General features: G+C 33.0%; 4 protein-coding genes across 4 annotated transcripts in view; 3 read left to right on the plus strand and 1 right to left on the minus strand.

Moving 5' to 3' along the window:
- The first annotated feature begins 454 nt into the window (after positions 1-454).
- Positions 455-2,023, plus strand: LOC100253207 (pyrophosphate-energized vacuolar membrane proton pump 1). Its single transcript, XM_010656538.3, is given in 6 exon segments — positions 455-554; positions 612-732; positions 802-888; positions 971-1,239; positions 1,242-1,300; positions 1,766-2,023. Coding segments are annotated over 6 exon segments (879 nt in total). The 3' UTR covers positions 2,009-2,023.
- A 1,692-nt stretch (positions 2,024-3,715) lies between these two features.
- LOC104880276 (putative disease resistance protein RGA3) lies at positions 3,716-9,137 on the minus strand. Its single transcript, XM_019222201.2, has 2 exons — positions 6,150-9,137; positions 3,716-4,017 (listed from the first exon to the last, which is right to left on the minus strand). The coding sequence occupies exon 1, from the start codon at positions 8,970-8,972 to the stop codon at positions 6,198-6,200; it is 2,775 nt and encodes a 924-aa protein (XP_019077746.1). The 5' UTR covers positions 8,973-9,137; the 3' UTR covers positions 3,716-4,017; positions 6,150-6,197.
- A 38,399-nt stretch (positions 9,138-47,536) lies between these two features.
- On the plus strand, positions 47,537-48,902 carry LOC100241212 (arogenate dehydrogenase 2, chloroplastic). Its single transcript, NM_001402608.1, has one exon. It carries the CDS (start codon positions 47,638-47,640, stop codon positions 48,754-48,756), a length of 1,119 nt encoding a protein of 372 aa, NP_001389537.1. The 5' UTR covers positions 47,537-47,637; the 3' UTR covers positions 48,757-48,902.
- Positions 48,903-62,479: 13,577 nt separating this feature from the next.
- The window catches only part of LOC132254269 (uncharacterized), a 12,895-nt gene continuing 3,285 nt past the window's right edge, over positions 62,480-72,089 (plus strand). The window contains exons 1-2 of the mRNA XM_059739560.1: positions 62,480-63,239; positions 63,931-64,126. Coding sequence (XP_059595543.1) covers positions 62,480-63,239; positions 63,931-64,126 — 956 coding nt within the window. The remainder of the gene's footprint in view (positions 63,240-63,930; positions 64,127-72,089) is intronic.

Consider the following 72,089-nt stretch of genomic DNA (forward strand, 5'->3'; position numbering starts at 1 on the left):
AGTAAAGCATATATTATTTTAAATACTTAAAATGAAAATTATATTGCATTTCAATATTTTCTATTTTAGAAAACATGAAAATTTGTTTCAATATTTATGATTAAAACATTTAAACTTTGTAAATAAAAGTTTTTTTATTATGTTATTCAATATATATATATATATATATATAATATTAAAATTATTTTATAAATATTTTTCAGTTCTTATTTTTTAATCATAAATTTAATTTTATACTAATTTTTATTTTATTTTATTTTGCAAGATCATTAATATAAAAAAATAAAAATTAATAAATAAATTTATGATATAAGAGATATGTATATTCTACATTTTAAGTTTGGATTAAAATATCATATGTAGTTTGGCACATGGGCACAAAAGGCGACTTGTAGTTGATTGCTTCCCTTCGTATGATCAAAATCTCTAAAAATCCTATTGTTCCACCAAATAGATGTATGCTCGTTTGCTATCAAATGGAAAAGGAAAACCTATGGTATATGAATCTGGATATTGTCCACAAAGGAAAACCTTAGGTTGTTCAAGTTTCTCAGGTCTCCTATTTGGCATTCGTCATTATGATCAAAATCTAGATATTGCTATCGAATAAGAGAAACAGCTTATCATCTCCACTGTTCTTATGACTGTGGGAGTTGCAATTGTTAGTTGGATTGCCCTTCCATCATCCTTCACAATCTTCAATTTTGGCTCTCAGAAAGTTGTGAAGAATTGGTAAGGTTTACATTGTTAATTCCTTGGAAAAAATGGATATACATCTACTAACTCAATTTGGGTTTGCAGGCAGCTGTTCTTGTGTGTGGGTGTTGGTCTTTGGGCTGGACTTATTATTGGGTTTGTAACTGAGTATTACACTAGGAATGCATACAGGTATCTATAATCTCACTGAATTCCTGCCTTGTTATAGTCTTCAGCTTTCCTACTCTGATTCTTGTGTTTCTTTTATTTGCAGCCCTGTGCAAGATGTGGCTGATTCCTACAGGACTGGAACTGCCACTAATGTCATCTTTGGCCTTGCTTTGGGATACAAATCTGTCATCATTCCTATTTTTGCTATTGCAGTTAGTATTTTTGTTAGTTTCAGTTTTGCTGCCATGTATGGCATTGCAGTGGCAGCCCTAGGAATGCTGAGTACCATTGCTACTGGGCTTGCTATTGATGCTTATGGTCCCATCAGTGACAATGCGGGAGGAATTGCCGAGATGGCTGGCATGAGCCACAGAATCGAGAGAGAACTGATGCACTTGATGCCGCAGGCAACACCACTGCTGCCATTGGGAAGGTAAATCATATCTGTAGGTTGGTTCTAATGTTGTCATTGAAAAGTGTCTTATCATCACATGCATTATGCAAGGTACAAATCCATGAAGGGTAAGTATCCTTAGCCGAAAGGCTCATCCTATCATGCATATGGCTTTTGACTAGGCCTATAAATTGATGAAACTCAATTTTTGAATTTGGAATAAAATATCTCAGTATAAATTTTCAGAGTGTGTAGAGGCGTTGTAGTTCATTTTTGTGTTAAACTAATGCCATTCCTATGAGCAGTAAGCCAGAAGGTTCTATTCACAACTTGTAAGTGGTGAGCTGCCTGTTGGTTATCTTAACTAATGTGAAGCAAACTCAGTCCGTACAATGCAGCTTTGCTGTGTAATTTGTTATTGAAATCTAATTGTGTACATTTCTTTTAGCTTCACTTAGCTGTTTGTAACTTCATTTTTTATGTTTGATTTACATTTGTTCTCAGGGATTTGCAATTGGATCTGCGGCACTCGTGTCTTTGGCACTGTTTGGTGCCTTTGTAAGTCGTGCATCGATCTCAACCGTTGATGTCTTGACTCCAAAGGTCTTCATTGGTTTGCTTGTTGGTGCAATGCTTCCTTACTGGTTCTCAGCCATGACCATGAAGAGTGTGGGAAGTGCAGCTCTTAAGATGGTTGAGGAGGTTCGCAGACAGTTCAACACCATTCCAGGTCTGATGGATTGTTGATGATGATCCCAAAAACTCACTACCTATGTATTGCACACCATACATAAAGCATATATCCAGCTTCTCAAGGACAGGCGGCTGCCCCAAAGGAGGCAAACATGGACATCTTAAGCAAGAGATTGTCAGTTGAGCTAATGATGAACCCATCATCCAATTGGGCCACTCTCTATCACTATAATCGAATATACGTAGAGATTTCAAGTTTGGATGGGGTTGTAGAGCTTCAGCCACACCCTTGGTCCCCTCCTTTCTACCAAATTCCAAATCCAAACGTTGGAGGATTCTTATTCTTCAATTCTGCTTTTTCTGCCTCCCCAACATCTTTCACTTCATCCAACCCTTCAACGGAAAGACGTCCTCTTAGGTTGTTCAAGTTTCTCAGGTCTCCTAGTTGGCATTCATCATTGCCATGACTACTCACAATGAAAACATCGAGTGTCTGAAGAGAGCTTAATCTTCCAATTCCTTTTGGTAAGCCCTCTAGAGTACCATAACTTTCAAGATGCCTCAACTTTTTCTCCACTCCTCCCGTGAAACGCTATGGTACTGAACAATGACCGGCATTGCTCATTGGACAGTTCTCCTAAGGGTTGCTTGTACGTGGTTCCCATGATTGTAGAAACGTTTTCGTTTCGTGTGGTCACCAAAATTCTACTTCCCGGTGCCCCACCCTTGAGAGAACTCTCTACTTGTTCCCACAATTCATAGTTTTCAGTCCAAACATCGTAGCACAAGTAGGAACTTCTTATCGGCAATAAGTGTGCGAATTTTTTGTTGTACAGCTTCCAGCTCATGGAAATCAGAAGACTCTTTCTGGAGGGCTTCAAGAATAGCCCTAGAAATCCTCATTGGGTCAAAAGGATCAGACACACAGACCCACACCCTTTGATGGAAACAGGCCTTCACCTTTTCGTGGTTGTATGCTAATTAAGCAAAAGTTGTTTTGCCGATCCCTCCCATCCCAACTATGGAGATGCTTTCTCGGGAACTCCCAACCAACAGCTTGTCTATTATAATGCCAACATTATACAATTAAGTACCTTTGGAGTTTCCCATTTTTTTTCTTTTAAATTAGAAACTTTTATATAAATAGATATCTGGTATAAAAAGTATAAATTTACTTCATATTTTTTAAATTCATTTTAAAAAATTTTAAATTTTGAGATAGTAAATTTTCTTTAATATTTCAATTTGTTAAATTATCAGAGTTCTTATATCTTATATAAAGAAACTACTATTTTCTAATTTTATAAATAAAAAAAAAAGCATTTTATAAAACTAAAAAGTGTATCCAAACAAACACTAAGAGCCTCTTTGGTCATTTGATTTAAAAACAATTTTTTTTGTTTTTAAATAACAAAAAACTTTTTTTAAAATTCTCTAACATTGTTTTATAGTTATTTTCTGAAAACATTTTTTAAAAACAAAGTGAAATAGATAACAATTTTTAGAGAACAAATAAGAGTTGTTTTCACCAATTTTTAAAAACAAAGGAAAACATGAATCCATTTGATCATGTTTTCCGAAACTTGTAATTAAAAATTGTTTTTAAATTAAAGAATAAAAAAAAGTTTTAAAAAATAAGTTTCAAAAAACATGGTCAAATGGACCTTAAGTGACTTGATAATACCTCACATTTATTAGGCAAAGCCCCCTCTAGGAGAAAATTTTTGTTGGAATCATAACCAAGCATTTGAAACCTTTGCATTGAAATTTCAAGAACATCCCACTTCATCCATTAGGTTAACAATAGATATGTCCTTACAACAAATCAGAAGAAACATCATGCATGCAAGTTCCCATCATTCGCAAACCATTTATGTTGTAGGAAATAAATCCAAACAATAAAGTTGAAGTTTACACATTCTTACATATATAGGCAAACCAATAAAAGGGGAAAAGAAAAAGAGAAAAAAAATTTACAAATCACCAATTTGAAATTGATTCATAGACAACTTCATAATACATAGGTGTTGGGAATTTTCTCCTCTTTATTTGAACTTGCTTCTCTGAAACGAAAAACAATAAAATTAAGATGGAAAAGAGATAAGGAAAGTCAAGACAGAAATAAAGATCAAAGCTTGCAAGTAAAAATGACAAATAATAATAATAATAAATGATGCCTTTGGATATAATTTTGAGACAAGAATCAAGATGGTCTTTATTGATAAGTTTTGAAATTTTCTTTGCAATATTTTGAGCAAATAATCTAATAGATTAGGCTATTAAAATATTAATTAGTTAACATTTAGATCATGTTTTTCATTTGTTTCATTTCTCATTCATTATATTTGAAATATTATTTTTTGGAATAAGAAAAGGAATAAAAACTTCATCACTATGAAAATTAAATCTTACTCCTGTTGGAATTTCGGTTTCTCTCTTGTATGTAGTAATATGATTCACCTTCGTACCCATCTTATTTTTTATTCTTATTCCCATAAATAGAATTCAAAGAAACTAAGTTGTCTAATCAAGATATCAAAGATCAGCTTCACTTGGAAACACTTTAGTTGTCTAATTAAGAACCATAATAGATAAAGAAACTAAGGGGAAAAAAGTAGTAGGTATTTTACACTATAAATATCCTATTTGGTAATATATAACTTTAGTAAAATTGAATTTTAATTATCTTATATCCAAATTCAATTTAACAAAGTATTAAAAATATAAAAACCATTATCATAATTTTTAATGAGTTTTTGTTAATATTTTAGATATTAATTAAATATATAGAATTTAAAATTTAAAAATAAAATTATAAATATTTTAAAAATCATACATATGGAATCATTTCTTTTTTATCATTAAATACATCTAAATTATATTTTTCTATGAAATATATTTTCAGTGTTATATATTATTGATTTACTGTCGAATATTACAAATTATATTATACATATATTATTTAAGAATAACAACTTAAATAGATGTATTATTTCTTGTTTTATAATCTTTTTTAATTCTTTTCAAAGTATCCGTCGAAGCCGATATATGTTATCCTTAACTTTTAATAAAATTTAACGGAGATATTATGACTATGTTTGGTTCCTAGAAAATTTGAAGGAAAATGCAAGGGAAAGAAAATACAAAGGAAAAGCAGAAGGAAAGAAAAAGTGAAGGAAAATAAAAAATAGATTAAAAGTGAATAAATTAATTTTTTTGTTACTTCAAACTCATTTTATTTATTTTAACTCATCAATATAAAGATTAAATAATTTAAAAATATATAAGTTTTTAATTAGTTTTAATCATATTTGATTTTCTTTGATATTTTTCCTAGGACAACCAAACATAAAAAAATCATTTTCCTTTGTATTTTTTTTCTTTCCTTAGTATTTTCCGGGAACCAAACATAACCTATAAGAATGACTAACAATCAAAGGGGAATGTTATAAACTTGTAGAAATTTGTGAATGTTACCATCCTTGTATTAAACCTTTCAACTATTCATATAACCTTCATAACTATAAAAAAATATATTAATTATAGTCATTATGATTATAACCCTATAAGTAGAATTTGGGTTTTTAGAAAGAGATAATTTAGAGTTTACTTTTTCTGAATTTCTGCTTTCAGTTCTTCGCTCTATTTTCTTTATTTTTACAATTTATATATATACCCATGGGCCTGAAACCTGATCAATCATTGCGCCCATACCACCAGAAAAAGGGAAACACTAGGCCCATGGCCCAACAAAAGTCTACTCTAAGCCGAAAACCCCCAGCTCCACCAGAAAAGAGGGAACACTAGGCCCATGCCCAAGAAAAGTGTACCCTAAAATGGAATTTGATAATATATAACATTATATAGTACATATAGAGTCTAAAGATCACATAAAATCTCTTCTACACGGTTGATGGAGGTATTTGATCATGTAACAAAACACTTTTAGAATAGAAAAGGTTTCAAGTTTTTTTATACAAAAGGTTTTCATTTTTATTTCTCTTATTTTGCAAGGTGTAGATATTATAGGATAAACACTTTAGTAACAGTGTAGATGTGCCAAAATGGACCTATGGATACAACATAATAATGTTTTGCAAAATGGAAAGCTTCAGAAAAAGATTATTCATGAAATACATTAATGTGTGCGATTATGGATGCAATGGAAATGAAAACTAAGATAAATTCAAATTACCTGTAACAAGAGCGACATGAGGTGAAGCGTGATGACCATTCAGTTCCATTAACATATGACTTCTGAGATATGAAATATTTTGTGCCAATCCTCTCCAATATCCTGTCGATAGCGTCGTTCCATAATAAGAGAACCTAGGATGTACAATTTCTGCAATGGTGTCCTTTGGAGCACGTGGTCCGGCAGTCCCTCCAGCTTTGGGCAGGCTAGCATAGTCAAGTCATTGAGACATGGCATTATTAACCTCTCTTCTTTTTCTTTTATTTCCCATTGCTTCAATTCAGCCAAACTATCAATATACAATCTCTTCAGCTTTGGGAATACTGTTGATGATGATCCCAAAAACTCACTACCTATGTATTTCACACTAGGCATTCTCAATATCCCCAGATCCTCAAGGACAGACAGTTGCCCCAAAGGAGGCAAACATGGACATCTTACGCAAGAGGTGAGGTGAAGTTTTTTCAGTTGAGCTAATGATGAACCCATCATCCAATTGGGCCACTCTCTATCACCATAACCATATATACCTAGAGATTTCAAGTTTGGATGGGGTTGTAGAGCTTCAGCCACACCCTTGGTCCCCTCCTCTCTATCAAATTTCAATACCAAATGTTGGAGGTGTACCCTATTCTTCAATTCTGCTTTTTCTGCCTCCCCTGCATCTCTCACTTCATCCAACCCTTGAATGGAAAGACGTCCTCTTAGGTTGTTCAAGTTTCTCAGGTCTCCTATTTGGCATTCATCATTGCCATGACTACTCACGATGAAAACATCCAGTGTCCGAAGAGAGCTTAATCTTCCAATTCCTTTTGGCAAGCCCTTTAGATTATGAACAAAACCATTTTCAAGATGCCTCAAATTAATTAGTTTACCCATTGCCTGTGGTAGTTTCTGAAGACTGGAACATTCTCGAATATTTAAGGTTTGCAAATTAGATAAATCACAAATTGTTTCAGGCAACTCTCTCAAACTTCGACACCCTGATAGATCAAGGTATCTTAAATGTATCAATTTTTCTACCTCCTTAGGAAGTTCCTCAATCAACTGATTGTTGCTCAAATCCAATGCCCTGAGACATGTCAAATGCCTGAACAAATTAGGTGAGACTTGAAGAACACTTGACTTGAATGCTCCCTCAACCAAGAGGGTGTGAAGATTCTTCATGTTACAAGTGGAGGTGAAATTAGGGGTACTCTCTCGGACAACTAAGGTGGCATGACGAATCTTTTGGAAGAATAAGTCCATACTCCCCTTTTTTTGGTTGTCAACCTCCACAATAAAGCATTCATTCTGAGTCAAAAATTGAGCAAAATCATGCACTATATCATGCATCTTACAATGTATTATATTACCATCATCATATTTTTCAAAATCTTGGAAGAAAGACCGAGCAGCTAAATATTCAAAGTACGTTCTCCCAACCATCTCCATCTCTTTTCTCCCATCAGATTCGAGATAGCTTTGTGCCATCCACAACTTGATCAGCTCATCTCTCTCAATAACCGAGTCTTTTGGAAAAACAGCACAAAATGAGAAGCAGCGTTGAATTGCAGGGGGCAGATCATAATAACTCAACAACAAAGCAGGGGAAATATCTCTCTCAAACTCATCTAGCTGCCATACTTCACTATTCAATACGTTCTTCCATTCTTCCTCGCTATTTTTTATGCGCAAGAGATTCCCTAAAGTTTTTATAGCGAGGGGTAAGCCCTTGCATTTGTCTGCTATTTTCTCACCAATTTCTTTTAATTCTTCCTCTTTCTCCCAACTACTCCTTTCATAGAAAGCTATTTGATGGAATAATGCCCGAGATTGCTCCAAAGACAGCTCCCCCAAGGGATGCTTGTACGTAGTTCTCATCATCTTAACAACACTCTCTTTGCGCGTGGTCGCCAGAATTCTACTACCTCCTGCTCCGCAGAGGAGGGTGTTCTTCAGTTGTTCCCACAATTGATTGTCTTCAGTCCACACATCATCTAGCACAAGAATGAATTTCTTTTCGGCAATACGTGTTTTAATTTCTTCTTGTACAGCGTCCAACTCATGGAGATCACAAGGCTTTTTTTGGAGGGTTTCAACAATAGCCCTACAAACTCTGATTGGGTCAAAAGGATCAGAAACACAGACCCATATTCTCTCATCAAAATGGACCTTCACCTCTGATTGGCTGTAGGCTAATTGAGCAAGAGTTGTTTTGCCCATGCCTCCCGTCCCAACTATGGAGACGATGTAGAGGCCAGATTTCTCTTGACACTTCTTACCCAACAAATGGTCTAATATGATTTTTTTATCCATATCCCGACCGTACACCTCTGAAATATCAATTGCAGAGGTAGTTATAAGTCGCTGTGGTCGCTCCTCACTCCTACTAGAGACAAAATTAAATCTAATTCTCTCCCTTTCAATATCATCTAGTTGTTGTTTAATGCCCTTAATCTTAAGAGCAATGTCACGACGAGAAGCAACTTGCTTGAAACAGATGCAAGGGGAGGGCATACAGAAGCTTACCTTCTTCTTAGACGTGGAAGCATTTTCAACTCCCTCCATCTGGAATTGAAGAATAGCAATGCTCCACTCATCCAGCACGTCCTCCATTTCGTAGGCCATGTCTTTGAGATTCTCCAACCAACCTCGGACAGATTTTTCCTTCACTTGTCTCTTCTCGGCATCTTCAAGAACATCTCGGACGGAGCGGAGTGTCTTTTTGAGGCTTTGGATTTCTGATTTAACACCCTGAACCAGAGAAACTTGTTCATGAATCTGCTGTTCAACAACCGAAGTTAAGCGTTCCAGCACAATAGAAACGAGTGCATAAGCCATGGGGAGGGTGAAGAAGGTGGGATTGATGAATGAAGAGGAATGGAGGATGAATGAAGGCGAGTGAGATGAATAGATAAGATCTGCAGCTTTTGTGAGGTTAATATTGGTCTATCCTTTTGAAAGCGGTGGGGCCAGAGGGATGCATTATTGAGGCTTTAGGAGCTACTTTATTTGAATCATCGAGGCTTGCTTGATATGCATGATTGAGGCTGGTGGGGTCATTAAATAATCGTACATAGCTTTGAATCAAAATCCAGATAAATTAATCCCATCATCTAACTGAATATTCAGCATATTAAAATAGCCTTCATTCAATTATTATGGCTCCTTACAATTAAACTAATTAGTAATTGGTTCCAAGTCTCCATTCACCATGGTTGATAAATTTAACAAAATAATTCATTGTTCTTATTAAATATGTACAATTCACTTTTCACAAGTAAGGAGCAACTTAGTGCAACAATTAATTAAAACACAATCCATCAAATTCATAGGAAATGCTACAAATTTAAAAAGAGTTATTCACCACCCTAATAATAATTCTTACACTATCACATGTTACATGTCAAGAGAAAAAATAAATTCTATGCTACTCTTTTCCCTTCTCTAGCATTCTATAAGTTACAAAGCTCATTTGCATATAAACTATATATATATGAAATAAGAAAAAGGAGGTAGAAGAACAAAATGATTAGCAATATAAAGAAAATGAGTTTGTTGATACCTAAACTCTTACATCTCACAATTCATAACTCAGTTCTACGCTTCCATTGTTGAAAAGTTCAAAGCATCTTTTGTTGTCCTACTATACTTTTTTCTTTGCATATAGATAGTTAATCAAACTTGGAGATCTGTTTATGTTTGGAACTTAAAGTGATTTATAGAGCTTTAATTGAAAGTATACAGTAATTTATTTCATATTTCTTTTTTTTTGAATCCTAAATGAATTAAAAATTATGTAAATTTGTACTTTTATGTGAGTTCTCATCATTTTTTTTTTGAAAAAAGGTTAAGATAATAACATTTTTTTTTTTGTTTATTTTTATCTTTGTGTATAAATTTGTGCTATTGTGCAAGTTTTCACCATTGGACTTTCGACTCACATTTTTTTGTTTAACAATAATAATAATAAACAAATATATATTATTATAAATCGGTTAGAATAAGTGAAATTATGATTAGAATACAAATAATGTAACCAAAGTGTGGAAATCATGAGAATGGTACAAAATATATTATCAATGTATTATGGTAAAAAACTTGTGACATTGATACGAAAAAGTAAGCAATGTATAGGATACAAAGTATATGATAAGGGTAAAAAAAATGTGATTGAAGTACTAAAATACACTTAAATTAGTAACATGACTTAGGTATGAAAATTTTGATCAAATTATTAAAGGTATAAAGATTGTAATCTAGGTATCAAAAATGTGATTAAGGTACTAAGGTATGAAAAATATGACCTAAGGTATTAAGGTACAAAAAATGTTTTAAGTATAAATAATGTGACTAGAGTACTCACATACAAATATATAGTACAAGTACGAATAATGTGAAAATTTTCTGAAAAATATGATCTAGGTACGAATAACCAATTTAATTATGAGAAATGTGACTATTATGTGAAATATGTTGACTAATGTATAATAAGGTACAAAAAATGTTACCAAGTTACCAAGACATGAAAAGTATGATGTAGATATAAATAATATAACCAATTACTGTTATATTATAAAGCTTGAACCAATCTTGTTATCCCACGTAAGGGGTAATGGGGGTTGAGTTTGCAAGAGTTTAAGGGGGCAACACCTGTTGGATTTTTCTATTTATTTTTATTTTTTATTTTTTATTGAATGACGAGTTTGGTCATATTGTATTTAATTATTGTATTCTTAAGTGTTAGTACACTTTGTATATATAAGAATCACATTGATCACTTAATAACATTAGAAATCTCGTCTTTTCTTTATTTCCACTCGTGTGTGGGGTTGGATTAACTATTACAAAACATGCTATTGACTTATAAAAAATGTGAATAGGGTAGTAAGGTACAAAAAATATTATCTAAGTACGAATAATGTGGTGAAATTATAAAAAATATGACTAAGGTATACTGAGCTAAAAAAAATAACCAAAGTTATAAGGCATAAAAAGTATGTTCTAGATATGAATATTAATGTAACTATGATGGAAAGAATACAAACCAGGTATTGAGGTACAAAAAAGGTAACCTAGCTATTAAGATAAAAAAAAAAAGGAATGTAGGTATAAAAAATGTTATCAAATCATTAAAGTATGAAAATCATTACCTAAATACAACAAATGTTAGTAATAACTAAGATATGAAATATGCAACTAAATTATTAACATACGGATTCTATAACTTAAGTACAAAGAAGATGATTAGGGTACAAAAATATAACTAAGGTATATAGAATGCAATTCATATATAAAAGTATAAAAAATTATACTTTAAAAATTATATAACTTATTTGTAAAAGCCCTTTTCATATTTAATTACCATTTTGTTAAGGGGGTGGTAGGAAAAAAAAAAACTGAATTTAAAAAAGCTTAGGAATTCACATTGGAGAAGAAAATCCCGGTTCACCTTTTTGTTCCTTATCATCCATGCATGTATTGTAATTGAGTGGAGTCCATCTCAACCTACTCCAATTCTGGTATAGTCACGAAATTTTGGAGTTGAATGGAGTACGAGTCATGTTTCAAATTGTTGTTCGAAATTATGATTCATTCTAGCTCTTTTATCACAACTTAGATGCAATGCCCATTTTTGTTTATTCAAAATGGGGTTTTAATTGAAGTAAAAAAAAAAAAAAAAGAAATTATGTGACCTCTAGGACTAGTTTGATTATGAGTTTGAGAAGATGTTTAGATCGGATAATATTTTTGTTTGATTGTAAGTTTGGGAAGATGTTTAGATAGAACAGACTTTTTTTGGCCATGGAGCCCTTTTGGCCTCAAACTCAAAGATGGAGCATAAAGGTGAAACTGTGGTGTAATGACAAATTCAAATGAAAATGTTATCATTGTTTTCAAATGCTTACTTTAAAATTATGAGCATAGAAAACACGTTGTTTGATATTTTTTGTAAACTAATTTGGGAGACAATTGAAAATATGAAAAATAATTCATATGGAAACTATGGGAACCGTGGCCTTCTAGAGACTAACCCCGTGGCCGTCCAATTACTTGTCATAATTAAAGATGTCTTAACAACACCCTAATTTACTATATGCGCAGTAATCACCTGGAACACTTCTTATTACTTGAACACCCACCATTCGGATCAAAGAGGCCTATTAGAGGAGAGGATTGTTGACTGTTGACTAACAATTAGTGCCGTTTATGGGAATTGAACTAAAAACCTCAAGTTAGAATGACTAACATACCTCTTAGAATGCATTCTTATTCAGCAAGTATGAACAATAGGTTCCATGCATGGCAAGCTAAAATGGAGAAAAGGTAGGAAGAGTATGAGCAATGCATGCAATCCTTGCTTCAGCATGCAAAGAGACTAAAGTGGGAAAATGAAGAATTGCGGGCATAAGTAGCCATTAGACGTTATGCAAGCGGAGGAGCCATTGCACACCCAACCAGTGTGAAGCAGAATGATAGGAGTTCCCTTGCTTGATAGAGAACCATAATTGCAAATAGATAATGAATTTTCGCTAGCAGCTCCCTAACCCTATCAACCTTGTGGGGATCTAGAATAAAGTAGTTAGTTTGGAAAATCCAGGTAGACGAGGCTACAAGTTCTTTCAAACAAAAATGTAAGCGAGGATTGAAGTGAGGGCCATGTACGTTGGGTGCTCCAAAAAACTGGTTCAGTCATCCCCAAGAGGGCGCTTTACCAAGCCATTTACAGTAATGTATGAATCCTGAGCTCCAGTTGCACGAGGCCTTGCCAAAGGCGCCCTTAGGCATAGTAAGTAGACAGTTGGACGATATGTTGTCCACATTGTTCGACTCACACGTAGTCAATTACAAGTTACCTAGAGGATTCAAAGTTCTAAAATTTACCGTGTATGATGGATTGAGTGACCCCTTCAATCATTTAATGCATTTTTGACAAATAATGACCCTTGATATAAGCAATGATTTGCTATTGTGCAAAGTCTTTCCAACTAGCCTTCATGAGCCAACCCTTGTCATGGTTTCACCAGCTCCCCTAGAATTTGGTCAACTCATTTAGAGATGTCTCGGAGGCATTTGTGGCAAACTACTTGTGCTTAACCCAATAAAAGCATAACATATGCACTTTGCAAAACATCAGAATACTAGAAAACGAGTCGTTATGGGATTTCATCAAGCAATTTGTCAAGCGGTGTTGCAGGTGGAGTGTTATAGCATGGACGCCTTGCAGTAGATTTTTAAGAGAAGTATAAGTCCAGGTACCCCTTTCTTCGAATCCCTCGTGAAAAAGCCAAATGCCATAATGGACTACCTATTTTGGAGGGTAGATAAATACACAATCCTTGAAGATAATGTTTGGGTAGTGTCCCAACAGATTCTTATCACAAACTAGGTGGCCAAAAGCAATAGCAAGCCGAGGGTTCAAAGCCATCTAACAATCAATTAAGGTAGAAAATCGAAGATCCTCCCAACAAGGGTAATAGAGATGGGAACTGCTTCGGTTCACCCCTATGACTGTCTCATATGAGTGGATTTCTCCTCTTATCCAAGAGCTACTAGAGTTCAGAAAGACAATGCCCATCAAAGTAGATCTAGCCAAGAGAGATCAAATACGATGGTGCTCTTATCACAAGGGGTATGGTCATATTACAAAAGAGTGCTGACACTTGCATTACATGGTGGAAAATCTAGTAAAAGTTGGACACTTGAAGCACTACGTCTAAACAATTTGGGGGCACACTGAAGTACTAAAAGAAGTGTCGAGTAGAACCCTGACTTTTCCTGTTGAATAACGCTTTGTGATACATTATATCCATGGGGGACAACAAGTGATAAAATACCAGTCCAGGTGACATAGGAGGAGCATGATTAGGATCACCATTGTAAGAGAATGGGTGAATATGGTTCAGTGCACTTTCACTCTTGAAAGTGCCCGACCAATTGATGGGTTATTCACTTTAACACCAGTCAATCCCAATTGGGTCATAGTGCCTCATGAAGACGAACTAGTATTAACCCTCAGAGTTAGTGGCTTTAGTGTGTGGAGAATTTTAGTTGAACTAAGTAGCTCCGCTAATCTTTTACAAATGTTAACTTAAAGGCAAATGAGTCATTCGCATGAAGCATTGGAAAATCTTGACTGCATCTTGTCCAAATTTAATGGGGCTACCACTATATCTATGGGAGATGCCTTGCTCCCTATTGAAGCTGAGCTTGTCACTTTATGTCTAAGGTTTTCCATGGTAGGATATCTAACACCCTACAATGCCATACTTGGGTGAGCATGGTTGCATAAGATGAAGGCAATCTTGTTTACGTACTATCAAATGATTAGTTACTTGATAGAGAAAGGCTAAGTGGATCTGTACGGGAGCTAGCTGGCAACCCGATAGTGTTATCATATAACTATGTTACAAGTTGAATGTAATTCCAACAACACGATCGATACAATAGAAAGTTTGATGTTTCCATCCGGATTGACATAAGCTAATACAGACAGAGATAAGTAACATGATAGAGGCTGGATTTATTAGAGAAGTGGAGTACCCTAATTGGTTAGCCAATGTAATGATAGTACCTAAAAAGACAGGAAATGGAGAGTATGTGTGGACTACACAGACGAGGATAACTTCCTACTACTACAAATAGATCAAATAGTTGACACGACAACCGGACATGGAATGCTCTTGTTTCTTGATGCCTTTTTCAAACACCATCAAATACCTATGCATTCACCAAATTTTGAGAAAACTGCCTTCATTACCTCATAGGTCTTTTATTGCTACAATGTAATGCCATTCAACTTAAAAAAATGCAAGAGACAATCTTGCATGTGGATATGCATTTTTTTACATGCGGTCCCACTCAACGGTGAGACTCACTTTTTAAGTGAAAATTTGTATTTTATTAAAAAAAAAACTGGAGTCGCCACTTATTTTTATTATTTTTTAAAAGGCAAAATAAAGTAAGAAACTAAAACCTTAAACAAAATGATTCTTTAAACTTTTGGAAAAGTATCTTTGAAAAACTCGAGTTTAGGTTTGAGGATTAGGTTACCTATCAAGATGGTACTTAAAAAAGGTAACACCCTTCTAAGTCCTAAAAAGGTCTCTACTAGTTAGGCTGAGAAAAGTGTGGTAATTAATCGATTGATTTAGGGTACTAAAAAAGGTTAAAATGTTTACCTAAATTCTAATAATATATTAAATATGATAAACAATCAATTTAAGTCACAATCATAAATGAAGAGTAAGATGTGTACCTGGACTGCAACTTAAAATGCTATTACAAGATACCAAAATTAGTTCAAACAACAAGATATATAACATGCATCTCATTAAAAAAAAAATGAAACAAACATCAAGACAATCAAGGACAATATCAAACATAAATATAGTTCACACAAAACATTTCTTATGTAATTAAAAAAAAGTGAAGGGTGGAGAGTGTACCTGAATAACATATCTTAAATGCAATGCACTTCCAATACAAATAGAGAAGTTAGGATAAAAGATGATGACAAGTAATTAGGAGAGCAAAACCTATCATGCATAGTATTTGCATGGCATGAACTTATAGAGACATTAGTTATACAAGGTATATAACCAACTAAATAACTCAACTTTGGGAAAAGTTTTTTAATGCAAATAACATTCTAGAATCAATTTTAAGAAGTGAGTAACATCATACAATTTTGGAAATTTTTTAACACTAAAAAAATAATCAAAACAAAATTTAAAACTAAAGTGTCATTAGCTAAGTTGAAATTGACAACAAAGATGAGTTTTAAAAATCTTTCATGTAGGGGTTCCATCAATCCTCATCGAATATTCATAAGTTCAACCTGTGCATCCTCAACCTCAAGTGAAAAGATTCACCAAGGCCAAGAAAATTTCCATTAGTTTGGGGGCACAAGTTCAAATTTATGCGAATAAAAACAAAGTTTTTGGAAAACCGAAAGGAGAATGCAATTTGGATGAAATGAGTTGCATGTTTTTAAAAGAAAGTGTGATTTTTACCCTAAACCTAGAGAAAATTTTATTTTAAAGTCTTTAGATGATTCAAATCCTTTACAAAATAATTTAAATTCCTTTTTTTAAATGATTTTAGGAGGAGCAAAAAGGAACCAAGTGAATTAATAAATTCCGAACAAAAAATGCAAAAGTTGGGATTTTTGATTCCTAACTTAAAAGGATTTGAAAACAAGAGAAAAATCAACTTAGATATTCTTTTTGGCTACCTTTTCATTCATGATCCATGAGTCCCATTCATGATGGAGAAATTTCATTTTTGAAAAGAAATTTTGACTTAACTCCAAATGAATTAAGAAAACTTTTTCTTAAAAAAAAGGTTTGAACTTAAGAAATCCTCAAGGAGCCTACTAAGTAAGTATCAAAATGAGTAAAACTAACAATTTAACCAAATTTAGCATCTAATGAATTTTCTTAAAAAAATATACTAATAGGAAAATTTAACCGCACATACATTCAATGAATTTTTAACTAACATGTAAATTTAATCAAACAAACACTTAATGAATTTTTTTAAAAGCTCTTAACAAATGAATTTTTTTAAAAGCTCTTAACATATAAATTTAGCAAAACAAACACTCAATATATATTTTTCTTTTTTTAAAACATCTGACATATAAATTATCAAACCAAACATTTTATGAATTCTTTTAAAAGTATCTAGCATATAAATGGATCAAAACAAACACTCAATGATTTTTTTAAAACCTTCTAACATATAAATTATCAAAATGGATATTCTATGAATTTCTTGAAACAATCTAGCATATAAATTTACCAAAACAAACACTCAATGAATTTTTTAAAAGCATTTAGCATATAAATTATCAAGATGAGAACTCAATGATTTTTTTTTAAAGCATCTAACATGTACATTTAATTAAACTAATGGAAACTAAAACCTAAATAACTTGAGAATATATATATATATATATATATATATATATATATATATATATATATATATATATACTAATCTCTAATTTAAATCAATAAACCAACAATAATAAATTATAAACACATGAAGTAACATAATCAAAGGAACGTAGCCTAAAAACTAAGAACAAAAACAAGAACATGAAATTTTGAAAGCATGAAATTAACAAAACAAACTAATGAAAACTAAACCTAAATAACTTAAGAATATATATACCAATCCCTAAATTAAATCAATAAACCAACAATAATAAGCTATAAAATAGATGGAATAACATGATCAAAGGAATTTAAACCTAAAAACTAAGAACAAAAACTAGAACATGGATTGTTGAAAGCATGGAATTAACAAAACAAACTAATGGAAACTAAACCTAAATAACTTAAGAATATATATACCAATCTCTAAATTAAATCATTAAACCAACAATAATATAATATAGAAATATGGAATATCAAGATCAATGAAGTCTAAGCCTATAGAAATTTAAGAACATATTCTAACATCAAACTAACAACAAGAAATTTTAAAGCCATGCATAAATAAGAGATCAATGAAAACTATCTTTAAAAATATTAAAAGTGTACTCCTAGATGAGTTATTGACAATTAATAACTTCAAAATAATTGAAATCATGTATTAAAAGAAATTGATGAAACTTATCATTTAAAGGGCTTATAGAGAATAAGAAACCAAAAAAAGAAAAAGAAAAAAAATGAAATGAAATTAAAAGGAACCTGAGACTCACCTTTGATATGTTGATGCGTGATGTATCTTCCAAAAATTTGTGATGGATGCGCCTTTTTTCCAAGGTTTAGCCTGTGTGTGTTTGCTGCCTAATTATGTGTCCTCCTTCCTCCTCCCAGCCTGATCTTTTTTATACTCTCCAAGTGAACCGCATCTTGTGCTAAAGTGGTAGCCTATACATTGCCTTTTTCTCTTGTAGCCGTGTGCCTTGCTGTGATCCAAAAGTAGTACCACCTCTTTGTCAAACGGGTAGTATTTGAAGATGAGGGCGTGACTCCTTTTCCCTCCTACTGCTGCATGCTTGGTGTAGAAAAGATCATAATGGTGTCTGCTTTCCTTCTAAAAATACATTGAATGTCCTCACACGCTCAATCTGATACCTCAAAATCACGCTCAATCTTCAAACTTTCCCAAAACATCTTACCTCTCTACCACTAGCCTGATTACTTCGAAAATTGACCTAAATCTCACTCCCAAAACCTGGCCCGAATCTCCCTTTGACTAGCCTTATTCCCATAAAAAAAAACCTTTGTTTTCCTTCTTAATCCCAGCATAAAAAAAAAAAAAAAAACAGAACATTGTTGATGTTCTCTAAAAAATAAGTTATTTTCCATCTAAGAATTCCCTCTCCTTGAATCCCTTCCAGAATACAACCTGTATATCCCACGTGATACTTCAAATCTCCTATTAGAAGTCTCTCTCTATTCTCCCTTAATGCCATGAATGATGAGTCATTTTTTTTTTCAAATCTCTATGGTAGCCCCAATCTCCAAGAGTCCACATTTTTTTTTATTATAAAAATCTCGTCTCATATGGCAAGTGGTAGCTGTCACACCCTTGAAGATCTCACTAAATTTTTCATGAGTGCGTGGTGCTAACGACCCCTTCTCAGCCAACCTTCTTTCCCAGCTTTTAGAAAAATAGAGTAAAGCAAAGTAAAAACACAGTAACAGGGACACCAACTAATTACATGAACCCTTTCCCAACTTGTATTAATTCACTCTACAAGACAAAATTGTTCCCTTGAGTCAGAGTACATGCTTCACACCCAAGCATTACGAGAAAGAACCCTATCCCAAAACTCTCTCTCCCTGTTTCAAGGCTGTAGGAGCCCTTTTAAAAGACTTGGCCTGTAGTTACACATTTGAATTTCCAAATTCAAAAGTTGGAGCCAACCTGGTGGTTATGCAACTGGCCAGAACCGTCCATAACTGTCTTGCATAACCACCCACTACCTAGATAGTGGCTTGCACACATCATCATCTCCTCAGCCAACTGCAAGTCAATTGGTTGCTTGACTTAATCACCTGATTTCCTAGCTAACTGCCACTGACTAGCTACACTGCCACTAGTTAGTTGCACTGCCATCTGCTCAAGCCTTGCTCACCAAGCTGCTGGAGAGTCCCCCTAACAAGCTGCCTCTTTTTCCGCAAGGTGCCTCTTGTGATCGGGTACTTACCAGCGTGTCTTTGATCAAGACCTTCTGATCTATGTAGCATGCACCAACCAGCTGACCAGGTGTCTGGTGCATCAGTGTGCCTTTCCCACACTGATGTGTGAGCCCGTGCCATGTCTAGGTGCCCATGGCTTGGGCGTGTTGCTTGCTTCCACTGTCAGGTCCAGCTTTATAGCAACGAGCCATGACATTGTGCCCATGGTTGATCCCTTTTGGTGCACAGGGCATTGCGCCCCTGTGCTGTGCGTAGACATCATGGTGCGAGTCAGCTATTGTTTGGTGCCCCATCAGACCATGGCAGTGTGCCCATGGCTTCATCAGCTAGCTTACCGCACAAGGCTTGGACGCCCTCATGCCTGCTCGGGGAGGGGGTAGGCCACACCAAGCCCCGTGCTATTGCGGCCACGGAGTGCACACCACACATGTCGTGGAGCCCATGTGTGCGTGCTCGAGTCGCGTCCGTGTGTCCTAGGCATGCCCAAGGTCGTGCCATGGTGTCCTCTTGGTGCGGTCAAGGCTTCCCTTGGTGCTCCCTCTTTGGAGTCACCTACCCCCCCTTAAAGAGCAATACGGGTCGTTTTCATTGTTTCTAGAGGAGACATCAATATGTCTGAGGAGACATAATGGAATAATTAATAATTATATATTAAAATTCCAAAAGTCCCTCAGCCTTCATCTGCAACCTAAGTCAGGTGCACGTGTGATGCCTATCTGGTGCGCACACGGTGCATGTCTGGCCCGCTCACGGTGCCCGTCTGACTCTCCCGCGGTGCGCGTGCAGTACGTGTCTTGCTCGCCCGCGGCCTTCTCACTTAGCCCCTGGAGTTTGAACCACCAAACCTCCAGGATTTTCTTGCTTTTAGCCTAGGCTCTCATGGGTGCAAGGCCTACCCATGAGGCCTTTTCCTTTATGGTTAAGTTAAGAGGCTAAGGGGCCGACAAACCCACCCCTGTCTACTGAAGTCGACGCCCTCGTCGACTTAGTCTGCCAATATGCCTGGATCGCCGTCTCAAATTTCCATAAGGTAACATCTCTCTCCCAAGTAGCTTCTGCTTCTGAAGTCCCATTCCACTGAACCAAGAAATCAGTTCGTCGGTTCTTTCTGCTATGTCCCATGGTCCTATGATCCAAGATCTTTTCTATCTCTCGATCAAACTGCTTCATGACCAAGGGAGGGACTCGCTTTGTCTGCACCCTCTCTGCATGCAGATCCTCATGGTAAGGCTTTAGAAAGCTAACATGGAAAGTTGGGTGAAACTTTAGCCTTTCAGGCAGCTTCAACTTGTAGGCCACCTGCCCAACTCGTTTAATCACCTCGAATGGTTTATCATAGTTAGGAATTAGACCCCTCTGCCTTGTCTTGTTACTGATTTTCTTCCAAATCTGAGGAGTCAATTTCAGAAGGACCTTGTCCCCAACCTGAAATTTCAAAGGTTTGTAATCACGATCCGCATACTTCTTCATTCGTCTAGCTGCCTTCTCTAGACTGTCCCGGGCTTCATTAAACATCTCTTGTCGGGACTAAGCCATCTTGTAAGCTGCAGGACTACTTCTTCCTACTTTTTGCTTAGCCACCTCGAAAAGCATCCATGGCTACACCCCAATAGCTAGCTCAAAGGGACTCATCCCTGTTGCTGAGCTCCTCTGCAGATTATAACATAACTAGGCAATATCCAACAAATCCACCCAATTCTTTTCTGTTGCTGTCACATAGTGCCTAAGGTATTCCTCCAGCAAGGCATTGATCCTCTCTGTCTGCCCATCAATCTGAGGGTGGTTGGCTATGGAGAACTTCAACTCTAAACCCAAGAGTTTGAACAGCTCAACCCAAAATCGACTTGTGAACCGTGCATCTCAATCACTGACTATGTTCTTAGGCAACCCAAAGTGTTTGACCACATTACTGAAAAACAACTTAGCCGCTTCCTCTGTAGGGCAAGCATCAAAGGCAGGTATAAACACAGCATACTTAGAGAATCTATCTACAACAACAAAGACAAATTTAAAATCACGAACCTTGGGGAATCCAGTGATAAAATCCATGGAAATGTTCTCCCAAGGTCTCTTTAGAATGGGGAGGGGCTGCAACAACCCTGCAGCTTTCTTCCTTTCGGTCTTGTCCGTTTGAAAAACCAGGCAATATTTCACATATGCCTGGATATCCTCACCCATCTTAGGCCAATAGTAGGATCTGGCTAGTAGTGCCAGAGTCCTCTCTTCACCGGGATGGCCTGCCCACTTCGCATCATGAGTTTCCCGTAGTAAGTCCTTTCTCAGGCCGTCTGTAGGAACATACCAGTTTCCTCCTTTTGCCACGAGGAGGTCTCCCTCCAGCCAATACCTTCTTACCACGCCCTCCTTAACTTGTTGCTTCAGCCTGCCATATGCAGCATCCTACTCCGCAACTTGCTTGATCTTCTCATTGAAGTCAGAGAGACTTTTGAGAGGGCCTGATGTAGGCAATCACCTCTTTCCTACTCAAGGCATCAACCACAGTGCTATGTCTTCCTGATCAATGCAGCCATTCAAATTTGAAGTCAGTCAGGAACTCCTACCATCGTGCCTGTCTGGGACTCAACTTCTTTTGAGTTTTGAAGAAGGTGTTGGCCACATTGTCAGTGACCACTGTAAAATGCTTCCTAGTAGGTAGTGCCTCCACTGCTGCAGGTAGTGAACCACAACTGTCATCTCCTTCTCATGAGTGGATTACCTCTGCTTAGCATTATTCAGCTTCCTACTTTCAAACGCCACAGAGTGCCCTTCTTGTACCAAGACTCCACCCAAGGCTCTATCTGAGGCATTTTTTTGGACTTCAAAGGGTAAGTCCAAGTCTGGCAACCACAACACAAGCTCAGTGGAGATGGCTTCCTTCAAGTCTTCAAAGGCCATCTGACACTGCATGCTCCAATCCCACTGGTTGTCCTTCTTCAACATGTCAGTAAGGGGAGACACCTTCTTTGAATACCTTTTAATGAACCTTCTGTAGTAATTGACCAAGCCAAGGAAGGACCTCAATTCCGTCACTTTGGTAGGGACTGACCACTCCATAATAGCCTGCACCTTGCCTTTGTCCATCCTGATTAGGCCTGCACTGATCTTATGCCCTAGAAATGTGATCTCCTCCTAAGCAAATTCACATTTCTCTGGCTTTACATAAAGCTTGTTCTCCTTCAATCTCTGAAACACCAATCTCAAGTGTTTCTCATGTTCTGTTAGGGTATTACTATAAACCACAATATCATCTAGATACACTACCACAAATGCATCTAAATAGTCAAACAAAACATCATTCATCAAATTGCAAAATGTAGTAGGGGCATTAGTCAATCCAAAGGGTATTACCAGAAACTCATATGATCCATACCGAGTTACACAAGTGGTCTTCCTTTCATCTCCTATTGCAATTCGCACTTGCCACTAGCCCGATTGCGGGTCCAACTTGGAGAAGTAAGAGGCTTTTGACAGTCTGTCAAACAGCTCAGCAGCTAAGGGGATTGGGTACTTGTTCTTGATGGTCACCTTGTCGAGGGCTCTATAGTCCACACACATGCAGAGAGAGCCATCATGCTTCTTTTGGAACATCACTGGTGCACTATATGGGGCCCTTGAGGGTTGGATCAGGCCTGCATCCAACAGTTCCTTCAGTTGCTTTTGTAACTCCAGCAACTCCGCAAGAGGCATCCGATAAGGGGCTTGAGCCTGGGCCTTTGTTCCAGACAGCAATTCGATCTTGTGGTCAATAGGTCGTGGGGGTGGCAACTCCTTGGGGAGTTCTGTAGGCATCATGTCTATGAACTCTTTAAGGATTTTGACCACTGAGTCAGGGACTTCCACAGACCGACCTTCCTTGATCTCAATCAAGGCTGCAACATAAGTCTCTTGGCTCTTCTTCAATCTTTTCTTCAACTGAATAGCAGACAACATCTTAGGCTGTCCCTTACCACCATCCTTCGCCTTCAAGGTCTTCACGAAGCAAGACTGCTTCTCTTCTAACACCAGTAGTCCACCAAGATGTGGGATCAAGGTCACCTTGGCCCTCAAGAGGAAATCTATTCTAAGGATCAAGTCAAAGTCATCCAAGGGTACACAAAGTAGGCTGCACGTGCCTTTCCAGTCACCAATTTGCATGGGGACGTTCTTAGCTACACCTTGGATCTTCTAGGCTTTGCTATTGACTGCCTTGATCCGACTGGTATCCTCCTCCAATTTCCATTCCAACCTAGTTGCTTTTCTGGTGGCCCCAAAGTTGTGAGTGACACCATTGTCCACTAAGGCCTTCACCTGCACACCATTTACAATGGCATGGACATGCATTAGGGATTTTTGGACTGGGGTTTCACCATTAATCACGTTCAGGAGTTGCAATGGGTTGACTCTAGGAGGAGTCTCTGAGTCAAAGTCTCCCTTTTCGTCTACAGTCACAAGGGCTGAGAGTTTCTCTCTTTTAGGGCAGTCTCTGGCTCGATGAGGGCCATTGCAGATGAAGCATCCTACCATCCGGGTAGTCTGCTACACAATCTTTGTGGTCTTCTCCACTGGTTTTCCCCCTATAGCAGGCTTCTTGCTCTATTTCTTCCACCCAGACTTCTTAGAAGTCTTGCCCTCAACCTTAGCCTTCTTGCCTCCATTTGACTTGGGTCTCTGCATGGTGGAGATGGCGCCACCCATCTTGTAATCCATCAAGCAGTCTATTGTAGCCATGGCAACAGGGAGATCACGAACCCCTTACCTCCTAAGTTCCGTTTGAGCCCATCCTTATAATACATACATGAAATTAAAGAGTTTGTCCTCATTTGACATGTTCTTTATGTCCAGCATCAAGGAACTGAACTCCTTGACGTAGTCCCTCACAGATTCGGTGTGTCTGAGCCTTTTTCAGCGCTTCTCTGGCTACCCACGCAGTGTTAGTGGGGAGGAACTGATCATTCATTTCCTTCTTTAGAGTCTCCCAAGCGGTGATTTGGGGCCTTCTATACTCTACATCATCTTCCATCCTAGTTCGCCACCATAGTTTGGCATCACTAGTCGGATATATGCAAGTGATGGACACCTTCTTGCCATCAGGAATGTGAGCAGCCTTGAAGAACTGCTCCATGTCCCACAAAAAGTTCTCCAACTCCTTCGCATTCCTGTTACCGTTGAAGCCCTTAGGCTTTGGGACTTGGACCTTGGAAGGGGCTTTAGGTCTTGACGAGGACCCCTGCAACACAACCTTCTTAAGCATTGTAAGGTCCTCCTCCATAGGACTGCAGGGTGCCCTTGAAGTCCTCCATTAGGGACTGCATCTCTGATTTCAACCCAGCAAGTTTCTCCTCAAAGAAATTGTCATGGGTCTCTAGCAGACTCCTTTGCACTTGGATTTCTCCCATGCTGTTTTCTGCCCACGAAGCCATAGTGCCTTCCTCACGTGGCCATTTTCCCAATGCTTCTAATTTTCGAGTCATTCTTTCCCGCAAGACGTCCATTGCACTACCACCAGCCATTTCTAGTGCGAGCTCTGATACAATTGTCACACCTATGAAGATCTCACTAAATTTTTCACGAGTACGCGGTGCTAAGGACTCGTCCTTAGCCAACCTTCCTTCTCAACTTTTAGAAAAACAGAATAAAGCAAAGTAAAAGTGCAGTAACAAGGACACCAACGAATTACAGGAAACCTTTCCCAACTTGTATTAATTCACTTTACAAGACAAAATTGTTCCCTTAAGTCAGAGTACATGTTTCATACCTAAGCATTACGAGAAAGAACCCTATTCTAAAACTCTCTTTCCCTGTTTCAAGGCTGCAGGAGCCTTTTAAAAGACTTGGCCTGCAGTTACACATTTGAACTCCAAATTCAAAAGTTGGAGCCAACCTGGTGGTTATGCAAACTAGCCAGAACTGCCCATAACTGCCTTGCATAACCACCCACCACCCAAATAGTGGCCTGCACATGCCACCCACTTGCACAAACCATCATCTCCTCAGCCAACTGCAAGTCAATTGGCTGCTTGACTTGATCACCTAATGTCCTAGCTAGTTGCCACTGACTAGCTACACTGCCACTAGCTAGTTGCACTGCCATCTCCTCAAGCCTTGCTCACTAAGCTGTTGGAGAGTCCTCCTAACAAGCTGTCTCCTTCTCCGTAAGGTGCCTCTTGTGACCGGGTGCTCACCAGCGTGTCTTTGATCAAGACCTTCTGATCTAGGCAGCATACACCAACCAGCTGACCAGGTGTCTGGTGCATCAGTGTGTCTTCCCCACACTGATGTGTGAGCCCGTTCCATGTCTAGGTGCCCATGGCTTGGGTGTGTTGCTTGCTTCCATTGTCAGGTTTAGCTTCATAGCAACAAGCCATGGGCGCAATGCCTACCCATGAGGCATTTTCCTCCATGGTTAAGTCAAGAGGCTAAGGGGCTGACACCAATTGTGTATACCAAGTCGTAGCCCACATATCTTCAAAATCTCCTTGTGCATGAATTATACCTCCCAAATCCCCTTCGTGGCCGTTTATCCCTTTAGTCATTTTCCAACTCAACTTCCAAAAAAATTCCCCTTTCCTTATGTCTTTTCCAATCTTTCATGCTCTCTTAATGGTAGCTGTTAATCTCAAGAATCCTTTTTCCTTCAAAATATCCATGTGGCGTGAATCATATCTCCATGGCCTCAAAGAATCCTCCTTAATAAAATCTCCTAAAAAAAAATTCTTCCATATCTAAAGCTCTCTTTGTCGTCCATCACCATAAGAGTCTTTTTTTCTTTAAATTCTTATCATGTTGTGAATCTTCCAATTTCCATATGGTAATGATCCAAGTCCACCCAATCTCCTTCTCCTTTTAGAGTCTTACTTCATTTAAAATTCCAATGGCAGTCGTGTTTCAAAATAAAGAGGATCATTTCCTTCCTAAACTCAATTCCAAATATCAATGTCTTAATGCCTTCCTTATCATCCCAAATAAGCCCCCATGCACATGCTATGAAATGTTGTCCTAAAATGCACCTAAAGCTTTCTAAAATGCATCTAAATAAACTATTCTAAAAATGTACCTAGATGAACTAACTTAAAGTGTACCTAAATGTAATGAATTGAGAATGTTGTGGACCCGCATTTTTCACGTGCGTCCCCACTCGATCGGCGAGACTCGCTTTTTATTTATTTGTGAAAATTTGATTTTTTGAAAAAAAGTTGGAGTCGCCACTTATTTTATTTTTATTTTTGAAGGGAAAATAAAACAAGAAATAAAACCCTAAAAAAAATGACTCCATAATTTTTGGAAAAGCGTGTCTTTGAAAACCCAAGTCTTGGTCCGGGGATCAGGTTACTTATTGGGAAGGTACCTCTAGGAGGTAGCACCCCTCTAAGCCCTAAAGAGGTCTCTACTAATTAAGTTAAGGGGAATATGGCAATTAATCGGTTAATTATGGATACCTAAGTAGGCTAGGTGATTTCAAAAAATTTGCATGCTAAACAAGATCAAATTGCCATAAAAGAAAGGTTAGGATGCGTACCCGGACCGCTTCTCAAGCGCTATCATAAAACATCAGAGTTAGTATAGAAGTATAACACACAACATGTATTTAATCATAGTGAATCAAACATACATCTAAACACCTAAGGATTATCAAACATATGCATACTTCATAGTGACACGATTGTTTACAAAATTTAGAAAGTAGGCGATAGGGGGGCGTACCTGGATAGCATAAATAACTTACAATGCGCTCCCATAAGACATGAGGGATTAGATAATAATAAAATAAAGAAACCCTAGCATGCTTGTTATCTAATTAGCATAACAAAAATTATCAAAGTATATGAAAACATTAATTATCACACACATCTTATATACAATTCCTAAAAAAGATAGACATAATTTCAACAAGTGACAAAAATGGCAACAAAAATAATTTTTGAAAAGATTTTCTTATGTAGGGGTTTCACCAATTCCCCAATTGATATACACGAATTTAGCCCAGAATCATCCCATTATTTGGGACCACAAGCTTTGATTCGTGTTTTTGTTCAAAACCAAAATTTTTGTTGAAAACCGAGGAGGATGCAAACCGAACAAGATATGGTTGCATATTATTTTTAAATAATAAAAAAAAAAAGATTTTGATCCTGAGGACTCTAAATGAGTTTTTGAAATAGATTTTTAAAATGATTTTTTTGAGAAAAGTATTTTATTTTAAAATAAAAGGAATTAATTTGGAAAAAATAAAATATAAGAAATAAAATACCCAACAAAACAAAAATGAAACCTCAAAGTAAAATTTTTTTTAGTAATTAACAAAAATGATAATGGTGATGGTAGAGGCCAATCTTCATGATTTTCCAATGGCCTTTGAACAAAAAGGAAACTATCAAAGCAATAAATTATTAATATTTAGATCAAATAAGCTAATGAAATATCCATCAAGAATTAGCAACAAGGATTCAAGAAGCGCATAAATTGAGAATAACAATCCATAATTAACATAAGATTAACTAAACACATAAATGCCTCTAGACTAAAAAAATAAATTAAATCAAGATTAAACTTTATCTAACGGGATTAATTAAACTAATGTATTCAAATCACAAACACATACAAGTGAAGAACAAATTAAAACTAAATTAAATTGTAATTAAAAACATGAACTTTATTTAATAAGATTAATTAAACTACTAAATTACAATTACAAACACATCCAAATTAAAAATAAATAAAAGCTAAACTAAATCGGAATTTCAAATATAAACTTTATCTAACAAGATTATTTAAACTAATGAATTAAAATCACAAATATACTTAAACTAAAAGATAGGTTAAAACTGAACTAATTTAGAATTAAAAAAAATATAAACTTTATCTAACATGATTATTTAAACTAATAAATTAAAATCACATACATATTTAAACTAACAAATAAATTAAAAATAAACTATTTTGGGATTAAAAACATGAACTTTATCTAACATAATTATTTAAACTTAAGAATTAAGATCAACTAATGCATTTAAACTAAAAACGAATTGAAATCAAACTAATTGAGATTAAAAACACAAACTTTATTTAACGTGATTATTTAAAGTAAAGAATTAAAATCAACAAAATACATTTAAACTAAAAACAAATTAAAATCAAATTAATTGGGATTAAAAATACAAAATTTATTCGATATGATTATTTAAACTTAAGAATTAAGATCAACAAAATGTATTTAAACTAAAAACGAATTGAAATCAAACTAATTGAGATTAAAAACACAAACTTTATTTAACGTGATTATTAAAAGTCAAGAATTAAGATCAACAAAATATATTTAAACTAAAAAACGAATTGAAATCAAATTAATTGGGATTAAAAATACAAGCTTTATTTAACGTGATTATTTAAAACAAAGAATTAAGATCAACTAATGCATTTAAATTAAAAATGAATTGAAATCAAACTAATTGGGATTAAAAATACAAACTTTATTCAATACAATTATTTAAACTTAAGAATTAAAATCAACAAAATACATTTAAACTAAAAAACAAGTTAAAATCAAACTTTATTCGATATGATTATTTAAACTTAAGAATTAAGATCAATAAAATGTATTTAAACTAAAAACGAGTTGGAATCAAACTAATTGAGATTAAAAACATAAACTTTATTTAACGTGATTATTTAAAGTCAAGAATTAAGATCAACAAAATACATTTAAACTAAAAAACAAATTAAAATCAAACTAATCGGGATTAAAAATACAAACTTTATTCGATATGATTATTTAAACTAAAGAATTAAGATCAACAAAATACATTTAAACTAAAAAACGAATTGAAATCAAATTAATTGGGATTAAAAATACAAACTTTATTTAACGTGATTATTTAAAACAAAGAATTAAGATCAACTAATGCATTTAAATTAAAAATGAATTGAAATCAAACTAATTGGGATTAAAAATACAAACTTTATTCAATACAATTATTTAAACTTAAGAATTAAAATCAACTAATGCATTTAGATTAAAAATGAATTGAAATCAAACTACTTGGGATTAAAAATACAAACTTTATTCAATACAATTATTTAAACTTAAAAATTAAAATCAACAAAATACATTTAAACTAAAAAACAAGTTAAAATCAAACTAATTGGGATTAAAAATACAAACTTTATTCGATATGATTATTTAAACTTAAGAATTAAGATCAATAAAATGTATTTAAACTAAAAACGAATTGGAATCAAACTAATTGAGATTAAAAACATAAACTTTATTTAACGTGATTATTTAAAGTCAAGAATTAAGATCAACAAAATACATTTAAACTAAAAAACAAATTAAAATCAAACTAATTGGGATTAAAAATACAAACTTTATTCGATATGATTATTTAAACTAAAGAATTAAGCTAAATAAAAGTACTATATAGAAAACTAACCTTTGAAGTCAAAGAGAAAATCCTCTCTTGATGATTAAATGACAGCCCGATCTCCGTTCGAAGTCCCTTGCTTTTTTCCAAAATTCCGTGTGCTCTGCCCCAAGAAAAATCTCTCCTATTCTTTTCCTTTTCTCACCTATATATATCATCCCTCAAGACCTAAATTTGTTTCCAAAAAGGAAAATTCTCCTCCTTCCTTTCTTCTTCTCTTCTTTTTTTTAAATCCTCCAATCAAAAGCAATCTTCCCAATTTCAAATTCCCCTCCAAAACCTTCCAAGGAGAGTCCCATCTTCCTTAAACTCCAATGGTAAGTTTCCTTGCAAAAACATGAAATTTTTGAAGTTAAATAATTGCATGTATAGATAAATAAGTAAATAAATTAAAAAATGGTAAAAATAATAAATAAATAAATAAGTTAAGGAAAATAATATAAAGAGGAAGATAACCAATAAAAAGTGAATGATAATCATAAAATTAAAATTAAAAACAAAATAAATAAATAAATAAATAAAATAAAATAAAATAAAATGAAAGTCTTCGTAGGCCTAGTGTGCCTAAACGGGTCTAAGGTGAGACTAAGTGGGCTTAGGGTAGTGCCTAATGGGCCAAGTGTATCTAAAAGCTATCCTAAAAAAACAAGAAAAGCCTAAGTCTAAGTTAGGGCTGCCAAGGGTCACAATAAGGGATCAAATAATCCCTCAACCAAAATCTCCGAGGTGACTCAGAAAAAAGGTAAGTGGTATGAGTAGCCATGGGCCACCAAGGAACTATTGTGGAGCATTGAAAATGAATTTTAAAGACATGTGCTAAAGGGACAAAATTGAGGGTCTACAAATGTATCTAGATGAACTATCCTAAAGTGCAACTAAACTAAGATGTAACTATGAAAATTCTTAAAATGCAACTAAGTAAACTAAGTGACCTAAACTAAAGTGCATCTAAGTGAACTCCACTCAAGTGCATCTAAGTGGGCTAAGCTAAAGTGCATTTAAGTGAAGTAAGCTAAAGTGCATTTAAGTGAAATAAGCTAAAGTGCATTTAAGTGAAATAAGCTAAAGTGCATCTAAGTGAACTAAGTTAAAGTGCAACTAAGTAAACTAAACTAAAGTGCCACTAAATGAGCTAAACTAAAGTGCAATTAAGTGAGCTAAATCTAAAATATGATTAAATGAGTTGAGTTGTAGTACAACTAAGTAAGCTAAGTTAAAGTGCAACTAAGTGAGCTGAACCTATAATGCAACAAAGTGACCTAAACTTAAAATGCAGCTAAGTGACCTAAACCTAAAATGCAACCAAGTGAACTAAATTAAGGTGAAATTATAGATATATTTGAGATCTATAAAAAATCCCTCGACAATGAATCTTTAAAGATGGATAAAAAAAATATGCTACATGAGTGACAATGGACCATCAAGGGACGACTATAGGGCAATGAGGAGTGAATGAAAACACATAGAATCATATGTGCTACTAGGACAAAATGGAGGGTTTATAAGGACTTTATTATTTTTGGGATTAGATGGTTCTTTAGGCTCTCCTACCCTAAGAGAAAGAAAACAACACCTAAGGTGGACCTTTAGACTCTCCTACCCATGACAGGGAGGTTGACACCAAGTTCTTTAGATTCTTCCACATTGAAAGAAGAAGAACTATGATTGGGAAAAGAAAGTTCAAGGATAAAAAATATGAATGCAATTCCTACTTAGCATAAGGGTCCTAATTCAAGTGATAAATAAGAATATTGGAAATCTCATGATGGATAATTTATTTTAAGAAGGTTACCAAAATGATCTCAAAGTCTTTCATTGAAAATATTAAATAGGAGTGGGTCATAAGTAAGCCCACAGCCTCCAAGAGTGAGCTCAACTTGATTTTGGGCCCATCACCATCTTGAAGATGGGGTGACCTAAGGAATCAATGGATATAGACTATCATTAAGGATGAGACTAAATATGTTTATAGTGGGCGTGACCAATCTTGAAGATGTAACACTTTATTTGGTAACATTGATGTCAAGGATCTTGATTAGACAGTTAACTCAAATGTAAAGTAGTAGAATCACTTGAAGTGGTTTTATTTGCACAATCTGAGGGTTAAACATAAAAGGTATGTTAATCAATGCCTTAGGATAACATTTTAAGGTTTAAGGCAAGTTGATTAATTAGAGAGGGTTTCTACCCTAGTAATAAAAGTCATGATTTGCCTAAAGTAAGCCTGATTCTTGTGATACTAGGATACCTTGCATAGATATATGTAACTTGAGAGCACTAATTTTTGTAAAATTAATTACCATATTTGCCTTGAATGCTTAGTTTCTTTATTAATGAATGGAATGTTTTGTTTATTACAAGAATCATGTCTTATAACTTTATCACCCTAGTTCTCATTGATACCAAATTGATTGGACCTAATTATGTTGATTGTAAAAGAAATCTGGGCATAGTACTCATAACAGAACAACTGAAATGAGTTAAGTTTCCATCACTTTTGTCTTGCATCATCCAGAGAGACAAGAGGACCCTAACCTCCACCTTCCCAAACCTCCTCCTTTGGTTGAATACTAAGATCAAGGTAGAGTCATAGCAGTAGAAAATCTTGGGGAATTTGAGATATTTGGAAACTTCAAGTTTCATCTTCTTCAAATGTAATAGATTTTGGAACATCCAAATCCAAGGTAAAGTTTTCTATAACTATTAATTTAGATATGTTCATGTTTAAAAATATATGCTTTGTTGGTGCTTAGAATCTAGAGGTTTAGGAAAGATTTTCATGCTCCTAACCTAATCTTGAGATAAGGAACAAAGACATTTAGGGTGTTCCCTACAAATCATAGGCCTTAAACTTGAGATATTTAAGTATTTACTAATAAGTCAAGTAAATAAGATATCTAGAGATATCCTAGGATGAATTGGGATAGGCTTAGGATAAAAAATGTGCAATAAAAGAAATGATCCTCAAGCTTATACCACTTGACCTTAGTCAATAAGACATATACCCAAAGATTTCCAAAAAAACTCAAACCTAATAGAGTCTAAGGATTTTGTGAAGGTATCAACCAATTAATGTTAAGTGGAGACAAACTCTAGAGAAATTACCTTGTCATCTACAAGATCCCTAACAAAATAATGATGTTTTAATATGAATAGTTCGAGAATGAAGAATAGGATTTTTTGAGATGTTTATAGCATTAGAGTTGTTAGACAAGATTTTCATGGTATCTTGGTCAATGCCATAGTCACTAAGCAATTGCTTTATTTAAAGGAGTTGAGTACAACAACTCCTTGCAACTATACACTCTACTTCCATAGTGGATAAGGATATCGAGTTTTACTTCTTACTTAGGCAAGCAATTAGACAATCACTGACAAAGAAGCAAACTCTTGAAGTGTTTTTCTTATCCTCTACATTTCCAACCTAGTCAACATTGGAATAACCGGTAAATCACTAGTGAAGAATCAAAGGAATACCACAAACCATAGTCTCATGTCCCATTCACATATCTAATGATTCTTTTTATTAAAGTTAAATGTGATTCTTTCAGATTAGCTTGGTATGTTGCACATGCTCTAAGAGATATTAGGACGACTCATAGTGAGATAAAAAAGACTCCCTATCATACTTCTATAAAGCTTTTTCTCAACATGCTTTCCAGATTTTTCCTTGTAATGCTTAGCAATGGTACTCATAGGTGTTCTAAAGTGCTTAACAAACTCTAGACCAAACTTCTCACTAACTCCCTTGCATATTTAGACTGAGATGAGAAAATATCATTCTTAGAATTGTCTCATCCACAAGCCTAAGAAAAAGTTGAGTTTATCTACCATTCTTATAGTAGTACCTAGAAGAGGTGAATAGGTGTATCACTACAAGAAAAAAGGCTTTTCTTGACAGTGTTTGATTGTCATGGTAAGTGGTATATGTTATTATAGTATTCTAATTCTATGTCTTCTTTTCCAATGTCAAGGTAGGGGTATAAGCAATCTTGACATATAAATGCCATAGAGTAGGTGTATTTCACTACTCATCATGTGTCATGGTCTCTCTAACATTTGTTAAGGTTGAATGGAACATATGTCAAGGTTGCTTTAGCCTATGTCAAGGTCACAAACCACATAGTGTGGGCCTCACATTTTTCACGATGCATCCCCACTCGATGGAGAAACTCGCTTTTTATTTATTTGGTAAAAAAAATGATTTTTAGAAAAGACTTGGAGTCACCACTTATTTTTGTTTTATTTTTTTAAGGGAAAAAAAAGAAATAAAACTCTAAGTGTGACTCCTTATTTAGAAAAGACAGTCTATGGAAAACCAAAGTCGGGTCTGGAGGTCAGGTTACTTATTGGGAAGGTACGGTAAAGACCGTAGCACCCCTCGAAGCCCTTAAAAATGGGTATCTACTAAATAAGGTGAAACAAACATGACAATTAACTAGGAAATTAATTGATACCAAAATGATCATAGATAAAAAAACAACTCATGATAACGAATAAATAAACAAGGTGAGAGTGAGAGCGTACCTTGGTAGCCGGTAATAAAACACTATCATGAAATAGAGTTAGTGCATAATAATGAATATAAAGTATATCACATGCTTATCAAAAAGTAAGACAAAGATCAGACAATATTCATTAAGTCTAGTAGTTGACAATCAAAAGAGAAAACTCATATGTAGGGTCCTCACCAAAGCCCAATTGATTTTGCATGAATTAATCCCACAAATTCCATTGTTTTGGAATTATGAAAATCATATTCATGCTTATTTAAAATAAAGAGAAACAAAAGATTATTTGAAAATCAAAGAAAATTTGTAAAAGTGCTTACTTGAAGGGAAATGTAGCAAGTTTATTAAAAACAAGATTTTTTTTACTTAAAACCCTAATAAAGGATGAAAAGTTATAAAATTAAAAATATTTGAAAACTGGAGTGAAATTAAAATTATTTGAAAGAAAACTAGATTTTTGAAAATTATTTGAAAATTATTTGAAAATTGAAATCTTAAAAATTAAATTTAGAAAATGGAATATTTAAAAAAAATTAAATTGAAAATGGGAGTTTTGAAAATTAAATTTGAAAATTGGAATTTTGAAATATTTTTTGAAAATTGGAATTTTGGAGAATTATTTGACAATGAGATTTCTTAAGAATTAAATTTGAAAAGTGGAATTTTGGAAAATTATTTGAAAATGGAAAATTTGAAAATTAGATTTGAAAATCAGAATTTTGGAAAATTATTTGAAAATTGAAGTTTTAAAAAATTAAATTTGAAAATTGAAAATTTGGAAAAGTATTTGAAAATGGAAGTTTTGAGAATTAAATTTGAAAATGGGAATTTTGAAGAATTATTTGAAAATGGAAGTTTTAAAAAATTAAAATTGGAAATTGGAATTTTAGAAAATTATTTGAAGATTAAAGTTTTGAAAATTGGAACTTTGGAAAATTATTTGAGGAAGGAATTTTTTTTAAAAAAAATTAAATTTGAAAATTGGAATTTTGGAAAATTATTTGAAAATATAGTTTTGAAAATTAAATTTTGGCATTAAAATATGAAGAAGCAAGAGGATGCCACGTATCTTATAGGTGGTGCACTGGAGGGTGGCCATGCATAGCCATGTACACGTGGGGCCTAAGGTGCAATTTTGGGATTGCATGCCAAAAGGTGGCCGGGTGCAGAAATGAGCCAGAATAAGTGAGACTGTATTGTGGATACTGATGGCTTTAGTCTCTTGCCCGGTCACAACACTTATCCCAATGACACTTGCATTCTAGCCAACTGACCCTCCCGAATGAGACAAAAGGTTCCCATTTCTAGTAGCTCCATTATATTGAATATCTCTCAAGGATGGCCCATAAGACTTTGTACTATGGTTACACCTGCTAAAGCCAATATCACTTTACCAATATTCACAACTTTCAAAAGGTCACATTCATCTTTATCGAAACAGTTTCGCTGAAAATGATTAAACCCGGATACCATCTTTGGAAGAGAAGTGAGGCTAGCGCAACATGAAGGAAAATGGACTTTGTTGAGACCCCTCCCACAGTCTATGGCGTATCTTCTTGAGTGCAAGTCATGATCTTCCAAACACTAAACGAACTCACCGGACATATCTAAAATGATAGCTGCCACGCGTAGGAGTGAATCCATTTTTTTTTTTTTTTTTTTTTTTGCATTTTCTTTTGCATGGGTTGGTGCTAGTGATAGTAGAGAAGCAATCTGGATTGGATGGAGCTAAGGGCCGAAGTTAGATGGTGTTTCGGGGGTGATTAGTGGGCATTGTGATATAGGATAAGCTGACGGTGGTGGTTCTAGTGTTGGAAATAAATTGAAGGAGGTGTGTATGGTCTTTTTTGGGAGTGGGTGATGACTGTGTGGGCTGTGTGGGCTGTGTGAACTGTGTGGTGCATGTGTAGGCTATAACAGGATGATGGGGGTTAATGGTGATGCAAATGGGGAGTGGTTGGTGAAAATTGGTAGCTTTAGAACTGAAGTCGGGTGGTGTTTGAGTGGTGGATATAGTATGAGTATGATGGAGAAGGATTTTAAGAGAGGGTCTCATGCACTTGGGCAGTGAAGAGGAAGGAAGCTCATGGGGAATGAGTGGAGGAAGAGAGATTCAGATCACAATGGCTAAATGGGTTTCCCTTGGGTGAGCTTGATGGAGAAGAGGGTGGCCATGCAGGAGTGAGTTGGAAAAGTGAGGCTTTGGGTGCGGGAGTGCTGGAACAAAAAAAATGGTATCTTTGATCTACAAGCTCTAAGTTTTCTTTTCATTCATGTTTGATCCAAAGACACATTTCTTTCAACAGGATGCTTTTCTGAAAGTGTCCATATTAATATGCATTCTTTTGAACCATGTCACTGGGCGCATGTTCTCCTCGAGCTGGCTCTTGTCTAGTGGTTTTCTCCAGGTGATGAGCTCTGTCAAAATCACCCCAAAACTAGTGACGTCCATTTTAGTAGTCCCTCGACCAGTCGATACATACTCCAGCACCAAAGTACCGACAATTCTTGTTTCAATTGAGCTCTTCTCATCCGAAACAAGTCACGTAAGACCACGATCAACAACCTTAGCTCTCATATCGTCCTTAAGAAGAATGTTTGAAGGCTTTAGGTCCCTGTGTATAAAACTCTGATGGGCTGATCCAAGGAGGTACTTAACACCCCTTGCTACATCCAATCCAACAACTAGCTCTCCAATCCATTCAAGTCACATCCTTCTCATTATAATTTACCAAACACATTCTGGTTATCACAACTCTCAGCTTTATTTCCCCAACCAGAATAATCACCAGAGAAGTAAAAGGTACATGGTAGTGGATATAAGACCCATACACACTGAAAAATATGACCAGTATAGAATAAGTCCTCATCCAAAATCCGATTCCAACCACCTACTCAAAATCGTTGTCAAAAACTTTGGAAAAGAACTTTGAAAGTTGAAATTACTTCATTGGGCTAAATAGGACATGATGAATCCATTTCTAAAAGTAGAGTAATTAGCTTTTAAAACTAAGTCACTGAACTGTCTCAACCCAACAAACTGACTGAGTTAAAAGAGAATAATCACTCTAAAATTTCAAGTGTCATTGTGAACCTGAACCTCTTTAGATCATTGACAAGTTGATACTCAAGGATTTGTGTCCTTCCCCCTGTATATTTCATCTATAGCCTCCTCTCCACCTGTCTCCTCTCCCTTGGACCCTTTGATCATATTCAGATCCACAAGGATAGAACCAAGATCGGTTTTTTTCCCATTGCTAGGATCAATGACGGTCAAGACAAACAAGCAGGCCACCAAAACCACAAAGTAAGCAGCAGACACAATCAAACACTATCCCTAAGAATAATGAAAGTAAGGAAGGATTGGAAGACTAGGTGCAGAAAGCTAAAGGTTCCAAAATAGAGCATCCATGATCATGACCTGATTAACATCCTTGCTTCATTCAAGCCAACGATGGACTTCAGTTGTTTTATCAATTACAAAAAAATAAAATAAAATCAGTCTACATTCATGGGTCTTCACTTATAGAAGGAATCTAAAGTGTGGAATCCAAAACAAAGACCCAGATTGGAACACCCATGTGTAGAATAGGGAGAAACATAGGATATAATGGAATGGAGCTTTAAAAGAGAATGAGCGAGGACCAAACACCCAAAAACTATGAAGAAACCCGATTCATTTTTCTTTATATTTGGGTTTAAAGGTCGGTGGATTGAACTAGGAAAATATCTTAAGAGAAAATTTCCAGGATACAAGAAGGTTTTCAAATATGAAATAACCAATCAAAGCATGGTTAGATTATCCTCGAATGAAACCAAAGAAATATAAGCTAGCCACCATAACCAAACCAATGCGACCTAATAAACAGTGAAAAATAATCACATGAAAAAAAAAAAGAAGTATGATGATCAATAATAATCAATGAACCTGATCAGTCTTACCAGGTAATGCTCTCCTTCAATCGGAGTTTGCTTGGCTTCAACCTAACTTATTATTCTCTACTCCGCCTCCATTTGCTCTTGCTTCTCCAAAAAGTCTCATCCATCATTTTTCTGTTGCTTCACCTAAAAACAGAACCTTCATTTTCAAGTTTCTCAATGTCTCCTCTTATATCTCTCCTTTGCCTGCTCTACTCTCCCAAAAAAACCTTTTGAATCTCCTCCATAATTCACCAGTCTCTCCTTCCCAATGGTCTTCCTCCATTTCCCCACCAAGACTCTTTTATTTTCCAAAAACATCCCGCCTCTCTCTCTTTCTCTATGCCGTTCAAATCCTTTTTCATTCCCCAAGTCCCAACATATCCCTTTTCCAATTCTCTATTTCCCTTTTTCTTTCTTCACATTTCCATTTATGGTGCTCATGCCAAGTTGATTGCATCATATGGAGAAGATGATCTGCATCCAAATGGTCATGCATGGCCATGCAAATGTGGGACCCCGAAAGAACTTAGGGCGATTGGTGAGGCCTAACTGAGGTGTAGTTCCAATAGTGAATCCATGCTACACGAATTTTTTATTTTTAAAATTTTAAATTTTTATGTTTATTTTTTATTTTTTTTGCCTATGTAAATAAAATAAAATAAGCATTTTGGAAAAGAAAAGAAAAGAAAAGAAAAGAAAATAAAATAAAATGAATAAAATAATATATATATATATATATATATAATAAAATAAAAACATAAAGTAAATAAATAAATAAATAATAATAATAATAATAATAATAATAATAATAATAATGATAAAATAATAAAAGTGAAATGTAATGGTAAGAATAATAATGATAATAATAAAAATAATGATAACAAAAATATACAATGACCATTTATAAAAAATGTAAATAAGAAATGAATGAATAAATAAAAAGATAAATAGATATAAGTACGTGACGCATATTTATGTAAGCTACATAAGCCATGTAAGCCATGCAAATGACTTAGGGGTGCTGAAGCAAGCCCTAAAGGACTAGGCGTACTTAAATGGGTCAGATGTGCCTAATGGGCCTAAATAAGTCTAAACAAATTGTCATAAATGTGTATTTGGTATCCAGAATGACTTAAAGAGGTAAGATATGTGAGTAACAATAGACTTCCAAGAACTACTATAAAGTATCGAAAGAATACTTAATCAAGGTATATGCCAAGGGGACAAAATGGAGGGTCTACACATAGGTCATGGTTGTCACCATATATGTTAAGGTTAGGTACCACATATGTCATGGTCACTCCTACAAATGTCAAATTTGAGTCTCACGTATTTCAAGGTGGGGATAAGCACAATTATCAAGGTTTCCCTTGAATTTAAAAAAAAAATGTTTTAATATAACTTTTAATATGAAAAACCAAACCTATGACATAATAACAATAAAATTATCCTTATTCTATATATAATCAATATATGTTTAATATACATTTGATGTCAATTAAAGCATAAATGAATGAACTTGTTTAAAGTTGTCCCTAGTTTCTATATATAGTAGAACCTATATAATATAGAATTAAACTAAAAACACACCATAAGACTATGCATAAACTTAAAGTAAAGTTGCTCATGCATCTACAATCAAATCTCTTGTATCCATCTTTAAGCATTGCTTTATAGGTAGACCTTAAATTGCCAACATCCAAACTTCAAAAAAATATAGAGTATATTAACAAAAAGGAAAACTGCATAATGAGGAGCACTCAAATATCCAAATTTATGAAGAATTTCAATAGCAAGCTAACCACTACACCTTCTTTATTAGACAATAATAAATTATTTCTTAGTAACATGGGTAAAGAATCCAACTTCAAACATTAAAATATTGATATAGCAAAAACGTATGAAGGTTAAACAAAGGAGCAAAACCTAAAATGGAAATCATTTCAATCTAACCTAATGAAGTTATCATTTCAATCCAACCTCAACCAAAATATTTAATTATTTAATCATTATTATGATTTTTTTTGAAAGCAAAAGCTTAAACCAATTCAAAAGTACCAACATCTAATTCAACAACATGTGTATAATATTATGAATTTTATACCATGGAAGTTTGTGATGTTAGTCAATTGAGTATGAAGTAAGTGTATGACAATATCAAAACACATGTAAAGGTGTTAGGTTTGTCAAAACATATGTAAACACGTGTTGAATTATTACATGCCACTCCACATTCATCATGAGGATTCAATGTAAACGAAAAAAAAAAAACATAATACAATTTCCTTTTAAAAAACATTTTCTTGTCTTTCCATAAGCAAATTTAACGTGAATGACTAAAATTTGTTGGATACACTTCTCGTTTTATGTTTATAAAAAGAAAAAATGATATTAAATCCTATATAAAATATAAATACTTATTAAAACTTACCTTAAAAAAATAATAACTTAGAAATAATGTTTTAAAAAAATTAAAGTATTAAAATTTTTTTACTACCTCAAATTTTAAAAATTTTAAAAGTAATTTTCAAGGAAATAAGTATATATATAAGAGTTACTATGTTTTATTTAGAAGTTACTGTTATTTTCTATTTTTAAGAAGAAAAAATAGAAAGTATATCCAATTGAACACTAAATAAATAAATGAATAAATAAAAATTTAATTAGTCAACCTTTTTTTTTATTGTCATTAATTTTATCACTATCATAATTACCATTTTCTTATGCTTCCTTTTCTATTTTTTTTTATTTCTTTTTTAGGGAGGTTGTGATTTTTCAAAAAAGTGGATTTATATTATTATTTTTCTTATTAAATTTCTATCGAGGACATGTCTTTTAACAATTATATAATACATTTCCATCAAAAATGAGATTAGCATATTATTTTTGTTTGCTAGGAAGAATTAAAAATTGTATTTTGATTCATAATTATTTTTCTAAAAATTATCTCCTATATATAAAAAATGTTAGAGTTTGATGACCCGAAAAGATTGTGGTACTACATATGTGATGAAGTTAAAATTATGAGATTTTTTGGGGTATGTGATGGTAGCAGAGGAATGTGTATGTATATGATGATGTATAGTTTTAGGGTTATGACGATTATACTGGTACTATAGTCGCTCGCATCTCTCCCATTTTGTATCAATTTTTGACATAGTGAATATTTTTCTCCTCTACTAATTGTTTTTTCTGTTTATAGTTTTTCTTGTAAATTTGTATATTCTTATTTTATTTTTCTTATTACTTATTCTCATTATTGTGTTACAAAGAAAAAAATATTTAAAATGTTTTGATCAATGATTTAGTATTTGAAACATATTTTTCCATCAATTTTTTTTTTCAATTAAAATATATTGATCCCTAATAAAAATAAATACCCAAATGATCAAATCTTTCCAATAAGGATAAATAAGATAAATAAAATGAATAAAAGTCAAAACCCACATGACCTTGTAATGCATGATATTAAAAAGTTAAAAATCACATGAAACCAATGGACTTGTATTGCATGATGTTATAAAACTAAACCCACGTTAAGCCATAACAAAAATCAAACCCATGATACATGGAGATAAAAGATCAAAACCCACGTGAAACCATGATGCATAACATTATAAAACCATAATACATGACATTAAAAAAAAAATCAAAATTCATACATGAAGACAAATTAAGTGCATATTATTAAAAAGTCAAGCCCCCCGTACGCAATGAGTTTCAGTAGGTTTCAAAGAGGCTGTTTTCTACCGATGGGTTGATGAAGGTCTTAGGAGAGGGAGTTGGGTTTGAGGCAGTCTTTTGCTCATATTGGTGAGTTCATTGTAGGAAAAGGTCTTCGTTATGGTGCGATGGATCCCATGGAGGCTTCGTAGGATTGCAAAGATGTGGAGGCTTTGTAAGATTGCAAAGACAGTATCGAGAGGTGAGGTCGTGGGCTGAGGTTGTAAATGGTAGTGGCGGAGTGAGCTGTTTAGCTATGTTAGGTTAAGAGATGGGTGAATGTAGTGTGAATTTTCATGGGTAGAGGTAAAGTGTGAGGGCCGTTGTTGTTTAGTGAGGTTTGAGGTGAAATGGCGTATTCTTCCAAAAAGAAAAAAGAAAAAAATTAAAATTAAAATCAAAATTAAGATTAACTAAAATTAAAATTAAATTTAAATTGATATCAAAATTATCATACAATAAACATATGTGATTCCGAGGTCCCAAACATCACTTTTATTCCATTATAACATAATGAAAAAAAATAAAAATGGATTAAAAAAATATAAATTAAATAAAAATGAAACTATAGGAAAAGTCAAAATATAACATGATGCCAAAATAGGCATAGCATGAGGGAGAGTAGACCCACTTCATATTAGTTGAAACAAGATTAGAGGTGTAAAGTAGGGCTACTTTGACAAGTAACCAGTGAATATAAGTCAATTAAACGTAAGAAAATTAATATTCTCTACTAATGACATCTACTAATGACATTTGACATGATAGAAAAAATAAATAAGTGAAAATTTGAATGATAGAAGAATCTAATGAATAAACAATTGTATGGATAGATGATTTAGATTAAATGGTAATGGTAATTTCTAATATTTTCAAAATTGGACTGATAATTGAATTAGAAAAATTATCAAGTCACGGTTTATTGATTAAATCAATGGTTCAACTATCATCAAGTAGGTGGTAAATAATGAACAACTTATTATGTATCAAACTATAGAGTATTTATGAATTCATAGTTAATAGTAATAGTTAATGATTCTAATTTGTCTTGAAATTTAGCTTTTGTGACTCGTTTGACTTATTCCTGGCATCATATCCATAATTAGAGCATGCTTCATAGGTAGCAATAGGAAAAATTAATACATGTGAGTGAGTGAGGCTTATTTGGGTTATTTTATAAATGTCATCGCGTGATCAAACCATGATACCAACATAACTTAATATATAATTATTAGAAACTTAATAAATAATTATAAAAAATTAAGAATATATATAATTAAAATAAAACATTTATAATATTTAAGTGTGAAAATATCTTTGAGATGAAAGAAAAACTCTATTATTGAATTTTATCTATGCTATATTTCCCATTATTTGATAATTATAAAATTATAAAATTATTTAATCTATATTATTTTCATATTTATTATTATAAAAATAAGTGTGGAGATAAATATTTATATTTATAATTTAAAGGTTTTAAATAATGATTTGTTTTAAAAGGGCCTATACTAGTTAATGTATTAATTTGTAACACTATTTTATAGAAAAATTAATAGTCCAAGGGTCATGCGTTTCCATCCACTTGTCCAACACATCCTCTCCTTTGCAACATCATTTTTTTCTTTATCCACGTGTCTTTACACGTTGGTGCTCGTGAATGAAGATCAACCTTCACCTTATTTGTACTTTATTGATTTTGTTAAAACTAATTGTCTCCGATTTGTATATTTAATCTTATAAATTGCTTTTTCTTTTGAGAAAAATACCCTTTAGGCGGGGGTAAAAAATGACTCAGAAGGGTGAGTGAATGTGGTAATTATTCGGCCTCATATTTTTGTCAAATCAATTTGCCCTTTAATTAAATTCTAAAATTACAATTTTTAAATAAAATAAAAAAAAATTTAGAAAAAGAGAAGAAACCTGTTCCAGTACCTGTATTTTATAATAAAAGTAATAATCTTGAGGATTACTTTTTATACCTCGTTAATGTTCAACATATCAAATGTATTAACACCATCCACTTGATGCATTGAGGAAAAAAAATTACACATGAAAATTAAGAAAAAAAATATTATGCAAAGGAAAAAAAATAGAAAAATCATATAAATGTTTAAAAATTATTTTATTATAAAAAATAAAAAATGATTAAACATTCTCCATCATTTTCTTATTTTTTTTAGATAATCTGAATGAAAAATTAAATATTTTATCTTCCTTGAATTTAATATAAAAACATAATTTATCAATTTAAAATTAATATATATATATATATATATATATCCATGAAAAAAATCATCATTTTTATTATATAATTATAAAACTTTTTTTTTCTTAATAAAATTAAAAATTAGATTAAAAAATGTAAAAAAAAAAAACACAATAAATGATATTTTGAAAATATTTTTGTTTTAAACAGTAAATTTAAATAACAAATTATACTATCATTATATATAATAATTGTAAGGGTTAAACCCAAAATTTTGATTTAAAATTTGAATGTCAATAATTACAAAAAATATGGGACCACACATCATAAATGTCTTGACAAATCAAATGAAAGTGTTTTACATGCTTTGAATTTTAAAAGTTTTAGTTGAAGGACAGTTTTAGTATTTAAGCCTATTATTGTCCTCCTCAAGAATTATCAGAAGAGATACCCTTTCCAATAATTATCACATTTAGCCCACCCTATTCGGTAATTCTCCCAAATAATTATTTATTCTATTATGATAATAAAGTTTTTAATTGTATGTTCCATATATAAAACAATATAATAACTTTAGATATTGTTTTTATTTATGAGATATTGAAAATTATATATATATATTTTTACAAGGTTCTTTAAAAAATCTTAATTTTTTTGAAAAAAATAAGAGAAAAATAGCAATTTTTAAATAGTTGCTTGTTCAAAAGTGAAGAAATTTTTTAGGGCTCGAGAAATGTGTTATTGATTACTTGTACTTATTATCATGTGTGGGTCCCGCATTATTGACAATATCAAATTTATTTATAGATAGTACAGAAAACAAATTTAAGGGTAAAATTGTCATATAAAAATCATTGATATAAGTGACCCTTCCCAATAATTATCACATCCAATTCATCCTATTCGATAATTCTCCTTAATTATTTTTTACAAGTACTCATCAATTGAATAATATATAAATATTTAATTGAATAATACACAACTATTAAAACTACGAATCTCATGAATTCAAATTAATATTTCATTTGGTTTCAGAAATTATTTATAATATAAGTATGTTATGAAATATGGTATGATCATACAAAATGATTATTTTTATAAAAAAAATTCAAAATTTTCCCAATTAGGTTTTATTATAATATAAGTCTATTTATATTCTAATTATAATATATTTTTGTTATACCTGCATTTTTATAATAAACGTAATAATCTTAAGGATTACTTTTTATTCCTTGTTAATATTCAACATATCAAATGTATTAACAACATTCGCTTGATGCATTGAGAAAAAAAAAATTACATATGAAAATTAAGAAAAAAAAACATTATGAAAAGGAAAAAAACTAGAAAAATCATATAAATGTTTAAAAATTATTTTATTATAAAAAATAAACAATGATTAAACATTCTTCATCATTTTCTTATTCTTTTTAGATAATCCCAATAAAAAATTAAATATTTTATCTTTCTCAAATTTAATACAAAAACATAATTTATCAATTTAAAATATATATATGAAAAATCATCATTTTTATTATATAATTATAAATTTTTTTTCTTAATAAAATAAAAATTTAAATAAAAAAAAATGTATGAAAAAAAACACAATAAATGATATTTTGAAAATAACATTATAATAAATATGGGATCCATGCACCATAAATGACCTCACCAATAAAGTGAATTGCTTTAAATGCTCTAAATGCTTTAAATTTTAAAAGTTTTAATTTAAGGACAATTTTGGTATTTAAGCCTATTATTGTCCTCCAAAAATTATGAAAAAAGACTACCCTTCTCAATAATTATTACATCTAGCCCACCTTATCCCATAATTCTTTTTTTTTTTTTGTGTTTTTTTATTTGTTGCTTTTGGCTTATTAATGGTAGTCTTAGCATTGTAAAAAAAAGGCCTTTAAGAAATTATGGCATTTTCAACCTACCCTTTACAACACTTATCACATTCACTCACCCAGATCAATTTTTTTACCCCGCCCACCCTAAACGATAATTTTCCTTTTTTTTTTTTTTTCACTTCTAAGATTAAAGTTTCAATAGAAATTAAGATTAAGATTATAATTGAAATTAAAGTCAAAACTAAAATTAATGTTAAAATTGAAAATTAAAGTTATAATTATAATGAAAATTAATTTTAAAATTAAAATTAAGACTAAGATTAGTAAAGTCAAAATTAAGACTAAAGTTAAACATAAAGATGAAAACAAGATTAAAATTACTAAAATGAACATAAAAATTCAATCATACAAATAAAATTTTCTTTTCATTTATGAGATTAAAATAAAAATCAAGATCAAAACCATCACATAAAAATTAGAATTAAATTAAATTTAGAATTAAAATTGAAATTAGAATCAAAATTAAAGTCAAAACTAAGATTAATGTCAAAATTGATATTATAAGGGAAATTAATATAAAAATAAAAATTAAGTTTAAGATGGGGATTGAAATTCAGGTCAAAACTAATATTAAAATTAAAGTCAAAGTTAAGACTAAAGGTCAAGCTAAAGATTAAAACTAGAATTAAAATTACTAAAACTAACATTAAAATTGAAATTGAAATTAAGATTACAAATTCTAATTAAACTAAAAATTAGAATTAAGATCATAACTAAGATTAAAGTTAAAATTAAAATTAAAATTAAAATCAAAATTAAAATTATCAAAGAATATATATATTCTTTAATTACCTAAATAATACCTATTTATAGTATTTCATGACATTTACAACAAAACAGTTAAATATGAATAGACTTATATTATAGTTCTTAATCTTATTTAATTCTAATTATTATTTTATTATTATATATATGAAGTAATATAAATTAAATAATATACTAATATAAATTCCTCAAATAATATATATTATATTATTTCATAGTAACTTTAGTATCATGAAAACATTAATAACATACTAATTAATAATTAAATAGATCATATTGCTATTTATAATTGTTACTATTATTACAACTTAACAATATCGTTCAACGATAAAATCACTCAATTCACTAGGAAGTAATACAATCAATGATGAATGTTTTTTTTTTTTTTATCAAATAATATGGATAAAAAATTATATTTTGTGATGAAATTTTAATTTGCCTGTAAATTTTCATTGGAAAAACCATATTTTCTTGTAGTGTAGATAATAGTAGCAAAAAAAAGTCACATTTGTAACCACTGCACTATAATTATTTATTTATTTATAATTTATTTTACTTATATTATATTATTTTATTTATATTTTTTATGGCCTAGTTATTAAATTTTTTTTAAAATAATTATGTTACCTTACTTTTAATTTGCAACTTTAATATAACAAGAAAGTAGTCACTTATGGTTAAAATTTTGAATAATGAAATTATTTTTTCATCTCTCGACTTTCAATCAAATATTTGTATTTACAGTGGTCCACTAGCCAACACTTTGTGACTATAAATTCCCCAAATGTGTCAGCACCTTCAAACCAGTTTTGCAGAGCCTCAGGTCAGTTGGTGAACTTTACTAAGTCACATTCCTCCCTCCGGTCCCCTCACGCCCCAGTTTGGCTTAATAAAAGAAGACATGGTAGGATTTTGGGCATTTTCCCCTTCACTTGCCCTCGAAGGTCTCACTCCGTTGTCTCGTCCGACTCTCTCTCTGCGCCTCTTCAAGATGCTCGCCTTCCCTTCCTCAAAATCTTGCTCAACTGCAAAACCAGTGCCTCCGAATCTTCACTTATCTCTCTCAGATTCCTTTTCTGGATCCAAATCTCTCTCTTTCAACCCACAAACTGGATTCAACCTCCGCCCGAAATCTGTCCAAATCAGAGCCATGGAGGCCTCCCTAGACTACCACTTTGGAACCCAACTGCAAACCCATATCAAAACACCAACAAGCCTCAAAATCGCAATCATTGGGTTCGGCAACTTCGGCCAGTTTCTAGCAAAAACCTTCGTCAGCCAGGGCCATACCGTCCTCGCCCACTCTCGCTCTGACTACTCCGACACGGCCGCTAAGCTCAGCGTTTCCTTCTTCAGTGACCCGCACGACCTCTGCGAGGAACACCCAGAAGTGGTGATGCTATGCACCTCGATCCTTTCGGCAAAATCCGTGCTCAAATCGATTCCATTTCATAGACTGCGGCGTAGCACGCTGTTTGTGGACGTTTTGTCGGTGAAAGAATTTCCCAGAAGCCTATTTCTCGAAATCTTGCCTGAAGAGTTCGATATCCTCTGTACACACCCAATGTTCGGTCCGGAGAGCGGCAAAAATGGGTGGGCAGGCCTTACTTTTATGTACGATAAGGTCAGAATCGGAAACGATGATCCTAGAATCTCAAGGTGTGGGAGATTCTTGGATGTTTTTGCAATAGAAGGGTGCAGAATGGTGGAGATGAGCTGTGCAGATCACGACAAGTACTCAGCGGAGTCTCAGTTCATAACCCACACAATGGGGAGGGTTTTAGAGAGGTTCGGGTTAGAATCAAGCTCCATTAACACCAAAGGGTATGAAACATTGCTGAAATTGGTGGAGAACACAGCCAAGGACAGCTTTGATTTGTACTGCGGGTTGTTCATGTACAACAATAATGCCATGGAGCAGCTGGAGAAGCTGGAGTTGGCCTTTCAGTCTCTGAAGAGGGAACTTTTTGGGAATTTGCAATCTCTTTATGGAAGGCAGTTGTTTGAAGAAGGAGAGTGAGAGGAGAGAGACCTGGCGCAAAAGCTGCTCCTTAATAGTGTTTTGGATTATTGGAAACTTACAACTCTTTAGTTGGTTTGTTTATCATCGGGAGGAGTGCAAATGCAATGGAATTATTGAAAATCAAATTTCATTCTTATGATTTATTATTTGTTTTTACTCTAATGGCTTGGCATAAGAGAATTAGTAATTTTTAATTAACAATGAATTGGTAATTGGTTTGAGAGATTTCAAGAAGAAAGTTGGTAAATTTTTTTTTAAATAATATAAAAAATATAAAGAAAGAAAATATTTTGGTTATATTTAAGAAATAATCGATTAAAAGAGATGAAATAGTTCTCATATTTATGAATTTGTCATTTTTTATGTTTTTGTTCCGGGAGTAGCCAATTTTTGACATAAGTGCTCTTAACTATTTCAAGTATTAATAATATATTAAAAAAAATATTATTTTTACAAAAAGAAAAAAAACATGAGGGCAAAAAGGGGATGAAGTGTTAGATTTTTAAAATCGAGTTTCCAATGACCATTTTAATCAAATAATCTTTTATTTAAATTGAGTTTTCATGAAACTTTTTATTTTTCAAGTATTAAAAATATTAGAAACACTTTTTATAATCATTACTAAATGTATTTTTTATTTATAAAAAGAAAATATAAAAAATATAAAAAAAGAAAAGAAAAAAAAAAGATTTCAAGCCAATAATATTTTTATTTTTTTAATAGACTAAGACTTTTTTTTAGAAAGATATCAAAATATAAAATTCACCTTCTTCATTTGTTAATGTTGTATAAGGCAAAGTTATTATTAAAATAATTTAAGAAAGAAAACCCTACCTTTCTCCTCCATTAATTTATTCTATGTGGGTACAAATGCTCCACTCACATGCCCCTCTTGCAAGACCTTGGAAAGCTAAGATTAGTGGCTTATTCATTGTTCACCCTTTCCTCTTCTAAAGAGACAGTAAAACATATATATCTTATATGGTATATTGTACAACTTTTAAAATTAATTATTATAAAGACATATTAAAAATAACATTTGAGATGAGGATACTTCAATATGATTTTTTTTTTTTTTTTTTGAGCTCATAAGAGAAATATGTATAACCCTATGGGATACAATTATATATTAGTATGGTAAAATAGTTCAAATTAATTTTTAAATTGAATTAAATATATAACCTCCTTAATATGGCAATTTTTTTTTATATCTATAACGAACTTTTCTATATATTTAAATCTATTTTGCATATAATAGTTAAATGATTTCACTTCTAAACCGTTAGGATATTCGATTTTATTAGATGAGAAATAAATATCTTAAGATATAATTTCAAATAAGATATAATATCCTTATATATTAAATTTAATGAATATTATATCTAAGATAACACATTTAATGAAATATGTTACATTATGTTTATATTTAATTTATAAAATAAATAAAAAACAAAGTAGAGCATATATTATTTTAAATATTTAAAATGAAAATTATATTGCATTTCAATATTTTCTATTTTAAAAAAATGAAAATTTGTTTCAATATTCATGATTAAAATATTTAAACTTTGTAAATAAAAGTTTTTTTATTATGCTATTCAATATATATATATATATATATATAAAATAAATATTAATATTAATATTATTTTATAAATATTTTTCAATTCTTATTTTTTAATCATAAATTTAATTACTAATTTTTTTATTTTATTTTGCAAGATCATTAATATAAAGAAATAAAATTTGATAAATAAATTTATGATATAAGAGATATGTATATTTTACATTTTAACTTAGGATTAAAATATCATATGTAGTTTGGCACATGGGCACAAAAGGTGACTAGTAGTCGATTGCTTCCCTTCCCCTTCGTATGATCAAAATCTCTAAAAATCCTGTTGTTCCACCAAATAGATGTATCCTCCTTTGCTATCAAATGGAAAAGGAAAACCAATGGTATATGAATCTAGATATTGTCCACAAAGTGTGTATATGATAATCCAAGATCAAATAATGGAAGGTAAAAAACTATGATTTGTTTATCAAAGCAAATGATGTAAGAATCTTGTTTTAGAAAACAATCAATTGTAAAAATCCCACAACTCAATTAAGTATTGTGATTGATCCTTGTAATGAAGATTGATCTTAAACACAAACCAATTTCCATCAAGTAGGTAGAAGCTCAAAATATACCTAGGTTGATATTGGATACAACAATTTGTCAAGGTTAGAAAAGATTATTAAAATAAAATTCATTCTCTCAAATATTAAGTTTGGAATTTAGTCAAAATTTTTATCTCAAATTTATTTCCTAAAATTTATTATAATGAATTTACGCAATCTCATTGAATATAACCTTAAGAAACATACAACTAATTGATCAAGTAAACACTATATTGGTATTAAAGAAAATTTAAGAATTGATTGATTAAAAGGGATGTTATGAATTTAACTCCTCTCATATATATATATTTTTAAAATAACTCATTTTGGACATAAATATCCTTTATCATTTCAAATATTTATATATAAAATTTAAAAGAAAGGATTATTTTTATAAGGAGAAAGTGAGGGGATTTATGTCAAAATGAGGTAAAAAAGGATGAAATGTTAAATTTCAAAATTTGGATTTTTAATAAAAAAAACCCAAAATTTAAAAAAGGTAGCTAACAATTCAAGGGAACATGCAAATTTCCTCGTTAATAGACTTCAAAGAATGCTTTGAATGCCTCACCATGTGAATTGGAGATTCTCATGTGAACTAATACAATGAAGAATATTAGTTTGAATGGCCTTTTTTTATGTAAAGCCTACTCACACAAACTTTAAAGCCACCTAGCAATTCAAATGCTCCTTTAAAACCATTCTCTCCTATTCAAAATATAAAAATCTTGTTGTCAAACTTCGAAGACATTGTTTGATATTTCCTAGAACCATTCGAACTTCAATTGCTTCTCTGCCTCTTTTCTCATGAGCTATTTGAACTCATAAGCTGCATTTTCCCAAGTTGAAATACGGTATTTGAACTATTGTAGAGCCTTCCAACTACATTTTTCTCTCCATCATAGCTTCATTAATTGAGATATACTCAACTTGCTTTTTTTCTATTCCCGTTGCCCTAATGCAATTTTTTTTTAAACAATTAACTTTTTCAATCAATCATCTTAGTTTCAATCTTCCATTTGCATTCCAAATACACTTGAATTCAGTCTCTTTGGTTTCACAAGACAACTACTTGGGTGCTTTAGTGGGTGATTCATTATTTGAGTGTAAAAATATAAAATTTTCAATGAAAAGATTGTACACACGAATTTCATGAAGTCCTGTAATATAAGCAAACTAATAGAAAAATATGTGAGACACAAATTTATTAAAATTAATAATTATGGGGATACAATCTTTGTGGTAATATTCTTTTACAAAATAATATTTTCCTCCGATTCTTACACCTTGATCATAATTTGAAAAATGAGGATGAAAATATTTTTTTGATTTTGAAAGTCTATCAAGGGCCTAGAGTGACTTATTCCCGAATGACTTTGATCACAATTCGAAAGTAGACGATGAAAATATTTTCTTGATTTTGAAAGTTAATCAATGGCCTAAAGTGACTTATTCCCAAATGACTTTGATCACAGTTCAAAAGTAGTCCATAAAAGTATTTTCTTGATTTTGAAAGTCAATTAAGAGCTTAAAGTGGTTTATTGTCGAATGACTTTGTCGAAATGCGAAGAACATGTGTGGTGTTAATTCTTTTGTGATTTTGTGATTTTTTGAACTTTTAGGAGATTTTGTGAAACTTTTTCTTCTTTGTGAAACCTTTTTTCACCATGTGGAGTTGTTTTGTGGACCTTGTTTTCCTAATCCGGTTTTTTTGATCTCTTTTTTTTTATTTGGATTTTCTGATTTCCCTCCCCTTTTTTCTTGAAGGAAGTCACCTCTATTTATAGGTGAAGATATGAAATTGAATTTTGAATTCCCAACATTTAGTTGCTTAATCCAAGGGATTTAGTTTCATGATTTTCACAACTTTTCTCCTTTGAGAGGTTTTACCAATAAGATAATAGTATTATTATTATTTTTTTAATTGGAGATTAGTTTCCCTAGTTTTTTAGGAAACTTATCAATAAGAGAATATCGATTTTTTTTAATTCTCTATTGATTTGAAGACCTAATTTCATAGTCTTCCAAAGTTGTGCCTTGTGTCCAATGAGCCCAAATATATATATATATATGCCCCCACTTCATGGTGCACTACGTACATGTATCGTCATGTGTATGGGGTGAGTCTTGAAGTTAACTTTCATTTTTTTTTTCCAAAGAAATATTTTAATAGGAAGTCACTTTTTCTAAACACTATTATGTTTTCCTTCTTTCTTTACACTTTGTATCCTCTTTTAATTTGTCCTCCCTAGAGAAACTTGACTTGAACTCTCTTGGAGAACTCTTTCAATCTTTGGACGATTTTCCAAATTGTAAGTCTCACTCTATAATTTTTTTTGGTATGAAAATTATGTCATGGAGACCTATGATATGGATTGTGCCACAATGTTGAGTCCTATGGGATGCAAGCCCTCCATGAAAATTTTACTATATATATATATATATCACTTGTATGGCCTCCATTTTTTTTTTTTAAACCTCATGAAAAGATCTTGCCATCCCTAAACATGTGTTGAACTTTATTACTTTGATGTCATATGTAGTTTAAGCTCATTTTAGCCAAGAGTGTCACTTGTCTTGATTTTGATCAAAGGGTGGTAAATGCATTGTAGACCCTCAATTTTGTCCCTCGACACTGACATTTATCCTTTGGGTGTCACCTGCACCCATCGTTCTCATATGGCACCACTAGGGCCCCTTTTGGGCTTAGTCGGTGTCCGAGCCTCGTGTGGGCTTGTCTGTGGTCCATTGTGGTGCGTATGTGGTTCATTTTGGAGGGTCATCGTGGCCATTTTCCTAGTTGTTCACATCACCCTATAGGAAGGAAGTGGGGTCATCCCGATGTTTTAGCTTAGTTGGAGTTTATAGGGGCATGTTGAGGTTCGGAGCACTCGGGCTTGTTTTGATCATATCTCCTTTTTTCAAACTCAAAATTGCGCACCGTTTTTTTTCATGGATTCCTTACTCTTCCAGGAACATTTTGTCAAATTTTCAAAATTTTTTGCAACCGGTTCGACTGGTTGGCATCCAGTTCATCGAGTCAGCCGGTGTAGAACACTGATTTTTGGTAATTATTTTGATCATAGCTCCCTCATTCAAACTTGGAATTGCACACCATTTTTTTCATGGATTCTTCACTCTTCTAGGAACATTCTGTCAAATTTTCAAATTTTTTTGCAACCTGTTCGACCGGTTGGCATCTGGTTCAGCCAGTTCAGTCGGTTCATCGAGTCAGCTGGTGTAAAACACTAATTTTGGTAATTTTGGGACCCAAATCCTACATGGCTCAAGCCCATAAGCTCCAGATCGGTTTTGGGCAATGTTGTGGGCCCATTTTGGGCCTTGGTTTGGGTTCCTTGTAGCCCACCACGAATCCATATGGATTCTTGGTGGTGAAGCAAGCTGAAAACTGAAGGGAGTGAGCTGGCCTCGTAAGTGCAAGAGAAATAATGGGGGGTGTGTTTTCCATGCTGATGGAGGGGATTTCTGTGCTGAAGGGGAAGGAACCCAGGAGGCTCAAATGCTGAGAGGGGTATGAGTATAAAAGGTGAAAAGGAAAAAAAAAAAAAAGGAAAATGAGGGCACTTTGGAGAGGGGATATTTTGCTGGTGAGAAAAACAGAAGGTCAGGGCACCTTCTGAGTTAAGAGCGTGGGGGAAAGCTTCAGCACTGTGGTTATTTTGAAGAGGAGAACTACAACATCTCATTTTTTGGAGGTCATCATCGGCATACACGGATCATATCTGGTGGAGATTCTGAGGTAAGTAGGCTGAATTTTTTTTTACCTGCAGTTTATCTTCATCTTCTTCATATGCGTTTTCTCCTTCTGCATCATCTTTTATTTCCTTTGATATGAAGATTTTATTGCTTGGGTGTGGGTAATAAAGGCCACACATGATTGTTGTTGATTGGTTATGAATGGTTTAGAAACTTTCTTACCAAATTTAGGATTTTTCATTTACCGACTAAACCGGTTCAACCGGTTCAACTGGTTCAGCGCCATAGCTGGCTGCCTTTGTCAGCCATGAGGAACCCCTGACCTTTCTTTGTCCGGTTCTCACTCATCCGGGCTCGAAATTGAGAACCTTTTCTTTTGTTTATTTCCTTATTCAGTTAGAAACTTCCTGGCCAAATTTGTGATTTTTTATCAACCGTCTGAACTGGTTGGGAACCGGTTCAACCGGTTTAGCACCATAGCTGGTTGCCTCTGTTAGCCATGAGGAACCCCTGACCTTTCTTTGTCTGGTTCTCACTCATCCGGGTTCGGAATTGAGAACCATTTTTTTTGTTTGCTTCCTTATTCAGTTAGAAACTTTCTGACCAAATTTGGGATTTTTTATCAACCGTATGAACCAGTTGGGAACCGGTTCAACCGGTTCAGCACCATAGTTGGCTGCCTCTGTCAGCCATGAAGAACCCCTAACCTTTCTTTGTTTGGTTCTCACTCATCCGGGCTCGGAATTGAGAACTGTTTCTTTTGTTTGAATCCTCACTCATTTAGGAGTTTTCTAGAAAAATTTGGGAATTCTTCTCAATAGGTTGTACCAGTTGAGAACTAGCTCAACCTGTTCTGCTGGAGGACTTTAGGTAGCCCTCGATTTTGGCATTTTTCGAGTTCTTATCCATTGGGGCTCAAACCCATTTGTTATAGGGCACTTGTGAGCCATCTTGAAGGTTTAAGTCAGTGTTTGATTTCATTTAGTATGGGCAATTTTGAAGTTATGGGTGGTGTGGTCTAGATGAGTCTAGTTCGATTTGTATGACATTTGGGGAGTCCCTTACCTCATTTCAACCAGCTATCTTCCTTTTTGGTACAAGCTTTGATGCTTGATTTTGAATACATGTTGCGTGGCTGACTCACCCTCTGTTGTAGCACATGGCTAGGGACCACAGGTATGCATCGTTGGTTTTGATTGTTGAATCATATGCATGCATGGTGCTTAATCCTGAATGTTTGTTATGTGTTTATCTGTGTTTAGCTGACCTTTTATGCAGCGCATGGCTGGGGACCATAGGTACGCACCCATTGTTTTGGTTGGTTGAATTCATATGTATGCCAAATACCAATTAGGATTGTGTGATTCATAACATCTATTTAGCTTAGGGTTTCATCTTTGACCCATATGCTCCCACATACCCAATTCATTACTAGAGACCGAGTTCCGGGCCTAGAGGGGTGCTACCTCGCATGAGGTACCTTCCTAATGGGTAACCTGATCCCCGGACCCAAAATCTAGTTTTCGCAGGCCGCTTTTTCCATACTAGGGTCATTAGGGGTTTTTGTTCTTACTTAATTTTCCCCATTTTAAAAAAAAATAAAAAGTAAATGGCGACTCCATACAACACCGTTCCTCACCGGGGGCGGGTTTTTCAAAACTGGAAAACTCAACTTTTTCATTTTTTTTTTTTTTTTTAAAAGCGAGTCGCGTCGGTCTGGTGGATCGGGTGAGGGTCCACATGCATGTTCTTGAAACAAACTTTAATTGATGGTTGAAGATGACTTATTTTTAACCAAACTTGTGAAGATCTTTCTTAAGTATTTTGAAGAACAAAAGAAGATATTTTGAATTCGTTTTGATTTTCAGCCTTGAGGGTAAATAAATGACACTTTGTATTATGTTTTATATTCTTCTATGACTTGTTACATAATTTACCATGCTTAGACTTGACTTCAATCCAAGGATGGTAAACACATGTTATTGGAGAAAAGTTTAATTGAGAGTCAATAATGATTAGATCCTAAGTAAACTTATAAATAATTTCCTTTAGTGTTTTGAAGAACTCGACTTTGTCTTCTTTGGCTTTGAAGGTGGATGAATGATACTTTTGTATTGTGTTTGATATTTTTCCATGGGCTTGGTGAAAAATGTTTGGAGTATGATCCTTTTTTTGAAGCTTGATTTTTTGGATTTGATTTTGATTTAAGGGTGATAAACACATATCCTTGGAACAAAGTTTAATCAATAGTCAATGATGATTTGATTTTAAGTAAACTTATAAATAATTTCCTCGAGTGTTTTGAAGAACTCAACTTTGTCTTCTTTGACTTTGAAGGTAGATGAATGACACTTATGTATCATGTTTGATATTTTTCCACGAGCTTGGTGAAGAATATTTGAAGTTTAATCCTTGGTTTAAGAAGTTTGCCAACAAAGATTTTTTTTTTTCTTCATTTGGATTAAGTTCGATTTTTTGTTTTTGTTACTACAATTTAAGCTCTTGTAGGCTAGGAGCAATATTCACATTAGGCTCATGTTTTAAGGAGCATCACTACTTTTCAAACTTTTGTTGTATTGAACAATTGAAGTGTATCCATAAGCTTCACCTTGTTTTCTGTTTGAACATTTGTAGTGATGCCTTGTTCGAATGATTTAGAATCCAACTTATGAGTGACTTTTGTCTAGTCTTGCTTACTTGAAAGAAAATTCTTTTTGTTTTTTGTTTTTTGGAGCATTATAGAGTGCTGAGGTTTGAAAATAATTGTAGTGAAATTTGATGTCACACTTTCTTCATCCTCATCGATGATGCTTTTGCGCCCAATGCTATCTTCAATTTCTTCCATAAACATGTTTTTACTTTCATTTGTTTTTATAACAAGCTCTATGTCATGTGCTCATGTAGTCAACTCTTTGAAGGTATGGGGTTGTATCCCTTGGAAGATGTATAGAAGATCCCAATGCATGCCTTGTATGCACATCTCCACAACCAACACCTCGAATAATCTATTCTTCCAATTAAGATTTAAGGAACGCTAATGATTGATGTAGTAAACAATTGTCTCATCTTTCCATTGCTTGGTATTGGTAAGCTCCATCATGCTTATAATTCGCCTAGTGCTATAAAAGCGGTTGAGGAATTTGAGCTCCATTTGGTCCCAACTGTCAATGCACTTGGGTGCAAGGTCGATATACAAATCAAAGGCATTCCCTTAGAGGGATTAAATAAATTGTTTGACTAAGAGGTCACCCTCTGTACTTGCATTGTTGTAAGTTTCAATGAAATGGCAATGAGTTGCTTTAGATTTCCTTTTCCATTGAATGACTGGAACTTTGAAGGTTAATAATCCATAGGAATACGTAGGTTATCAATCCTCATGGTGTAAGACTTAGAGTACATGGGTGTACTTTGTGAGGGTTTGCCATACTGTGCTTTAATGGTATTAGTGATCATGTCTTGAAGTTGTTGGACATATAACGACGCCATTAAGGTAGATTCAATAGTTTTCCCTTTGATTTGCACTAACTTAGATGCATGCGTTGCATCACTTAGAGACATAATTTTTTGAGAGTGAGTAAGTCCTTGGCATGACTCAACCATACTTTGGGCCTGTGCTTCAACCTTGTTCATGAAGGATGTTATTTGCAGATCTTTCTCCTTGATGGTCTTGGTGAGTTTGGCGATTGCACGAGCTATATCAATTAATTGTTCTCTATAGATGTAGTGCCTATTGTCTTTACTGGTACAGTCATTGTGAAGGAATAAGTAAAAGAGTCAGAATCGTTGGAGGAGTTGTCTTTCTTTGACATCCTAGTTGGTGATCTAGAGTGTGAGTTAGTGCTAGAGTTGACATCGACAACAAAGTAGGGGGACTTATCCTTAGAGTCCTTTAGTGTTGAAAGATGTTTTTCCCAACAATGAGGACTTTGGCCTTTTTCCCATAAAGAGGCTAAGGCGATGAGCGGTTGGTAATTATTGCATGTCTCTTTTATCAAACAAGTGTGCTTGTAGCACGCTAGTTTTGCTGAAGGTGCAGTAGTTGATTTTGCTTTGCTATGAGTTGTGAGGCCTGTAGAGGTATTATGTGTCGTTTGAGTAATGACAATCTTGTTATCACTTTTGTTGACATACATAACTTGAGTATTTTTAGATGCCATCATTTTAGTAGTGATCAATTTCTTAGAGAAAGAAATGAGAGGCAAATAGGTGTCACTGGGTGTGCCAGAAATTTATATGCATAAATTTCGTGAAGTCCTGTAATGTAAACAAAACAATAAAAAAATATGTGAAACAAAAATTTATTAAAAGTAATAATTGTGGGGATATAATCTTTGTGGTAATATTTTTTTACAAAATAATATTTTCCTCTGATTTTTTTCACCTTGATCACAATTTGAAAGACGACAATGAAAATGTTTCTTGATTTTGAAAGTAATCGAGGGCCTAAATCAACTTATTCTTGAATGACTGTGATCATAATTTGAAAGTTGACGACGAAAGTGTTTTCTTGATTTTGAAAGTCAGTCGAGGGTTTAAAGTGACTTATTCTTGAATGACTTTTTTGAAAGGCGAAGAATACGTGTGTTGTTTTTATGTGATTTCTCGAACTTGCTAGGAGATTTTGTGAAATTTTTTCTTCTTTGTGAAACCACATTTCTTGCGTGGAGTGATTTTGTGGAACTCATTTTCTTGATTTGCATTTTCTTGAAGGAAGTCACCTTTATTTATAGGTGAAGATAGGAAATTGAATTTTGAATTCCTGATATTTTAGTTCCTTGACTTTCACAACTTTTCTTGTTTGGGAGGTTTTACCGACAAAATAATAGTAATATAATTATTTTATTATTATATATATATTTTTAGTTGGAGATTAGTTTCCCTTGTTTTTAAGGAAACTTATCAGTAAGAGAATATTTATTTTTTTAAAAAAATTCCCTTTTGATTTGAAAACTTAATTTCATAGTCTTCCAAAATTGTGCCATGTGTCCAATGAGCCCAAATTTTGTTGAACCATGAAATTACAATTTTTGAAGACCAAGTTTAGTGGTAATTTAATCCCCTATTTTTATTTTTTATTTTTTATTTTATTTTATGCCTACAAAGATGTCTAAGTCCCCAAAAGCAAAAACATTGATTTAGTATTTGAGAGTACTAGGTAGCATTTTCCACAAGAAAATCCAAAAGGTTTAATATCATGATTTAACATAATATGCAAGGTTTAAAATTTTGAAACTAGAAGCCTGAATTAAAGAAAAGGTAATAGAGATTATTTGTATGCAAAATTATACAGTTGTATAAGTTTTAAAAGATCATTTTTGATTGAAAAACCCTACAAATTGTCTCCTTTAACCTATGAGTTGAACTAGTACCCCCTTTGGAATTAATATTGAACATTAGTGATAATTGTGCAAAAAAAGAAAAAAGAAAAAAGGAAGAATACAAGCTTATTCTCATCCAAAATAACAAGGCAAGGAAAATCAAAATGTGTAGGACTCAAGAAGAAGGAAGAAATTGAAAATATAACATGATGTATTAAAATGAGCATTGTGCATTTCAATACTTCATTTTGGTAGTAGAAAGGCTAGAACAAAATTATTCAATATAGAAGTTGTTGTTTAACTATTTTTCTATACAAAGCTAAGGTATAAAATTGGGAAGATGTTGTAAGGAGATTGTTGCTCTAACCAACACAAGATTAGTAGTATTGAATCACATTTCGATACATCCTTGTCAATCCAATATATGCATATACTTTTTGTTGTTGAAAAGAATAGTTCGATAAAAGGAAGGCTAGATTCAATAGAGTTTAGTAAAGGGAAATATCTGTCCAGTAGCATCAATTTAAGCTGTTGAGGACTGTAAAATGATTCCTTTATCAAGCTATATTGGAAGTTGAGATGTTGATGTAAGAAATTCAATATAAATTTACAAATTTGATATTTTGATATTTTAAAGTTCTATTGTGTTAGTTTTGGTATCTGAGACAATTGTGTATGACTCATTAATGTACATATATGTAGGAAATCCTAGATTACTTCGATCCTAGACCTTGGATTAGTTAGGTGCCTGCAACTGATTAGGACTACTATACCCTAGTAATGGAAGCAACAAAAGTAATAGAAGCAGACAAAACTTATTTTGGATTTAGATTTAAAGGTTTGGATGTGCTTATCTATATCTAGATGTTCCTAGCTAGATCAATTCTTGTTGGTGTAGAAACTTTAAGCTCATGGAAGATTTCACAAATGCAATAATCTTCTACTTGATGACTCCTTGAATCCAAGACACTGAGATAGTGGAGATCTCATGGAAGGTAGTGTTAGAGACAATTCATGATTGTTAGATGCTCTAAAGTGTTCAATCTAAGTCTTAGAAAGAAGCGATGAAGTAAAGAGAAGATAGCAAATTAAAACGTAGGAGATAAAAAAAATGATATGAATAAGTAAAAAGGCAATCTTACTTTTCAAAAGAAGGATTAATGAAAATACAAAAGAGTGTCATAATTAACCGTTGCAAGGAGAGCATGAAACCTAATAATTATGGAAGTAATATGCTCACAAATTTATCATTCCAAAATCTTAAATTTTCCTACCATAACTAAGTAAACGGGGCAAGTGTGTTGGATTATGATTGATTGTACGGGCCACTAAAGGGTTGAACAATCTCTCTATGACAAATGACGATAGGTGGCAAATTGGGCTTAGCCCATTTTACAAACAATGGGTAGCAAATTGAAGAACATGTGTCACAAAGTTCGTTCAACCAGCTGCATAGATAGGACAAAGTGCATGCTTGGGATTGGACTATAGAAGATGGTGTTTCATAATATCAATTGCAAATATGATGATTATCACATCATAGTGAGGTTAGCACTTTTACAGATAATTGTTGTATTTGTTTCACGTGGAGAGCGTTCCTTCCTTCTTTCAAGTTTGACTTTTCATCTCATTCATTGCAATAATTGAATGGCCCTAGTCTTCTTCAACATCCTATGGTAAAGTTTCTTTAAAATAACGAAGCGTTAACATCAACACAACGACCCTTACTCTTGTTAAGTGTTTTTGAAAACAATTTTTAAAAACAAATTTTAAAAATAGATTTTTAATATTTTGTAAAATAAAAGTCTGTTTAAAAATCTAAATTGTTTTTAATTTATTTTTGATAAATTAAAATTTATTTTAAAAATAATTTTTATATTTAATGTTTTATTTTTTTATCATTTTACATGTTTGTATAATTATTTTTTAAAATGGTTCTCAAAAAATAAGTGAAAATAGTAAGTAATAACTAAAAGATGTTATATGAAAATATCATATTTTTTATTCTTAAGAACACAAAATAAAAAATAAATTTTGGTTATCAAACATATTTTCATAATTTTTTTTTAACATAAAACTATTTTCGAAAACAGTTATCAAACAAGACCTAAATATTTCATAATCAAAGGTTAATATTATACCACTTGTATGTTAATAGTGTAAACAAAAGGTTTAACTCAAAATGTTAATTATTTGTGAGCTTTGTAGATGCAGTTGTAAAATTTTCAATATCATTTTACGAAGGAATGAGAATTTTAATACTTATTAGGTTTATTTAATTAATAGAGGAAAATTGACTTTTCTTTGCAAACATAAGATATAATTTTTTTTGTTCAACAACTTTTTAATTCATGTCTCATTTCCCACACTTTTTCGATAACAAATACAAAAATGAGGTAGAAAACTTTGGAATATTATTTTGTCATCTCTCGACTTTCAAATTTCAATTCAAATTTCAATCGAGCATTCGTATTTACTATCGTCAACCAACCAACAATTTCACTGTATAAATTTCTCAAATGTGTCAGTGCCTTAACTCACTGGTCTCGTCCGAATCTCTCTCCCAACTCTTCAAGATGCTCTCCTTCCCTTCCTCAAAATCTTGTCCTATAGCAAAACCAGTGCCTCAACATCTTCGCTCATCTCTCTTAGATTCCTTTTGTGGATCCAAATCTCTCTCTTTCAACCCACAAACTGGATTCAATCTCCGCCCAAAATCTCTCCAAATCAAAGCCATGGAGGCCTCGCTAGACTACCACTTTGGAACCCAACTGCAAACCCATATCAAAACACCCACAAGCCTCAAAATCGCCATTATTGGGTTCGGCAACGTCGGCCAGTTTCTCGCCAAAACCTTCGTCAGCCAGGGCCACACCGTCCTCGCCCACTCTCGCTCGGACAACTCCGACACCGCCGCAAAGCTCGGCGTTTCCTTCTGCAGCGACCCGCACGATCTCTGCGAGGAACACCCAGAAGTGGTGATGCTATGCACCTCGATCCTTTCGACAAAATCCGAGCTCGAATCGATCCCGTTTCAGAGACTGCGGCGTAGCACGCTGTTTGTTGATGTTTTGTCGGTGAAAGAATTTCCCAGAAGCCTATTTCTCGAAATCTTGCCTGAAGAGTTCGATATTCTCTGCACACACCCAATGTTCGGTCCGGAGAGAGGCAAAAAAGGGTGGGCAGGCCTTCCTTTCATGTACGATAAGGTCGGAATCAGGGTTCAAAGTCGCGGTATCGGTCATTTGACTCGGGAGTTCCTGAGGCACATCGGTCCCGGTATCTCGGATCGGTATCGGGTGATACGCAAAAAAATTTAATTTAAGAGCTCAAAATAATTTTTAAAAATTATGAAAATTATTAAAAAAATAAAATACAAATAAGTAGAGTAAAAAAATTAATAAAATAAACTTCTATTATATTAAAATTATTCAAATTATAATAAAAGCATATTTTTGGGATGATTTATAATAATATTAAAAATCTTTAAAAATATTTTAATTTAATTACTTGATGATAAATATTTCTTATTGAAGATGAAAATAATAAAAAGTAAATTTTTTTAATAAAAAATTATTTAAATTAAATATTTTGAATTTTTTTTAAAATGTTTTCAATTATTAAAAAAATAAAACCATGATTCATCTTTAAAAAAATAAATATAATTTTTCTTATAAAATGTATTCATTAATTTTAATTTTTATATAAATATTTATTTGATATAAGTCTAATATTTATTATTTATTTTTTATCATTATAATTTTTATCAAATTATTTAAAATCCATATCCCATCAAATACTCATAATCTAATTAAAAAATAAATACAAATTATTTAAAACCTAAATCCTCCAAATACCCATAACCCTCCGGCGTGAAATGGTTTTGGAAAGCGATTTGAGAGTGAGTTAGGACAGCATGCCTTCGGTGAAAAGCTTGGCCTTGCCCCTCTGGATTGTGGTGCCTCAACAGGTGATTGTAGAAGTGGGATGTCAGCCTACATGATCACCGGAGGCAAATCCTTGCAGAAGTTCCATAACACAGTCTGTCCCGACTACAAACCCATCAGGACCGTCGATGATAACAGCGGTGCCGAAGTCCGGCGACTCTGCTCCTCATGTCGCTCAGATCCATCTCCGGCGGGAACTTGGGCGATCCGAACAAGCAGGTGTGCTTCTTCAACCTCGCCGGCGACTCCAAGATGCAAGGTTCTAACTCTGTATTTTTCATTTTCCTGGGTTTTGATCCTCTCATCTGATCTTCTCCACAATTTCTACTCCAACTCGGGTATCGATCCGGTACCGGCCATGGTCGAGGTGGATACGACTCGGCCGAGTCGTACCGATCTCGACCGAGATTTTGAACTGATAATATATTTTCTATGGATTGGGTCACTATTAATGGAAGTCAATAGTAATAGGTATTCTTAATAGAGACACCATGGTATCTTATGGAATTGAGACAAAGTGTCTCCTTGGGTGATCCTAAGGTATTGTGTTCATGTAAACTATGACCATAGTATTTTCTTAAGCGGAACTTGACATAAACTCTTAGAGAGCTAAGATATGTCAGTTGAACACATAATAAGAGGATTTATAACTGAAGGATAGTAGAAATACTCTTAAAAGGCTTAGAGCTTTCACCTTGTTAGATTACAAACACTAATTCATAAGGAGATCGTATATAATGGATAATAGGTTATGGACCCTAGCAATTAGTGTCTCATTATTATTTACATAGGGTATTAGAGTGCAATTGATTCTTTTTAGCAGGATGTTGAATCAACTTCATAATTGGATTATGAGAGAGTTAATACCATTTTATGGGTCTTAATGGTCCTCACTCAAGCTCATATACCTTGATGGCACCATCTATAAGAGTTTGATTGACTATTGGTTCATTTTTATGCATAAGGGCATTTTGGTAATTACATAAAGTTGTAAAAGAGTTAGTGGATAAAGTCTTTGGATTGTACTAATTGATTCGTTAGAAGGCCTTATGGGATTAATTAATCAATTAAGACCAATATTGGGATAGACTGAGTGACCTAAACCTTTGATGGGCTTAAGTCACTTAAGCCACTTAGGAACCTTATAAATATGCCCTAGGGTAGGGTTACAAGTTAATTGTTTTCCATTATCTAGGGAGAAGAGAGAAACCTAGTCTCTATCCTCCCTAACCTTCCCAATGGTTGAGTACCAAGTGTAAGGTTGAGTCATTACGATAAAAGATCGTGGGTCTATGAGACTTTTTGTGATTACAATTAGATTCTTTTTTTAATGCAATTGATTTGGGAACATCTAAATCAAAGGTAAGCACACTAATCTTAACATCTAAATCTTGTTTTTATTTTTATTTTTATTTTTTTATATGTGTTTCTACTATCCTTAGGATTTAGAGAAAGCCTAGGAAGATTTGCTTGTAGCTAACCTGATTTGGGTATAGGGAACAAAGAGATTTGAGATTCCCTACGACTGGTATTAGAGTTATAGGTTAGCAATTGGATGTTAAAACCTTTCTAGGGTATGTTAATGGTGGCTTTTTTAGGGTATTTTATTTATCTTATGACCCTAGGGATAAATTATGTGCATGTTAATATGATGATTATATATTGTGATTATCATTATGATTGTTATTAGGATTAATGTAATCATTGGGATTCTAATTTACTTTTCCTAGATGGGTTGTAAGCACCATAAAGGGCATAGGATTTTTTGTTGTTATGTAAAAGTCCCATTTTTCTTAGACACCCCCAAATGCGAATGTGTCGCAAAATAGGTTTACGATTTATCCACATCTCCATAGAAGTCAAAAGGTACTGACTTGGAAAGCACTAGGTTAAATAGGTAAGTTGCAGTCTTAGAGGCATATCCCTAAAAGATACAGGAATTGATGAGAAACCCATCTTGGATCTCGCCATATCCATCAATGTTTGAATTCTTCTTTTTGCTACTCCATTTTTTTATGGAGTTCTAGGTGCACTCAACTGGGATATAACTTCATACTCCTTGAGAAAAAAATCAAAGTGGGTGGACATATACTCACCACCTCGATTGGCTCAAAGTGCCTTGATATGTTTACCTAACTAGTTTTCTAATTCCTCCTTAAATTCAATGAATTTTTCTAAGGCATCAAATTTCCTATGCATTAAGTAAATATATCTAAACTTAGAGTAATCATTTGTAAAGGTGATGAAGTACTCATACCCTCTCTTGGATGGACATTAAAAGACCCACACACGTTAGTATGCACTAACTCCAAGCACTTCTTGGCTTTATATCCTTTAACAATAAATGGTCTCTTGATCATTTTACTTTTTAGACTAGATTCACAGACTAAAAGATCATTCAGAATAAAAAAGTGCAATATTCTAGACTCAACCAATTTTTGGATTATGTTTAGATTAATATATATGACCTAGGCATAACTACCAAAGTTGTGTTTGATTAGTGCTAGGTTCATTTCTTTTAAGTGAGATACAATTATTCTCATTACTTGATAGTAGTGATAATTGAGTCACACGATAAAAATTATCAACCAATTATCTTGAGCATATAAATGGATGATTCCTTTTAATAATAACTTATTTATTGAAAAGGATTGAATAATTTAATTTACATAGACTAGAAACTGAAATCAAATTCTTTCTAAACTCAGGAACATAAGGACAATCTTTGAGTTCTATAATTCAATTATCCTCTAAGATAAGGTAATGTCTCATACTGCCTACACATCCTCACATCAAAACTATGGTCAGGTATATGTCCTTATCATTTAGTCTTTCTTTAGTTAAAACTCTTATAAAGAATTATAGATATGGTCACTAACCTTGGAATCTATCCACCATGAGTTGGTAGAATCCACCATTAAACATGATTAAACTAAAAGTGAATGAAATGTACCTTCATTTTTCTTTAGCTGGTTAGGGCTTTTCTTCTTTGAGTGACCCTTCTTGCTATAAAGGAAATACTTGTCCTTTCTTTTACTCTCACATTTCCCAGCTTTGGACTTTCCTTGTTTAGTGTACTTGAAATTTTTCTTTTTCTTCTTATTAAAAGATCTTGAAAAACTCTTGGCTATCATATGAACACCTTTAGGATCCTTGAGAATCCCCTTACCTATCTAAAGTTCCCTCATTAGTTCTAGCAAGCTCACTAACAACTTATTCATAGTATTGTTGAGCTTAAACTACCTGAAGGAATTTGAAAATGTCTTTAAAGTCATATCAACCTAGGTTTCTTAATTGATCTTAACTCCAAGGATCTCCATGTCATTAAAGAATGCAAAGATACAAACCATATTATCTCTAATGAGAGTTCTTTTTGTCATCTTGGTGTTCACAATTATCTTAAGGGCGGGTTTTTTAATTGACTTGCCCCTTTCACCAAACATTTCTTACAAATTGAAGAGAATCTCATGAGTAGTAACAGTGGACATGTGTTATTGTTACAACACATTATCAAGAGACCTAAGTATAAAATAACAAGCCTTCTCTAGCTCATTTGCCCTTTGCCGCTTACAATGGGCATTTTTCTCTTCCTACATGGAATAGACAATGATTAACATACTTTTTCATAGTGAGACCACTTTAGGTGATTCAACCACTTCACATTAACTAAGATCCTTGACATCTGTGTAACTAGGTGATGAGTTCCATGTTTAGGATTGGTCATTCCCACTATAAACATGTATTGTCTTTCCCACTAAGGATAGTCCACATTTCTAGATTCCTTATGTCACCCCATTTTCAAGATGACAATGCGCTCAAAATCAAGATGGACTTGATCATGGAATATATGGGTTTGCTTATGGCACTCTCGTACTCAATATTTTGGAATAAGAGACTTATTTTAATGTTGGTAATTTTCTCAAAATAAATTTTTTATGATGAGAATCTCCAAATTATTTATTTATTTCTAAATTGGAATATTTGTGCTCGTCTATTTTTGTAAAGATTAAAATAAGAGAATATTTCCTTAATTAAGAATATTTTAAATCCTTGAAGATCTCAAATTTTAGGAAACTTGGAAAAAAGATCTTCTAAGGATATTGTGAAAAAGAAAACTTGATTCTCTTATATTTCAAAACACCTTTTCATAGAATTTTTTTTTTTTTAATTTGGTAAACTTCCAATTTTGAACAAAAATTTTATTTGAAAATTACTTCTCATGAAAATTTACTTTCCATAAGAATATCCAAAACTACCATTTTTAAATTATTTTAATTAATTCCAAATTTCATGCAAAAACAATATCATGCTAAATAAAGAAATAAAATAAAATAATAAAAAAAACTTTCTATGGCCTTAGGGATCCTGTTGCATATTTGGTAAGCTAAAATATTAGATTTTTTTTTTAAAATCTAAATATACCAAAAAATACTTGCAACAAAAACTAGGTTGATAAAATTACAAAAACCTTAAAATACCCAGAAAACCTTATAAACTATTGCTAGAGACACTCAAGCACTAGATGAAACATTGTAAGGGCACTTAGGCACTTGACGATTGCTCAAGCGGTTGAATAAGTGCTCAAGCATTGTCGCCACTAGTGCTATTCTGAGGGTGAATCAAACTCTCTTTGGTCACCTTTCCATCATAAAACTTACCTTTTTGGTTGGGGATCACCATAGATGCTCTGTGATTGGTTAGATTGCCTCAATGCTCTCAATGGGTTACATAGAATGATCAAATTGCAAACTTTTTACATTTGAAAAGCAAAAAACCTATGTTTTTTCAAACCAAAGCTTACAACCAATCAATGAAAATAAAAATAGGACTTTTACATTCTAATAAAAAAAAATCTTATACCCCTTATGGGGTTCACAACCCTTATAGAGAAACAAAATCAATCAATCAATCCATTTAACATCCAATATATGAATAATCAATAATCATTTGTTCATCCTTTTGGGCCATGGGATGAATAAACAAACCTTACAAAATAGTGGTTAGCACATCCTAGAAAGGTTACATCATGCTTTTTCCAAACCTAGGGCTCTGATACTAATTGTATGGAATCCTAGATTATTCCATTCCTTTACTTAGATCTAATTATATGCATCCAACTTTCCTAGGTCTACCACATCCTAGCAATAGAAGGAAAACAAGCATAAAATTTTTTCAAGGTTCTTTGATCTTTTTAATCTCTATGTAAAAGAATCTATGTATAGAGAAGTTAGGAAATCTAATTTATACATAGACTTTTTAATTTGAAAACAACTTTTTACCTTATCATAATATTTATTTTTAAATTAATTTTACAATTAAGTTTGAGATGTTGTAGTGAAGATCAAGCAAAATTACATAAAGATTTACATGATTTTAATGTAATTCAACTATACATATATTTACACACACACACACACACACAAAGAGAGAGAGAGCTCCTTGTAAGTATATCATGAACTATGAGCTCTTATTCTATCAAGTGTCTTTTACTCTTTTCCACATCTCTTCCTACTTAATAAATATTTGATAGGATTGTCTCTATTTCATAACTTTTTCTATCTTATTTTCTAGAATTTTTCTAGAGATATGTTTACCAACTTTCCTAATTTTACATGGATATATATTTTTATAAGAAATTTTCAATACATAAATGATTTTGTATAATATTCTTTTACCAAAAACTAATATATACCAAAGAATTTCAGATATTTAGTAGTACAACATATTATTTTTGCTACCTAAAAGTTAACTTTTACTTTTATTTCTATTCCAATTTTTTTTTTAAATTCTATATCTAATTTTACGACCATTAAAAAGCACCTATCAATCATATCTAATTTCTAAATCCGAAATAAAAAATTTATTTAGTTAAAAAATTTTCATCCATAACCAAAAACTAAATAATTCATCCTACAACTCATTTCTAATTTTTTAATTTTCAAAAATATTCTTCTTCTCTCATTTCTCACGCATTTATTGTAACGGTTATTAAAGGAACACCTAGTAATCTTTATTCTTTGTTCAATACTAATCATATGGATTAATTAGTAGCATATCATTTTTCCAACACTCAACATCCAAAAATTAATTTATTTCTAATTTCTATAAAGAGTGATGTGTAATAGGACATGATTACTAACACATTGAGAGTAGTTTTTTAAGGTTGAAAGTTTGACTTTTAATTATGTCCTTTCTTATAGTTTTCAGTGTTAGGGTTTCTTTAATTTATGTAGAACAATTATCCATAACCCTTATTCCCAACTCTTATAACATTATGATTTTGATAAATAAAGTAAATAATTAAGAAACCATACCTTGATCCATGAGATTGATCTTGAAGAATTTTTTTTTTTTTTGCAGAGAAGAATAAATTAAAGAAACATGGTTTCTCTCTCCTCACCCTTTTAGTTTGATGTACATTTCTTGATGGAAAGAAAACTGTATATATATTGGGTAGAGAGATGACCAAAATTAAAATAAGGTTTCCTTATTTTTCGTATTCCATCAACGTGAACAGTTATTTAGAAAACATCTCCTCAACTGACCAATAAAATTTTAGCCCTTAATATTATTAATTACAATTATCTTTTAAGTTCAATAAAAGATAACTAATAATAAAATAAGCCTACCATAATTATCTTTTAAATTAAATAAAAGATAATTAATAATAAAATAAGCCACGTGAGCCACATTAAAAGAAAAATATAACATACTCCCACTTGGCCCATGTGGCATTATGACAGTTTAATAATAAAACATGATATGCATAATATAAGCTAAATCCTTTCTTACATTGGTCACATAATAAATCATCATAAGCAAAACTAATAAGGATCATAGCAGTCATATGTCTTTATATTGGCATAGTCCTTTTCATGTATCACATAGAACACCAGAACCAATAAAATGATTATGCTTAAACAAATTGAAACATCAATTTCTAAGTTTAAAAGGGTATCCAACTGTATAAAGTTTAGACAAAGAAACTAAATTTATGGAAGCAAAAGGAACATAAAGGGTCTGGAAAAGACATAAATGAAGTCCAATATCTCAAATCAAAAGATAAGTTCCAATGGCTTCAATTAGAGCTTTGACTCAATTCCCTATGAAGACAATTTTTTCATTTGGATTTATGGTTTGGGTCATAAGAAATCCCTACATCGTATTGGAAACATGAGTGGTACAACTAGAATTAATCCACCAAGTATTATAAGAACTTCTACCAACTTTGATTTGAAACACATGAAAACACTAGACTTACCATTCTTTTCCAACCATGTCTTATGTTTTAGATGATCTTTTTAATAGCATCAAGGCTTTTTGAATAAATAACACTTATCATTCTTGTGTTCCTTCTTGTGGATCTGGGCAAATGACACATTAACCTTATGTAATCCTTGCTTGCCCTTTCCATTATTCTTTCCGGGTTTCTTTACAACTCCTTGTTGACCCATGAGATTAATTGAATGAATTTGTTTCTTTAGCCTAGACTCCTCTTGAATGAGCATATTATGTAATTCATGCACATTCCACTTAACCTTAATAGTATTGTAACCCATTTAGAATGGGGCAAACTAAGAAGGCAAGGAGTTTATAATGAACTTCACAAGGAAGTTTTTATTCACTTCCATTCCAATGGATTTCAGTTCTACTGCTACATTTTTCATCTCGTTGACATGCTCATATATGGTACATGAACCATCAAACTTTATGGTGGTTAATGTACCTAATGACTTATCAATAGAGTCGGATTGAGATTGTTCTTCCACAAATTTCATATATTCATTTTTCAATCTTAGGAATTGTGGACTTGATGTTGTTTGCTACTATCATTTGAATTAACATTAGGCTAAGTCTTCTTAATCTTTCTCAAGTCGTATGGAAAGACCTCTATTTTATGCTGCTTGAATCAGTAATAGTGCTAAATCAATATCTAGAACGCCTAGGTGAAACTGGACTTGTTCACACTACTTAGAGAAATTAAGCCCATTATACTTCAAAATAGACGAAGCTTGCGAATGAAGAGAAAAATTAGCAAATACTGCAAATACATAGAATGCCCATACAGTAATGCTTTGAGTCATAAACTTAAACATATAATATAGATTTAGATATTAACATTAACATAAACGCTAAATGTACATTGAAGTTCTCCTTTGGGTGATTCAACAATGTACAATAA

This window comes from Vitis vinifera, chromosome 9 (assembly GCF_030704535.1).
Source record: "Vitis vinifera cultivar Pinot Noir 40024 chromosome 9, ASM3070453v1".
Lineage (NCBI taxonomy): Eukaryota > Viridiplantae > Streptophyta > Magnoliopsida > Vitales > Vitaceae > Vitis > Vitis vinifera.

Excerpts from the sequence above, each read along its gene's own strand:
- LOC100241212 (NM_001402608.1), top strand. The coding sequence starts at position 47,638 with ATGGTAGGATTTTGGGCATTTTCCCCTTCACTTGCCCTCGAAGGTCTC.
- LOC104880276 (XM_019222201.2), bottom strand. The coding sequence starts at position 8,972 with ATGGCTTATGCACTCGTTTCTATTGTGCTGGAACGCTTAACTTCGGTT.